Genomic DNA, 72,089 nt, shown 5'->3' with positions numbered 1-72,089 from the left:
GCACCCATTCACTTGCATTATATGGACCAAAAGAGCAGAGAAATTCTTCTAAAAATCTTAATTTGAGTTCAGCAGAAGAAAGAAAGTCATACACATCTTGCATAAGGGTGAGTAAATGATGAGAGAATTTTCATTTTTGGGTGAACTATCCCTTTAAGGGATCTTGTCAGATCTGGATGAATTTGTCAATAAGAAGAGAGGTTTTGAAACCTTTATAGTAATTATTACGGTGAAAACGTCCCCCACAGGGACATTGTATATTATGCTGAAATATAAACCAAAGCAAGATCATGTTTAATAAATGCCTACTTTCGCTATTTCATAGCTTTTAGTTGTTAGTTCATTGTAGTTACAGTTTTTAGTGTCAAAATAATTTATTCATATAGATCATTAGTTCTGTACACAGTACCGCCACTTCCTTAATGCAGAGTACGCAGCCTGCGTAGGGCACCACATCCAGAATTGTTGTCTGTTCGCGCTCCAGTTGTCAATTATACTTCGGCAGAGCAAAAGGCATTTACACTTAACTTAGATGTTTACATGGTTTTATACAGTTAATCAGTCTGAAGTAGTTGCGATATTTTCCAGTATCCCCGCGAGGGCGCGGGGTAAATGTGTAAATACTGCTCATGACATGCGGGACACAGGACAAAGCACACTGATATATTGCTGCACTGATTTATAAATTTACTCTTCAAAACTGATGTCATAAGAGCCCATATTTACAGAATCACCCTGAAAATGACCATCACCATGTCACAGAAAGGTCCGAGTTATCATTAGAGCCACAACTTACCTCAGCGTGCTGCCTTAAGTTGGAGCTGCAATTTTAATCTTGAAATATCCGTCTTGGTGTAAAATGGTGTTGCATGATGAAACTATTATTTTTTCACTGTGCAGGCCGAAGAAAGTGTTTCACTTAGAAGAGCATGATGCTGCAGCAGTAATGGACTCGTCTTGAGTGACAGTCTGTGACAGTGCGCAGCTGTGAACTTCTGCTGTCGTAAAAGTCCCATTCAAGAATCTCTCAATAATTTACTGGGTTTAATTTGAATTAATGTGTAATGTAACGACAGGAATGCTGCCAATTGTAACAAAGTAAAAGTTAAAAAAAAATTTCATTAGAAATGTACTTGAGAGTAAAAAGTACCCACTTTTACACCTACTCTAAAAGTACACATTTTTTCCAGTAAAAAGTAAATGTAACGGAGTAAATTTAGCATGTTACTACCCACCTCTTCACAATGTTTTGGCTCATCAGTGTATATGTATTAGAGATGCATGATTCTGGATAAAGTGAGAATCACAATTGTTTTGCTTAGAATAAAGATCACGATTCTGAAATAAAAAATGCTTATATGATTACAAAACCTGGACATAAAGGTACTAAACAAGTTAACATGTAATGTACTAGAGGTTCTGACAAAATGTTCTCTACTTTAATCCATGCAAAGACGCAATAAAGTTGTAAATCAAATATATAAATTAAAATGTAATAAGTCCACAAGACAGCGCAACAAATACATTACAAACTAAACAGCACCTTGTTATTTATTGCAAAATAAATAAGTAAATAAATAATAATAATCCTGTTAAAAAAGTGCATAAAAATAAATGAAACGATTTAGCCTGTTTCTCACATGCTAAGTAAAAAGCAAAACGAGCTGAAAAAAGCTTCATTAACAGATTTATGTCAACTTAGTTTTGCACTGGTAAGCAAATATGCAATAAAACACTGTTATTTTACTAATTTAAAAAAAATATACTGTATATATTATCTAGGTATATATAACTACTGTATATGTTTTAAATTAAAACAATGTGGCCTTCAGGTTCTCTTGTAAAAATTGCTTCAAGCTTTTAAAGGAATTATTCAAGAGCCAGTAATTAAATAGAAAACAGTGCTTTAAGTTTTTCAGCAACAGTAATTAAGCATTTAAAAATGTATAATATAAAAACGTAAATTAATGCAAAATGAAACTACTTAAATATTTGACACTCTTTAATGTGTCATTATTAGATATACATTAATACTGATTTGATGCAGTAAGAATGCCTGAATGCCTATAACAGACAGCATGCAAATTATATACATTTAGACATAGCACAGATCTTACACTTTTTTGTCCCATCTGCTTATACATTAACGTCTGTGTTTGCTTTAATATCTCATCAAGACAGTGCAGATTTAATCCTGTCTGTTTACGCTCTCGTAATTCATTAACAGCTGTGTTTACATTAATATCGCCTAGAGGGGTATTTTGATTAAAAACAGTGCAGAGTGCATTCATCACAAGACACAAGCGCACGGGTAGACACGAGCATGTGAGTGTTTGAGAGCAGCCGGTGTTCTGACAATCTGTGCTACCTGCTCAGGATGTGCTACCAGCTGTAAAAACAGTGATATGTAAAGTTAAAACATGGGTAACACATGTTGGGAGGCACGTAATCAAACAGCTCATGGGTAGCGAATTTAGTCAGATCTTGGTAACGCCGGTATTTTTTTTTAGCATCGGTCGGTGGCTATTAAAATATTGAACTGAGCAGAGATTCCGTCACACTCCTTGCTTATCGTGGCTGCACCCTGCAGTTTGTAAACCACTATGCTGGAAAAATGTCTTTGGCCGTTGCGTTTTAGTTTATTCAGTGTCTTGTGCAGGAGCGCTGTGTTTTGTAGATGCCATATAAAGTTGATCTTGAAGTTAATTTCTCATTTAACTTTGACCACCTTAAAAAGGAATGCCACGGGAACATTAATATGAATAGTTGTCATTTAGAAATGAGATTGCGTGGGTGTCTGAATCGAGATCTTTTAACGATTAATCATGCAGCTCTAATATAATGTATATACTATGCATCCGGAAAGTATTCACAGCGCTTCACTTTTTCACATTTTGTTATGTTACAGCCTTATTCTAAAATGGATTAAATTCATTATTTCTCAAAATTCTACAAACAATACCCCATAATGACAACGTGAAAGAAGTTTGTTTGAAATCTTTGCAAATGTATTAAAAAAAAAAAAAACTAAACAACAACAACAAAAAAAAAAAAAACACGTACATAAGTTTTCACAGCCTTTGCTCAGTACTTTGTTGAAGCACCATTGGCACCAATTACAGCCTCAAGTCTTTTTGAGTATGATGCTACAAGCTTGGCACACCTATTTTTGGGCAGTTTCTACCATTCTTCTTTGTAGGACCTCTCAAGCTCCATCAGGTTGGATGGGGAGCGTCGGTGCACAGCCATTTTCAGATCTCTCCAGAGATGTTCAATCATGTTCAAGTCTGGGCTCTGGCTGGGCCACTCAAGGACATTCACAGAGTTGTCCCGTAGCCACTCCTTTGTTATCTTGGCTGTGTGCTTAGGGTCGTTGTCCACTTGGAAGATGAACCTTCGGCCCAGTCTCAGGTCCAGAGTGCTCTGGAGCAGGTTTTCATCAAGGATGTCTCTGTACATTGCTGCATTCATCTTTCCCTCGATCCTGACTAGTCTCCCAGTTCCTGCCGCTGAAAAACATCCCCACAGCATGATACTGCCATCACCATGCTTCACTGTAGGGATGGTATTGGTTGAGCGGTGCCTGGTTTCCTCCAGACATGATGCTTGCCATTCAGGTCAAAGAGTTCAGTCTTTGTTTCTGTAGGGCTTTACTGGTTGTTTAGATCAGTGTTACTATCAGAAATAATTAATAATTATTTCTGTAGTTATTAATCAATATTTAAATTAATTAATTGTATCTAACTCATTAAAACCTCATATGGGACTCCAGCAAATGTAGTGTGCTATGTTTAGGAGCAAGTTTGGTTATTAGCAATAATTCATAATTATCAAAGATAATTATTAATTATTAAAATCAATAGAACATTGATGAGAATCAATGTTAGCTTTTTTTAATCCTTTAAATCAACAGTTATCAAAGATAATCGTTAATTGTTAACGTCGATGAAACATTAAAGTTAACACTAGCTTATTGATCATTCAAATTCAATCAAAGATAATTATCAATTATCAAAAATCAATAGAATAAGGATTAACATTGACGGGGCACCACCCTGGAATCAGGGACTAATAACCGAATATTAAAACAGTCTCAATGTTAGATTGTTTTCTTAGGAAAATCGACATCCGAAGAATATCGATTTTCGGGAAAAAAAAACAATGAATGAAGGTTTGAATCCGAGCACTGACATCCAGTCAGCATGACACAGGCGTATGCAAAACAAACCAAAACACTTCTCTTTGTAATATATACAAAGTTTATTTATGCAGTAATATCAATTAATAATTAATACAATGCAGTCAATAAATTTCCGACTTACAACTACAAACTAAACAGTGATATGATTAGATATGGAAACTAAAATAATCCTATAACAAATAAGGTGTGTGTGTGACAGTGTGTGTGTGTGTGTCAGTGTGGTTAGTGAGAGAGAGAGAGAGAGAGAGATTATTAAGTGACAGCCCGAAAGCTGATTTCGCGATAGCTGGAGATAAAGCAGCTGTGTTCATCACTCAGAGCGGGGCTTGTAAAAGTCATGTGTTATTTGACTCTAATGGATGAACTCAGTTGCTGTCTCACCCGCGATGGCGAAAATGCACAACAATCCAATTTGGTTGGACCACAATACAGCAAAACAAATTCATGATAATTAATACCCTGGGTATTAATAATGAGCGGACATGGCGGTCCGTAAACTGTACAAGCAAAAACCTTGAAACACAAGAATAACACGCTATAATATTCTATCTCTGCCCAGACGTAAACCTCTTACTTGAATCGCATGAACCGGTTCCTTGAGGCTCGGGTGATGACGGGGGCCGTTTCCTCGCGCTGTCGGCGGGTGGTACGGCTGTTGATTCTCGGCGGCCGGTACGGCTGTTGATTCTCAGAGGGCGGTACGGCTGTTGATTCTCGGCGGGCTGGCGGAGAACTCAGAAATGTCGACTTGATTGGAGATGGAAGAGAAATCTTTAATCTCTTCACTTCTGTAGGCCAACGGATGAAGATGCGAATTGCTCGGCGGTCTCCTTCGGATCCGCTAGAGTGTTCGGTTGAACACAGAGTAATCTCAATTCGTCCAGCGAGATGGAGATTGTATGGCTACAGTTTCAAGTCGGACATTACTTCCTTATGCCACGAGGCTGCACTTTGAGAGCAGCAAAAAGCTACGTCCGTATTCGGTGAACTAAGTCGCTGGAAGCAACTTTGGAAGCATTTCAGAATTATTTGAAGTCCTGATGATGTCATGTTTGAGGGACGTTCTGTGGTGTGCCTCATCCAATAGGAGTTGAGAGCTCGATCCTTTAGAGGGCAAGGCTTCATGGATCTGTAGTCTGTTTTGGACTCCCTTTGTTTGATTTTGGCGCGATTTTTATCAGTACAACATCTGACTTAGAAGGTGGGGGCTTGAGTTATGTTTTTATGACTGTTAGGCCTGCCTTTGTCTTCTATCTGAACACATGAGGCCCAACATTTCTCATGGCCTGAGAGTCCTTCAGGTGCCTTTTGGCAAACTCCAGGCGGGCTGTCATGTGCCTTTCTCTGAGGAGTGGCTTCCGTCTGGCCACTCTACCATACAGGTCTGATTGGTGGAATGCTGCAGAGATGGTTGTTCTTCTGGAAGTTTCTCCTCTCTCCACAGAGAAATGCTGGAGCTCTGTCAGAGTGACCATTGGGTTCTTGGTCACCTCCCTGACTAATGCCCTTCTCTGCCGATCGCTCAGTTTGGCCAGGCAGCCAGCTCTAGGAAGAGTCCTGGTGGTTCCAAACTTCTTCCATTTACGGATGATGGAGGCCACTGTGCTCATTGGGACCTTCAATGCTGCAGAAATTTTTCTGTACCCTTCTCCAGATCTGTGCCTCGATACAATCCTGTCTCAGAGGTCTACAGAAAATTCCTTGGACTTCATGGCTTGGTTTGTTCTCTGACATGCACTGTTAACTGTGGGACCTTATATAGACAGGTGTGTGCCTTTCCAAATCATGTCCAATCAACTGAATTTACCACAGGTGGACTCCAATCAAGTTGTAGAAACATCTCAAGGATGATCAGTGGAAACAGGATGCACCTGAGCTCAATTTTGAGTGTCATGGCAAAGGTTGTGAATACTTATGTACATGTGATTTATTTTATTTTATTTATTTTTTAAAGATTTCAAACAAACTTCTTTCACATTGTCATTATGGGGTATTGTTTGTAGAATTTTGAGGAAAATAATGAATTGAATCCATTTTGGAATAAGGCTGTAACATAACAAAATGTGGAAAAAGTGAAGCGCTGTGAATACTTTCCGGATGCACTGTATACAGGGTTGGGAGGGTTACTTTTGAAATGTATTCCACTACAGATTACATAATACATGCTGTAAAATATAATTTGTAACGTATTCCGTTAGATTACTCAAGGTCAGTAACGTATTCTAAATACTTTGGATTACTTCTTCAGCACTGGTAGATTTTTTCACTTGCTTTGACTATAAAAACTCTACCAGTACAGTAAGACAAAATATACATGTTAAATATACATTCTCTGAAAAACCTAAATATCTTATGCAGTGTTGTTTCTGAAACAAGATCAATCAAATTGATCTTGTTTTAAGGATTTTTAGATATTTTTACAGGAAAACAATACAAAACGTATTATAAAAAATACGATTTTTGCCCTAATATCAAAGGTCTTACTAGAAAAAAATAAATTATGATCCAACATGAATTTTATTGATAAAAAATATGATCGTGCCTGGTAACATGTGCATGTAAAATGGCTAGAAATAGCATTTTAGCTTAGTGTAAAGCTGACAATTTACACAAGGTTTATTTCTTCTGCTCCAAACTTACTTCAAACTTACTTCTCTGTCTGCTCATATGAATGTCATAAGAAAGTGTTTCACCACTGTTCAAATGCACTTTGGATTGCATAATTTATATGTATAAATGTTTTCCATCTGAAAGGACTAAATATTAAATGAAACAAATGACAATAAAATGCAAAGTAATCTCTTCAGTAATCAAAATACATTTTGAATGTAACTGTATTCTAATTACCAATGATTTAAATTGTAACTGTAGTGGAATACAGTTACTAATATTTAGTATTTTAAATACGTAATCCTGTTACATGTATTCCATTACTCCCCAACCTTGTGTGTGTATATATATATATAGGCTATACAGTGATATTACTGTGTGTCATGTAAAAACCTGCCACATCATCATGCTATATCATCATCTAAACATTGTTTAACTTTTTCACTTTAAATAAATCCTTGAATTCATTCAATTCAAAGCATTGTTGTTTTATTTCTTGACACATTATCCATTTACAGTATGCAACAATCAATATATATCTAACTTAAGTATAATTGAAAACACCAACAATTTATAGAAATACTTGTGTGCTTTAAAAGGGCACTATGACACACAAAAAGACTGTTCATAAAATAAATTCTAAAATGAATATTAGTTTTCTTTTGATTAGATTTTTTATGCTAGGTGAAGGGTTTAATAAGTTATCTGTGACTGAGTAATGACATTGGACATATATTACTTTGCTAAAATTCACAACAGTTTTTATTTCTCATGTTGGCAGTTTGTGTGTGCTGTGAACAGGAAACAGGAAGTGTATGTGCTGCGTTCATGCTTCATAGTAGCAGCTGCAAACACAGCAAGAGCAGCATTAGGCAGATGCTTAATTCACACAGCTGCTGAAAAGGCCAAACTTGTCAGCTATTCAGTTTACATATCCAGTTCCACCTATTTTAGAGTAGACTGTTATGTGACTGTTCAGCTGAGATTATAATAGCATTCTTCTACAAATGTACACTGTTCATTTTTCACTAAATGTAAATTATTTCTAACAAGATTGGTCAAAAATAGATTTATGAGTATCTGAATAGAGTTTATTGACAGGATGTTATGACAAATACAACTGATTAGAGACACACTAGAGACATCACCCTCATGTTGTTCCAACAGCATTATTTTCTTTCTGTGTGGAACACAAAAGAGGCCAGGCACAATGTAGGACTGGCAGTCTCTGTCACCATTCACTTTTGGAAGAAAACGATGCAATGAAAGAAAATGTTGAGTAAATGATGACATAATTTTAATTTTTGACTGAACTAATCCTTAAACCACAGAAGTCTTGATGGAAGCTAATTTATATACAGGTGCATCTCAATAAATTAGAATGTCGTGGAAAAGTTCATTTATTTCAGTAATTCAACTCAAATTGTGAAACTCGTGTATTAAATAAATTCAGTGCACACAGACTGAAGTAGTTTAAGTCTTTGGTTCTTTTAATTGTGATGATTTTGGCTCACATTTAACAAAAACCCACCAATTCACTATCTCAAAAAATTAGAATATGGTGACATGCCAATCAGTTAATCAACTCAAAACACCTGCAAAGGTTTCCTGAGCCTTCAAAATGGTCTCTCAGTTTGGTTCACTAGGCTACACAATCATGGGGAAGACTGCTGATCTGACAGTTGTCCAGAAGACAATCATTGACACCCTTCACAAGGAGGGTAAGCCACAAACACTCACTGCCAAAGAAGCTGGCTGTTCACAGAGTGCTGTATGCAAGCATGTTAACAGAAAGTTGAGTGGAAGGAAAAAGTATGGAAGAAAAAGATGCACAACCAACCGAGAGAACCGCAGCCTTATGATTGTCAAGCAAAATCGATTCAAGAATTTGGGTGAACTTCACAAGGAATGGACTGAGGCTGGGGTCAAGGCATCAAGAGCCACCACACACAGACGTGTCAAGGAATTTGGCTACAGTTGTCGTATTCCTCTTGTTAAGCCACTCCTGAACCACAGACAACGTCAGAGGCGTCTTACCTGGGCTAAGGAGAAGAAGAACTGGACTGTTGCCCAGTGGTCCAAAGTCCTCTTTTCAGATGAGAGCAAGTTTTGTATTTCATTTGGAAACCAAGGTCCTAGAGTCTGGAGGAAGGGTGGAGAAGCTCATAGCCCAAGTTGCTTGAAGTCCAGTGTTAAGTTTCCACAGTCTGTGATGATTTGGGGTGCAATGTCATCTGCTGGTGTTGGTCCATTGTGTTTTTTGAAAACCAAAGTCACTGCACCCATTTACCAAGAAATTTTAGAGCACTTCATGCTTCCTTCTGCTGACCAGCTTTTTAAAGATGCTGATTTCATTTTCCAGCAGGATTTGGCACCTGCCCACACTGCCAAAAGCACCAAAAGTTGGTTAAATGACCATGATGTTGGTGTGCTTGACTGGCCAGCAAACTCACCAGACCTGAACCCCATAGAGAATCAAGAGGAAAATGAGAAACAAGAGACCAAAAAATGCAGATGAGCTGAAGGCCACTGTCAAAGAAACCTGGGCTTCCATACCACCTCAGCAGTGCCACAAACTGATCACCTCCATGCCACGCCGAATTGAGGAAGTAATAAAGCAAAAGGAGCCCCTACCAAGTATTGAGTACATATAGAGTAAATGAACATACTTTCCAGAAGGCCAGCAATTCACTAAAAATGTTTTTTTTATTGGTCTTATGATGTATTCTAATTTTTTGAGATAGTGAATTGGTGGGTTTTTGTTAAATGTGAGCCAAAATCATCACAATTAAAAGAACCAAAGACTTAAACTACTTCAGTCTGTGCGCATTGAATTTATTTAATACACGAGTTTCACAATTTGAGATGAATTACTGAAATAAATGAACTTTTCCACGACATTCTAATTTATTGAGATGCACCTGTATATATGTCTTCTTGGACTTACACTGACCACTAGTTCATGGGCAGCATGATTAAAACACAATAGTTTTTAGTTACTGATGCCATACTGATGAAATTCTCTGTTCATCTGGATCTATCAATTTAATCCATGAGTTTGTTACGAACGCACCGGGCTCTCCCTCACTATCAGTCACCTACTTTCACTCAACCGAGTTTTAATCACACACCTGCAGCTTATCATCTCGTTAAAACTTGCACTTAAACCTCACTCTCACACTCTGTTAGCATCTAACCTTGTTGTAAGGTACCTTGGAACCTTTGTGAAATTTGACTTTACTGCGTATCTACTTACCTGTGATACCACAAACTTCTCTGAATGCTCAGGAAATGTGACTTTGAGAACTCTGAAAATATTTTGTTTTGATGATAATAATAATAATAATAATAATATGCTCCTCTGTTATGTACGTGACTCACCTGTGACTCTGTCTGACATTGACATTACCTGTTTGGGCACATGTTAATTTGGAAATTACCACTTATGGATTTGTGCCTTCTGCCTTGGTTCTCTGTTTGTTCATAGACCATCTCCAAAGACTGTGTACCATACCTGAATACTTGCCTAGCTTGCTTACCTGCTTTTCCAGTGTCCTAAGTAATAAACTCCCACATCTGGGTTCATCTCAAGCTTCTGAGTCAGCGTGTCGTTACAGAAAGGCTAGACCAATAGAATTATGAACCCAGCGGGGGTTGCCACCATCTGATGAAGATCTGCTCTTGGAACTGGTGCGTCAGCTTAGAGCAACTCTTCACTGACCTTGCACAACAAGCCATACCTCCAACACCAGTTGCTCCTGCACCCGACCCCGCTCCGTTCCCATCTCATGCCAGTCCCATAGTCAATCCAGCCCCATACTCTGGATCAATGGGGGATTGTAACTGCTTCATCCTACAGTGCCAGTTTGTTCTGGAAATGCAGTCTCAGCACTTCCCCACCGAATGCTCGGATCGCCTACGTGATTTCCCTCCTGACCGGGAGAGCTCTCCAATGGGCTCGGACCATCTGGGATCAGGGAGGCTTGGTAACAGAAACACAAAATTTTTTTCTAAGTCATTAAGGAAGTGTTTTGTCCCCCTCAGGTGATTCTTCAGTGGCTGAACAGCTTCATGTTATTCGCCAGGGAAGGCGGACGGTCACTGATTATGCTCTTCAATTCCGCACGTTGCCGGTGGCCAGTGGATGGAACTAACCTGCCCTGATGACCACACACCGCCAGGGGTTAGATCCTCAGCTGAGACTGCAATTTACCACGTATGATGACACCATGGGATTAGAACTATTCATCCAGCTATCCATACGAGTGGCTCGTCGCATGCAGTCTTGTTTGGCTGAACGCTCCGCCCTACAATCCCCCTCTGCTCACTACCTACCCAGCAGTCACCCTCCAGAACCCAGCCCCGAGCCCATGCAACTCGATCACTCATCTCACTCCAGTGGAAAGAAACTGGAGATTCACCAATAAGTTATGTCTGGTGCCCGGTGACCCTACAGGTGGGCTTCATGCATCTTGAGGATATCGAGTTTATGGTTCTGTAGGGCTCGACCACGGATATCATTCTGGGCCGTCCTTGGCTGTGTGATCACTCCCCCGTCCTTTCCTGGAAGACCGGTGAAATCCTGTGACGGGGCAGAATTGCTTCAAGGCCTGTCTTCACCCAGTACTCTGTCAAGGGAGAAGAGGAGAGACCCTGTCTACCTTCAAGCCCGTAAATGTCTTCACCACCATTGAAAGCCCAGCCAGTGATGGCCCCCTGAACATAACAATCTGTTACCAGCAGTACCTTAACATTTTCTGCCCCAAGAAAGCTTCCCAACTCCCTCCACACTGACCATGGGACTGTGCCATCGAGCTGCTACCGGATGCGCCACTGCCCAGACGAAGGATCTACCTTTTGTCGCTCCCGGAACAGAAGGCCATGGAGGGATACATCGAGGAAGCTCTAGCTCAAGGTTATATCCGCCCATCCACTTCCCCTGCTGCTTCAAGTTTCTTCATCCAAAAGAAGGATTGAGGTTTGAGGCCATGTATTGACTATTGGGGCCTGAACAACATCACAGTCAAGTACTGTTATCCCCTTCCTCTCATCCCTGCTGCCTTGGAGTTGCTAAGAGGAGCACCGGTCTTCACCAAGCTCTACCTCCGCAGCGCTTAACCTCCTTCTCATACGGAAGGGGGGTGAGTGGAAGACAGCCTTCATAACAACAACTGGGCACTATGAGTACCGGGTCATGCCATATGGCCTGGTCAATTCCCCCCCCCCCCATGTTCCAGAGCTTCATGAATGAGGTGTTCTGGGAGCACCTCCACCGCTTTGTCCTAGTATGCATAGAAATCTTGATTTACTCCAGGAACCAAACCGACCATCGTCAGCACGTGGCCCTGGTGCTGGCGCATCTGCGGGAATTCCAGTTGTTCCTCAAAGCTGAGAAGTGCTCATTCCGTCAGTCACATCCAGTTCCTGGGCTATAACAGCCCACAAGGGATCCAGATGGACGAGGGGAAGGTGGAAGCAGTGAAGTCATGGCCAGTTCCAAAAACCATCAAGGACCTTCAGCATTTCCTGGGGTTTGTAAACTCTTAAATCGAAGGTTCATCTGGGGTTTTGGTTCCATAGCCACCCCTCTGACCTCCTTGCTCAAAGGACCCAAGAACCTGTCTTGGACCCCTGAAGCCTCATTTGCCAAGCTGAAGGAAACCTTCACCACTGCTCCAGTGCTTTTCCACCCAGTTCCCAAGCTACCCTTCGTAGTTGAGGTCAACGCATCCACCACAGGCGTGAGTGGTGTTTTCTCAGTGGCAGGGGAAACCATCTAAGCTGCATCCTTGTGCCTTCTACTCCCGGAAGTTATCTCAGGTGGAGCAGAACTACGATATAGGAAATCGAGAACTGCTCGCCATAAAGCTGGCCCTGGAAGAATGGAGGCATTGGCTTGGGTTCCCGCCACCCTTTCTTGCTTATCACAGATCACCGGAATCTAGAGAACCTCCAGAAGGCACGCAGGCTAAACCCGCATCAGGCTTGGTGGGCCCTGTTCTTCACCCGTTTCCAGTTCACAATCTCCTACCGCCTCGGGTCCAAAAACACTAAGGCCGATGCACTGTCTCGCAGATACTCTCCTGACTGTGGAGGCAGAAACCATTCTGCTCGCGGAGATTTTCATGTGCCCAATACAATGGGCTTTAGAGGACCAGATCGCCCAAGCCTCTGTCTTGGATCCTGCTCTGCCTGAGTGCCCCGAGGGAAGACGCTATATTCCTGCCACACTTCGGGCCTCCCTCCTTGAATCTGTTCACTTCTACCTGGGCACTAGTCACCCTGGTATCCATCAGACCCTCTCGCTCCTCCGGACCCGATACTGGTGGCCTCGTATGTCCCAAGGCGTATGCCGTTTCGTCCTAGGATGTCCTGAGTGTGCCATCGCCAAATCTCCTCCACTAACCAGATGGCAAACTCTTCCTGCTGCCCATACCTTAACATCCATGGTCACACTTGGGAGTCTATTTCATCACCGACCTGCCTGAATCAGAGGGTAATACCTGTGTCTTAGTTGTTGTGGATAGATTCTCCAAGGCTTGCTGGCTAATCCCTCAAACAACTATCTACCACCATGGAGACTGCCGAACTATTTAATGTATTCAGAAACTTTGGACTACCTGAGGATACAGTGTCGGACTGGGGCCTGCAATTCATCTCACAGGTATGGTGCAACTTCCTCGTGCTCCTAAGTGTGACTGTGAATCTGTCTTCTGGTTACCTTCCACAGACGAATGGGTAGGCGGAGAGAAAGATCCAGGTTAATTGGCCGCTTCCTGAGGACGTACTACCATGCCAATCAACAAAGGAGCCGGTTTTTGCCCTGGGCTAAGTACGCACAGAACTCCCTCCGGCAGGCGGCAACTGGCCTTACCCTCTTCCAGTGTGTACTCTGCTTCCAACCACCCCTGTTTCCCTGCCCAGGGGAACCATTGGAGTTTCCAGCTGTGGACCACTTGTTCAAGGAGAGCGAGAGAGTATGGAATGCAGCCCACGTCCACCTGAGCAGGGGAGTACGGCGCTAGAAGAGCCAGGCCGATGTCAGGAGATCAACACCCCCCTTGGTACCAGCCCGGGCAGAAGGTCTGGCTCCCAACCAGGGACATCCGGCTCCATCTACCCTGCAAGAAGTTAAGTCCCCGGTTTATTGGCCCATTTTCCCATAGTTAAGCAAATTATTCCCGTAACCTACCTACTCAAACTCACCAGCACTTACTGTATCCACTCCAGTTTTCATGTCTCCCTAATTAAAACCTCACCAACCCTCTGATTCCTCCACAGAGTCCGGTGCTGCTGATGGCCCTCCACTGCCACTTCTCCTGGATGATGGGCCGACCTACATTGTCAATGACATCCTCGACTCCCAGTGTCATAGTAGGTGCCTCATAGGTTTGGGCAGAATACTTAAAGAATTCTGAGCTGAATAATAAATACACTTTATTTTCTCCCCTTTTCTCCCCAATTTGGCATTCCCAATGCTTCAGGTCCTTGTGGTGGTACAGTTACTCACCTCAATCAGTGCATCTTATCACATGGCTTGCTGGGCGCATTACCATAGAGACTTGCCGTGTGTGGAGGGAAACGTGCTATTCCCATGATCTCTGCATACAACTTGCCACATGCCCCATTGAGAGCGAGGACCGCTATATCTCGACTACAAGGAGGGTAACCCATCTGACACTACCCTCCCTAGCAACCGGGCCATTTTGCTTGCTTAGAAGGCCTGGCTGGAGTCACTCGGCACACCCTGGATTCGAATTCATGACTCCAGGTGTGGTAGTCAGCGTCATTGCTTGCTGAGCTACCCAGGCCGCTAAATACTTTCTCTTAATAGTATTCCGTAATGTATTATGATACATCACAAAGTAACATATTAAGAATACTTTTAGAACACATATTTACAAAGGAAAGGCACAATTGGAAGATCTGTGTATTACGCCATTATTATCTTATCTGAACTGCTACATCTACTTTTAACATCTAAAAGTGAGTCTTCTTTGATTAATCTTTGTCAGTCCAATCAAAATTGGGTATGAAGTTAACATTTTTGAGATTACAACTGGATTCCCTTGCAGAAATTAAACATGCAACATGTGAGGTCCTGTGAACAGCAATGTAAATTATTTTAACTAGGCTTGCTTTCATATTTAGGCCTAGTTACTCTTAGTTACTTTTAGGTTTTTTTTTTTTTTTTTTTGAGAATCACTTCATCACAACTTTGCAATTACAATTGAAGGAAACAATGTATCATGTGCTTGAATGTTATATTTGTGTAAAAATGTGGCTGTATTGATTCTGATGCACAGCTGACGTTGTGCTGATTACGACAACATTCTGCAGCAGTTGCCAGATATGCAATCATGGAATCATTATACATGTCACGTATTCCCTGTTTTTGTGCTTGGACTTTTATTTTGAGATTCTTTAGTTCCAGTTTCCTGTTTAGTTTCTTTTCATTAATGGTTTTCCCATGATTGTTTTCCCCAGGTGTTCCTTGTTTCTTTGTCAGTGTTATGCTCTGTACTTGGTTCCCTGTGTTTTGTTTCTTTATATTCTGAGTACTTTTTATCTTTTGTTTCATTTAAAGCTGCGTTTAGATCCTCGTTACAGAAATACTGCATGTCTAGTGGCTGTCAGAATTCTGCTTCTGAAGCAAGGGGACCGTCCAGTTGAGGATCACGTCCGTGAGTTTAGAGCTAGCGAGTTTTGTGCACTATCCAGAGCACTCTCTGGTGGTTTTCATTGCCAGTGCTCACGATCACGGAGGTCTGCTCCCAGTCGCTGCCAGCTCCCGTCCAGCCTTCCATGGCTTCGCTCCTCGAGCCTCCCATGGCTCCACCTTCCAAAGCTCCACCAGAGACTCCTCCAGCATCTCCGCCGCCTGGCCACAGGACAGGGACTGGGTCATCTCCCTTGCTCTCCATCCCTCTGGCTCCGCCTTGGTCTCAAGCCTCCCTGACTTTGCCTTGTTCCTCTGCTCCCTTTTGTGCCCCTTTGAACTGCCTGGGGGGGGGGGGGTGGGCTCTGTCACGTATTCCCTGTTTTTGTGTTTAGACTTATTTTGAAATTCTTGTTTAGTTTCTTTATGATTTCCCCAGGTGTTCCTCATTCCTTTTGTGTATTTAAACCCTTGTTTCCCCTGGTTACTTTCAGTCTTCGCATGTGGTGTTATGCTCCGTACTTGGTTCCCTGTGTTTTTGTTTCTTTATATTCTGAGTACTTTTGATCTCTTGTTTCATTAAAGCTGCATTTTAGATCCTCATTTCTCGCCTGCCTCATTACAATACATGACTAAGATGTTGTATTTTCATTATTTAGTGTCTACCATTAACTCTTTGTTACCAGGTCCCTTTTTATTTATTAAAGTATCCCAAAAACCGCAACGTGCTATAATTATAACCCACAATTGTCTTTTCAAATTAATCCAATTTGCATGAAACCCTGGTAACACTGCTCATGCACTGAAGCTGCTCTGGGGAAGAGAGAGTGAGAGGACATGTGTGAAGTGCGCATCTGCACTGTTAGTTTCTTACTGCCTTTTTTTTTTTTTTTTTGTCATTGAGAAGTATTCTAAAATTATTCTGGCATTATACTGTAAAATTAAGTAACTGTTCTGAATACAGGTGCTTGAAAACGTAAAAGGGGCTGAATACCTTTTTACTTAATTTTTGTATTATGATTATGTAATGCTGTTACATGCATTCTGTTACAGTCCAACCCTGAAGAAGGCAAATATGGTTTTTCCAACAGGAGTGGACTTTGATCCTCCCAAACTCTATGTAAAACTACATGAAGTAGTTTGATCAGAAAAAATTACTATATGCGTTAAGTGCCATGTCAACCACTGGCTGGTTCAGACTCCATACACCTGAGGCCTTTGTACACAGTGCCCCAACCCATGGTGGAGGTGTCCGTAGCAATCACTTTGCGCTTCCGGATTAAATCACCTCCCAACATGCTGAACAGGGGACAGTGTGTAAAACATGGGGGGGGGGGGGCGAATCATGAACTGTATGACCAAACATAAGAGCCCCTGCATGTGCAATGAGGGTACGATGTATGGTGTTTATGACCACATAACTCCTGCAAAAACACCCGTACATCCATGAAGCGGGCCAGAACGAGTTGCACAGCCTTCTGATGAAGACCGAGGTGTACAATAGTGCTGATGAAGCACCCAGCGTGTTGGTTCACCATCAATTCATAAGGATATGAATTATCCTGATAATGGCCTGCGGGACGTGTGTTTTTCGCAAGCCGAATCACCAGAAAATGCCCACCAAGCTAGGCCGCATGCCAGCTCTAGGAACATGTTTCCGACAGGCGAATACTGGTGCTTTCGCTCTGGGAAAGAAAGGAAGACACAAGGAAAAGTCTGTGTCCATTCACTTTGTATCTTCTCAAGCCCAGAGCCAGATTCCCAAGGCTCTAAGCTCATGTGGCTTTTTTCAGAGGCCACAGATTGACTGGGGATAAGTGGCCCATCTGGCAAAAAAGGATATGTCTCAATGAAGTGCCGTCATCCCCATTCTGTCGCAATGTGAAATCCGCATAGGAAATTTGCACTTTTAGATCACACTGTTTCCTAACGACATCCTTACATATTGCCACTGAAAAGCGAGCTGAGATTCCAGTCAGTAGAAACAACACAGGCTAACAGATCGTGCACTGAAAAGAAGGAAATCTTAGGGAGATGGTGCAAAGCGAAAGCTTTCAGGAGCCGATGACGTGGCTCTTTAATGGCCGTCGCTTAAGCACCATTAGTTAATAAATTGCCATGATTCTATAGGGCTTCAGACCATCGCCACACTTAGAGGGTGTTACCATGGTGTCAGCTACTGACAGTGTATCAAAACAACCTAACAAAGGGAATCATTAATTTGGGAGTTAAAATTTTTTCATAAGGAAAAAAATACTGAGTGCACCTTTAAAGATTTGTGTGTGTGTGTGTGTGTGTTTGAGTGTGTGTGTGTGGGTGGATTTGGGTTGTTTACAAGGATATTTTTTTAGGTTACAAACTGGTAATTACAAGTGTATTATGCTATAAATGTGGTTTATGAGGACATTTCTAGTGTCCCCATAATTCAAATCACTTAAACATCCTAAACTATGTTTTTTTGAAAATGTAAAAATGCAGAACGTTTTTTGTAAGGGTTAGGTTTAGGGGTAGGGTTAGGGGATATAATCTATAGTTCATAAAGTATACTGTAAAAATCATTATAACTATGGAGAGTCCTCATAAGGATAGCCGCACCAACGTGTTTGTGTGTGCGTGTGTTTGTGTTTTTGAGTGGGCAGGTTTAAGTGGTTTACGAGGACTTTTCTTTTAGGTTACAAACTGATAATTACAAGGGTATTATGCTATAAATGTGGTTTGTGAGGACATTTCTAGTGTCCCCATAATTCAAATTGCTTAAAAAAACATACTAAATTATGTTTTATTGAAAATGTAAAAATGCAGAAAGTTTTTTGTAAGGGTTAGGTTTGGGGGTAGGGTTAGGGGATAGAATCTATAGTTTGTACAGTATAAAAATCATTATGACTATGGAGAGTCCTCATAATGATAGCTGCACCAACATGTGTGTGTGTGTGTACAGGGCTGGAATATGCACTTCATGAATATTCCATCCTGTGGAAAATTCAGAAGTTATACAGAAGTCATTTTCTGTAGCTTCACAATGAGGTTAACAAATTTACATTCATGTGCCATTTTCTGTAGCTTCACAATGAGGTTAACAAATTTACATTCATGTGCCATTTTCTGTAGCTTCACAATGAGGTTAACAAATTTAAAATTGTTTTTCAAAGATGCCTTGAAACCACCAAAGCAAAAGCAACTTCTCTCAGGAAAACACAAGCACAGTTCAGATGACACTGTGAAAAATAGCAGAAGTAGGAATTAAAAAAACTGTTCACACCCCAAGAGGAAATGATAAACCAGTGAGTGAGAGCCTACACACAAGCAAAGAGTACAATGCCTGGGACAAATAAGTTTGAAAAGTTGAAGACAGGCAAAACTGTTCGACAGGCGATATGTTGTGTTCAATAGAGACTGGATTGACTTGGATGGTGAGAAACGGACTACTAAACTACTGTTTGTCTACTGAACTTATTCAGCACTGATGCTGTGGTTTCAGATCACGTGTTCATGGGCTGTTTCTGTCAGCCATTCATTTACAGGAGACACATGACACATTTCACACGGTAAGATTCTCTTTTTTTGTGTGCAGTTCAGACAGTTTTATTCACAGCTATCTGTTAAACTTCAACTGTGGTAAACCAAATCCTTAACCTTAACTAGTCTTAACCTTAACTGAAAGAATGTAAACATGTTCTTCTGAGGTACTGTGATGATGGTGGGATGAGAAAGATTCAAAGGCTGCTATCTTTTTAACATGCTGTTAGAAATTTGCGAGGCTCTAAGCGCACTCCATCTACATTCTGAGATTAAGATTAATTACTATTGACACTTTTACTTTCTTATTATAACACGTTCATGAATCCGGATTCTGAGCCAGAAAATGAATGGTACATTCAGGGCTCTGGAGGCCTATTTGAATACAAAAACAGGCTGAAACTTATCAAAATCAAAAACAATAAATTGTTTATCAATCTGCTGTACTGTGAGCAAAACTAATGTACATTTCTATTCCTACTTCTGTCAAATAATTATGGTGGAAAATAGGACTGGTGACCAATTTGATACTCAAATCTGTGACCAAAAAAAAAAAAAAAAACGTCCACACAATTACACTTCAAATGAGGTGAAATGAGCTCTTCTTCTTGGCCTGAAACATTTTCTCGGGAACAGACTCCTGGTCCCTGACCCTGTCTTTTTAGTGACAGTTTCACTGTGGATTTGCATTTTTTCAATATAACTTTTACCCTGATTACCTTTGGTGGACAATTACCCTCAAATGGACATATCAGTGTTTCATCTGAGCATATCTTTCATATAATTTCCTTTCACAATTCAGTTCACATGAAGTCTTTCATTATTTGAAAGATTTTCATTAGAAAATGAAAATTCTGTCATTATTTACACAATGGGTATACTTTAAAAAATGTTGTGATTGCTGATTTCCATACATTAGCAGTTTATAGTGACTATTTAAAGCTTTTAAAAGCACCCCCAAAGTAATGTATGATGTATGATGATATGACTGAATTTTAAGTCGTTATTCTCAAATCAAACATTTTTTTACTCATGTATGCAGAGCCCAAATAAAAAATTAAAAAACACATCAAACCACATTGGTTCTTGAGTCGTGATGTTTAGTTACGAGATGCGCAAGAACCAATGATGATTAATGTTCGACGTGTCGCCATACTTATTTTGAGCTTTGTACATGAGTTGATCATGATTTGATTTGACGGTGAATAACAATTACAATTTTGTTTAGTGAATAAGTGATTGTATGCCTTCAGAAGACTCTAAAATGAGTTGCATGGACTACTTTTTACAATTTGGGGTGTTTTTAAGCTTTAAAGTGAGTCACTATCAACTGTTACTGTATGGTCATCAGCCACTGTGACATTTTTTAAATAAATACTTACAGTATATATATATATATATATATATATATATATATATATATATATATATATATATATATATATACTGTATGTGTATAAATAAGAACAAAGTGATACAGGTTTGGAAAGACATGAGTGTGAGTAAATAATGAAATTTTTCATTTTTGGGTTAACTGTTCCATTAAAATATTTCACAATCATTTAATGCAACTAATTTATTTAATGGTTAATCAGCGAGCTGTTCGGTATGGAGTTTCTAAAGATCTATTCATTTTATAAATCAAATTGGTTTGATTATTGCTTGAATGGTATATTTTATATCAAATTATACATTTGAAGCAGGATGACCAAACATAATGACTGTTTTGTGATGTTCTTCTAGTACCAAAGTATTTGTCACATAATTTCACATGGTAACCACAATAATTTACCCTATACATACAAATCGTGTTGAGCAAAATTGAATCATTGTCATCATGGCCCAACGCAACAACAAGGAGTTGTGCAAATAACTGTACTGTGGAAAATAACTCGATGACACCTGCTTGCTTTATGCTTGTGTCATAAATTAATCACAGGAGATCTTTGAAGTTTTGCCTCTACGTCAGTGGTTTCTAAACTGGGTGCCACGAGGAGCTCATTTTAATAGCAACAAATATTAAAAGTACCGGCAGTACCAAGAACTGACTCAATTCAGTACCCATGCACTGTTTGACTACAGCAGGCTGCTTTAAAACACTCACATGCGTATGTCTGCACGTGGTCCACAAGTGCTCATGTCTCATGGTGAGAGCTGCGCGTGTGAACAGTCAAATTAGCTTCTTGATCAAAATGTCCTCATTACTGAAAACACAGCAGTTAATGTATTATGTGAGTGTATGCAGATAGGACAACAATCGTATATCGAATTTGTGTGATGTGTAATTGCAGCCTAATAGACATCCTGCTGCCTGTTTTGGGCCTATTGTAAATATTAATTAAACAACAAAATAGACTTTTTTCACGTGTCCCTGTGTTGTCACATTCGACTCTGATAACTGGGTATCGACTTCTTCCCGCATTCTGTCAATGGATGGTCGTCAGTTTTTAAACTACCTTGACTGAACCTGACAATAAACCTCAACATTTTAAACAGTTTATTTTTGCTTGACACAGCACTGCGTATGTCATCTTTAATTTTAATGTTCACAAGTATCTGATGTGGACAATTACGACGGTGTTTTAGTGCCACGTAAAAAAAATAAAAACAACTTAAGATTTCGAGAATAAAGTCAAAATGAGATTAAAGTTGGAATATTTTGAGAATTAAGTAAAAATGACCAGATATGGCTGTGAGGGACTTGACATGGAGGCAAAGGTAGAATCCATATACAGGAAGTTTATTAAACAAATCCAAAACATAGGACAGAGACATAAACATTGAAGCAGGCAAGGTAGTCGTTATCAAGTAATCAGTCCAACCAGGCAAACAGAGCAAAACAGTAATCCAAAATTTGGTAATCCAATAAGGCAGGCACAATGGTCATAACATAAAGACAATGAAAACAGGCAATGGGAGAAACACTTGGTAAGGCAGTGAAACTGGCAATACTTCGCAAAGTAACAGAGAGGCATGGCTATTTATACAGTGAAAACATCCTGGTTATTTTCGTAACTTCTGTTCCCTGGTGGAGGGAACGAGACATTGTGTCAATGTAGTGACACTAGGGGTCGCCCTTGGGAGCCCCAAACACCTCTGATCTTTGAGAAAAGGCCAATGGGAATTGGCGAGTGGAATTTGCATGCCACTCCCCCGGACATACGGGTATAAAAGGAACTGGCTTGCAACCACTCATTCAGGTTTTGTGCTGAGGAGCCGAGACAAGGTCCTGGCCATTTCAGCGGGTAGTTCAGTGTTGAGGCAGGAGGGACACAACGTCTCGTTCCCTCCATCAGGGAATGGAGGTTACGAAAGTAACCAGGACATTCCCTATCTGTCACTCACTCGACGTTGTGTTGATGTAGTGACACTAGGGGTCCCTATACAAAATGCCACAACTAGCTGAACTGTGTTACGTGAACTGGCGGTGCGAGACAGGTAGACCATTGTGTGTCTCATAGCTAGTGCACCCGGCCATTACATAACCTCCCCCAACACTCTTATAAGCGTCAAACAGTCCACTGCACCTCGGGGACAAGTCGACTGCCCAAAAAATGGGGACCGGCTGCCCTGGCCGCTGCCTCTTCTCTTTCTTCTCCCCAAAAGGAAAAATCGTTCAGCTGGGGGCCATGTAGCGTCCGCGTCAGGGGGATGTCCAAGGGGAAGACAACCCGGAGACCACACCCTGCCCGAGAGGGAGGAAGTTGTGTGGAAATATGTCACATGGTCTTACCGAGTCTTGTTAGCAGTGTCTCGTGTGGAGAAGTCCCCGTGGTAGGTCCTACCCAAGGGGGGAGGAGCTCTACAAACAAAGCGACTGGGGGCAGAGGGGCCTCTGCCCAAGGAAGACACGGGTTCACCAATGGGGGAACCATCTTGCGGAAGATACATCACACGGAGTTACATATGAGCAACGAGCTCATGTGGAGCACCTACCCCAGTACAGAGCCAAGTTAGCACATGTACCGGGCCGGCAATGAGTTTCTCCGCAAACTCGCCTGCCACAGGGCTAAGGAGGAAGGACATCCAGGGTCCACGACTTCGTGAATACAACTGGGGGTAAAAAGCGCACATCTTCGCCTCTGGGAGTGGAAAGGCACTATACCCAAGCGGTACACCCAGCCAGCTGTCCCGCAACTTACCTGCTCGTACCTGACAACACACGGGACGAGACCGGCTCAACCCGGAGATTGTAGAGCCTCACGAAGGTATTGGGTTGTTTCCCAGCCCACTGCACTGCAGATGTCTGCTAAAGAGGCGCTATTGATCAGAGCCCAGGAGGCCGCAACACTCCTAGTAGAGGGGGAGGCACATCCTGGGTGTGATATGCCAAAGTGATGGCATCAATGATCCAGTGGCGATCCTCTGTTTGGAGACAGTGCTCCCTTTCCGCTGTCCTCCAAAGCAGACAAAGAGCTGCTCAGAGCGTCTAAAGCTCTGTGTGTGATCCATATAGATGCGAAAAGCACGCACCGGCTGGGTCTGCCTCCTGGGGCAGCGCTTGCAGGTTCACCACCTGATCCCGAAACGGGGTTGTGGAAACTTTGGGCACATAGCCCGGTCGGGGTCTCGGTATCACGTGAGAGTATCCCGGACCGAGATCCAGGTACGTGTCGCCGACAGAGAACGCCTGCAGGTCCCCTACCCTCTTGGTGGAAGTGAGCGCAGTCAGGAGGGCAGTCTTCAAGTAGAGTGCCTTTAGCTCAACTGACTCCAGGGGCTCAAATGGAGCTCCCTGTAGACCCCAAAGGACCACAGAGAGGTCCCATGAGGGGACGAGACGCGGTCTGGGAGGGTTCAGCCTCCTCGCGCCTCTAAGTAACCCGATGACCAGGTCGTGCTTCCCTAAATACTTACCGTCAACTGCAGATGGTGCCCCATCTTGCCAGGGGGGGCTGTCGTGAGGAGCGTGAGGTCTGAGAACCAAGTCTGGGTGGTCCTGTAAGGTGCTAGTAGGTCGACCTGCTCCTCGTCCTCCCTGAACTTACACGTCTGTGCAAGTAGGCTCACTGGGGGGAACGCATACTTGCGTAGCCCCTGGGGCCAGCTGTGTGCCAGCGTATCTGTGCCGAGGGGAGCCTCGGTCAGGGCGTACCAGAGTGGGCAGTGGGAGGATTCCTGGGAAGTGAACAGGTGTACCTGCACTTGACAGAATCGACTCCAAATCAGCTGGACCACCTGAGGGTGACCTGCCACGACAGCGTGTCTGCTGAGGTCGCCCGGGATGTGAGTGACACGCAACGACTTGAGCTGCTGCTGACTCCAGAGGAGGAGACGGCGGGCGGGTTGCAACATGGCGACGGTATCGCACATCAACTGCCAAGGTGGCGTGCACTCTCGTCGCGTGTTGTCCATCCGGACCAATACGTGCTTGTCCTGGATCAATGGCCGAAGCCTCCACAGGGAGCAATACTGCCAGCACTCGAGGCAGTTGATATGCCAACGCATGTCCAGGAGCCGACGACTGCATGCCCGTTGCACACGGTGCCCCAGCCATGCTTGGAGGTGTCTGTCGTAACCACGATGCACCTGGACACCTGCACTAAGGGGACCCCTGCCCACAGAAATTCAAGGTCTGTCCAAGGGCTGTACAGGCAGCGGCAGATCTGTGTGATGGCCACGCGATATGCCTCGCGGCACCATGCCCATCTTGTGATTCGAGTCTGAAGCCAGTGCGGAAGCTTGGCCGTGCTGAGTCTGGGGACATTGAAGCACTTACCTGGTTCCGTATACCCACCATAGGACCGGTCCTGGACGGGGGAGGAGGGAAATCGTCCTCGAGGCCTGTCGCAACCGTCCTGGCATGTGTGCAATTGTGCTACAGCTGGGCGCACAGGGTCGGGGGGCCTGCCTCCGGAGTGCCATGCCTGCCATAAAGGTGAGGTTCCCAGCGATTGTGATAACAACGGCCATGGACATCGAATGTGTGACACAGGAAGTGAGGAAACTTTTCTTTTCTTGAAAATGTGAATCATAAGGAAAGGAAAACAAGGATTCTCCACCCGGCCCTCCACCAGCAGATGGAGTGGTCTGTTTACCAGCTCCAGGTCTGTAGCGGGTCTCCGTCTCCCTGGGTCGCCTGTCTCAGGGGTGCTTCGAAGGCTTCCTCGGGTTCTTAGCGGTGGGCTGTGAGACGGGTGGCATCTGCTTCCTGCGGGTGGCTTCACGCCGGGACCGGCCTCCTGGGGTGGGCTGCGGCGGAGCCGGTGTTGCTGCCGCAGGGAGATGCCCTTGGCAACAAGCAGACGGGGTGCAGGATCTTGATCCGCACCGTGGCAGAATGTGCTGGATAGCCTCCATCTGCTTCTTAACCATCGAGAACTGCTGGGCAAAGTCTTCAACGGTGTTGCCGAATAGCCCAGCCTGGGAGATGGGGGCGTCTAGGAACTGTACCTTGTCATCCTCCTTCATCTCGACCAGGTTGAGCCAAAGGTGGCACTCCTGGATGACCAGGGTGGACAATACCTGCCTGAGAGACCGCGGCGTGACCTTCGTCGCCCGGAGGGCGAGATCGCCTGCATTGATCGTCCTGCATCAATCCCGGGTCAGAACTACCCTCGTGCAGTTCTCTCAGCGCCTTGGCTTGGTGCACTTGCCGGAGAGCCATGGCATGCAGGGCGGAGGCGGCCTGTCCAACGGCACCATAGGCCTTAGTCGCCAGTGACGTCGTAAGCCTACAGGCCCTAGACGGGAGTCTCGGACTGCCTATTTCAATGCGATTTTTTCAACACTTTTTTATCTTCTGAAACTGTGTACAATGGCTTTCCAATGATCAAAATATATTAATATAATTTATTAAATGTTCCTTTGTATCTGATAAACTGTGAAATATGCGAGAACAATACGTGCAGTAATTTATGGACCTAAAAGCGGGTCATAGCGCTAGTTAATTTGAGCGTTTTGACATGCTACTTAGATAACGATGCTTTTAGGAAACATGCTGTAGTAAGTGCAATTTAAGTGCTACTAGTGTTCAACTTAGAGTTTCGGGAAACCAGACCAAGCATCACCCACGCCGAGCGGGACTGCGCAAACATCTGTCTGGTTCTTTCTCCTGAATAAATTCAATTCATAACAGCTGCAGTGTTGGGATCCCAATAATAATTTGCGTTGTGCCAAAGATGACAAAGGATTTCTTTGTTGCTAAATCCTAAACTAAAGTATGATTTAACTAAATCATCCACATCCATTTCTTGCATTGATGAAGCTGCTGGCTCAGCATTTTATTGGTGTGATAATGACACGCTGTTTCTGGTCATTTTGACTTCATTCTCAAAATATTCTTTGAGATTACAAAAGCAATGTGAACATCAGGCTATCATTGTTGATTCTGCTCAAACGAAGGGCAATTCCAAATACACAGATCTCGAGACATGTTTTTCTAAGTTTCAAACCATGTTTAACTTTACACAGCGACCGAAAAAACGCTGTGTTTATGGCGCGACGCAACCAAAGTGCTCTAAAAGCGTTCGTCTGAAGCACGTTTACATTGACGCATCCTTACAAAAAGCCCTTATAATAAATGCATCTCTGATAGATTGTCTAATTCAATTGCAAAATGGATTGCTGGGAAATGTAGGCCAATTATAGGATTATGTTCAATAATATGGAAATACATATATTGCCTTCTAAAGCCATTTTTTTTCTTATCAATACTTGTCTACCACAATAATGTAATGCATTTTAATTGTCTGAATTATTATTTTTTATTATAATAAATATTATTGTTATTATTGTATTATTGTTATTTGAGGGGCTTTCTCAGCAAATATGTATATATGCAATCAATTGCGGTTATTTCAATTAATTACTCATTATATCATGTAATTAATTTGATTAAAATTTGTAATCGATTGACAGCCCCAGTTTCTACCCATTTGCAAAAAAAAAAAAAAAAAAAGAACAAAAAAAATCAGCATTGTGTATATAACAGTCAAAATATACACATTACACAATACCACTAAATACCTTATACAATACCACAGTGACACACATCATTTGCTTTAATAATTCAAGAAAGTTTTATTTATTTAATTATTCTTTATTATTATTATTATTATACACTTTGTTCACACTGTTTTTGCTTTGTCTTGTCCTCTCACCACATCTTTTGGATGTCTCACTGTCAGCATTTTAATACCCACTTCGATTTTTTACAATCCATTTTTTTCCTATTCAAACAACTAGTGGAAAATATACCAGTATATAGGCTATGCTTGTACAGTAAAAAGTTAACCACTGGATGTATTGTTAATTAAACTCCAAGCACCTCCCGAGATGGTTTGAGATTATTGCAGCGCTCACAAATAAGACAAAAATTATTGCAAAAAATTTATGTTTTCAGATCACTGACACCAGGGCCTAGCCCTAGCATTTTGGGGGCCCTAAGCAAATTTTCAGAATGGGGCCTCCCTACCTACAAGTACACCTATACAAACACACCCAACATCAATAACTAAGCAAGTTTAAAATGTGCAAATAAACAAGTCTATCCCAAAGTATAAATCTTAAAAATGCAAAACTATCAACTGTAGTTTATCAGCAAAGGTATATCTACTTCAGAAGTACAAAAAAGAAAGAAAATAATTATTAAAACAAACACCACATGCACAAATTAATAAATATATTTAATGAAGTTATGTGGAAATGAATAAAAAAGAATTAAATTACCAAATTAAGGCATGGTTGGCTACAGATGATATTTGCACTTGCTGTAACTAGTGGCATATACTATTGCACACTAGTGTATAATAAACATATAAAATTATATATTCTAACAACATCAGTGTATGTGACTGAACTTAACTATATGGCTGTCAGTGGGAAGAAATGAACCTGTGTCAAGTAATGGTACCTCGTCACTGCTGTATTTAAATGCAAAGTGCGGTTTAGAGCGGTCTCTTCGGGTCCAGGAAATGGGTAACCGAGAAGCCGCCATAACCCTGGCTTTCAGCCAGCCCATGAAATGCTGAGAGGCTGGAAAGAGCCAACAACCATGCATTTCAGACCTGGAAAGGTGTGCGTTCACCCGCCAGCCCCCCCTTTTCTGCACTGCCCAACGTTTAGTGAGCGCCCCAATCATGACAAGAACACCGTTTACTTTCACACTCCCCTTGGCGCTTTCTTTACATCTTTTGTGATAATTTTTATTTAAGATAAATGAACCCAGATGGCACACACAACTGAACAGTTGTCTTACTAATGTTGTCACATCAGATCTTAAGCCAAGGAAGGTCAAATTCACATACTTCTCTCCAGGTCTTATCTTCAAAGCATATGCAGTCATTTTAATAGTTTTGATAGGTTCCATCGGATTTTTGCAGTGTATAAAGCCGGGCTGTGTGCCCAGTGATATTTACACTTATTGCAAATAATTATTTGGCTGTACTGAAACCCGTGGTAGAGGGGCCCCTGGTGGCTATGGGGGCCCTATTTAGCTGCAATGTCACTTAATAGGCAATGACTGACACAGAGAGAGAAATTCTTCATATGCAAATTCAGTGAGAAGCACTCAAGAAACTGCGGTCAGGCATGTCCATCGATGGCTTTTCTTTCATCTGTTCTTCAAAATATAAACTGTCATGTATAATATGGAATCGTTCAGTAATAAAGGGAACATATTTGCATTTAATGTTAAATCAGTACAGGACACAGTTTACCCGGAACAGTCCCGGTTTTAAGAGGTATGTCCCAGTGTCCCGACAATTCTCTAAAAAATGTAATTATGTCTCAGTTTCAGCTGGTAGGCTCACTTTCCCCTTTAATTAAATATCCTCATTGTCCTTCTCACTATTGTCTCTGGTATCGTTTACAGAGAAGAGAATCAATTTCATTGCGTCGCACGTTGATTTGACGATACTTTCTTTCTAGTCTTTCAACAAATCAGCTGAAATGTATCAGCCCACCATGGCGATGACGTCAGATGCTTGGCGCTCATGCTCTTTATCGTCCTGTCAGTCAGCGCAAGTTAGAAATGCCCAAATAAAAAATGTGTTTTCACAACGAGCTGAAAGAAGCTGATACATTTCTTAGAGTGACAAGTGAAAATGTAAATTAGGTGTTTTTCTGTCACTGTGAATGTTCATTTCCCCACAAACATTGAGGTAAATCAGACAATGCCACATTCATACAGCTACACTGCACATTTTACGAAATAGCCTACAAGCACTTAAATGTTGAGATGTGGGGAATGTATATGGGATCAAAATCCCGTCAAAAGTATTGCAGTCACGGATCCAAAAATATGAATAAAAAAATAAGTGCAGATAAAAAGATAATAAGCGCAAAAATAAATAGTGCAGATCAAAATAATAAGTGCAGATCAAAAAATAACAAGCATGAATCAAAATTATATAAACACATTTAAAATATGCTGCAAATAAATAAATAAATAAAAATAAATAAATAACAACAGAAGTCATCAGATTTGTAATTTTTTTTTTCATGTTTTCATGTTTTCCTTGGTTATATTACTGTTTTTTGTGCTCTCTGTCAGTTTTACTCATATTTTCATTTTTTTGTATGCTTACCTTGTATTTTTCTTTGTTTTTGTTTCCAAGCTCTGTGCTTGGTTTTCCAGAACTTGTGAGTAGAGTTTCATGTAAATCAGGGGGCATTTGCATCCCCATTGGTCCACTAGTTCTTGATCGACAGCTCCTCGCCTAGAGAATCATTCAAAGAGGGGAGGTGACGTCACTCCAATGCGAGTATTTTCTGCTAGCTCTAGGAAACAATTTGTTGTCCGAGTAGGCCATTATCATAGTCCGTTAACACATGTATCGAGTCAGCTGAATTTAGTTTAGGCATTAAGGCTTCCTTGTTTGTAGGTTATTGGCTGCATATCTTAAAAAAAACAAAAAAATAAAAAATAAAAAACAAGGCTGGGATGGTGTGGATGTTTGATGCATGTTTTTACTAGCTGTACCAATGTAGTCGCGAGTTCAGAACCCAACTTGATCTGCTTTCCATGTTGCTGAATGTGCCGTTATGTACTGATCCTACGTTGGCATCGTTGGCATGGCTACGTGTAGTTTCTTTTTCCATGATACTGCAGCGAAATCAGAAATGAGTGACCAAGCGTCCCCACGTTAATAAATAATGCAATAAAGTTGGCTTGACGTTGGACGTTCTTTATTTACAAATAGTCGCAAATTTAGGGACTGTCTCTAAAGATACAGGCAACATTGGAGCATATATATCCAAAACATTTACAAACATTTCCATAACATAGAGTATACAACTTCAATAACATTTGAAACAAATGACTTACAGCCACACAACCAACTCCAAAGTGTGCGTGTAGGTGTTAGCAATAATGCACACCTTTTAGATTTTTGATATAATTAAAAGAAATTTCCAATTGTATGTTAGCATTTCTATATTCATCAGTATTGTAATAGGCCTTGATGTCATAATTATTATCTTAAGTCAGGAAATGCTTGTTTGTATGTTGCTTTGCAGGCTCTTTGTGCCTCACCCAAACAAGAGTAGCCTATTAAATTTACACAAAGATACATCAACTTTATATACTGTAAACACAGTTACTGAAGTACTGAAGGTTGGGGAAAAAAATTTCACACAAATACAAAAATGTGTTATATCCAAAAGGGTCTTATCTGGCGGCCAGCTGACAGAAATAAAATCCAGATCCCGACACAAAGGCCTATTACAATACTGATGAATATAGAGATGCTTACATATAATTGGACTTTTTTTTAATTATATCAAAAATCTACAAGGTGTGCATTATTGCTGATACCTACATGCACACTTTGGAGTTGGTTGTGTGACTGTAAGTAATTTGTTTCAAATGTTATTGAAGTTGTATACTCTATGTTATGGAAATGTTTGTAAATGTTTTAGATATGTATGCTCCAATGTTGCCTGTATCTTTAGAGATGGTCCCTAAATTTGCAACTATTTGTGAATAAAGAACATCCAACGTCAAGCCAACTTTTTTGTATTATTTATTGACGTGGGACGCTTGGTCACTTATTTCTGATTTCACTGCAGTATCATGGAAAAAGAAACTACATGTAGCTGTGCCAACGATGCCAATGTAGGATCAGTACATAACGGCGCATTCAGCAACATGGAAAAGCAGATCAAGTTGGGTTCTGAACTCGCGACTACATTGGTACAGCTAGTAAAATCATGCATCAAACATCCACACTAACCCAGCCTTGTTTTTTTTTTAGATATGCAGCCAATAACCAACAAACAAAGAAGTCTTAAATAATGCCTAAAGACTCTGCTAACTAAATTCATCTGACTCAATACATGTGTTAACGGACTATGATAATGGCCTACTCGAACAACACATTGTTTCCTAGAGCTGGCAGAATATACTCAAAACAGACACACAAGCAGCATATCTCTCAACCACAAATAATATAGTTATATTCAGTTACCTGTGATTGTCCAGGATTTGCCAGCTGACGGTTATCCATCTACATCTACCATCATGCGATTGAGCAGCAGCCATCGATTGACCATCCCCCCTAAGAATGATTGGCTAGAGGAGGAGCTGTCGATCAAGAACTAGTGAACCAATAGGGACGCAAAACGCCCCCTGATTTACATGAAACTACTCACAAGTTTTGGAAAATCAAGCGCAGAACTTGGAAACAAAAGCAAAGAAAAATACAGCATAAGCATACAAAAAAATGAAAATATGTGCAAAATTGTCAGAGAGCAGAAAAAACAGTACTATAACCAAGGAAAACGTCTTGGTTACTGATGTAACCTCTGTTCCCTGATGGAGGGAATGAACGTTGTGTCAATGTAGTGACACTAGGAGTTTGATCTTGAGAGCTCAAATCACCTTTGCTTAAAATAGAAAAGGCCAATGAAAATTGGCGGGTGGAATTTGCATGCCACTCTCCGCCCCGAACATATGGGTATAAAAGGAGATGGCGTGCATCACTCATTCAGATTTATGCAGAGGAGCCAATAGAGAGTCCCGGTCATGTCAGTGGCTGGTTCAGCGCCACGACAGGAGGGACACAATGTCTCGTTCCCTCCATCAGGGTACAGAGGTTACATCAGTAACCAAGACGTTCCCTCTCTGTCACTCACTCTACATTGTGTTCGATGTAGTGACACCAGGGGTTCCAACAGGAAACGCCACAGGCGCTGAACCGTGTCATGAGGCACGGAGGAGTGGATACGGTCAAGCTGCTGCGTGCCTCGCAGTGAGCACTCAACCATGTTGTGACCTTCCAGCGAGTTAGGTAAGGCATCTCCCAAGTCCAGTTAAGGGGGGAGAAGACATTTACCCAAGTAGGCTACCGGCGGTGCCTTTCTTAATTTGCTGTTAAACAATCTCCCACCAAGCACTTTCTAGAATAGCGCTGGGAAGTGCTCTTCCCTCTCCAGGAAGGAGAGCACTATGGAGACCACATCTTGCCGGAGGGAGGCTAACATGTGGAGCATACCTCACATGGACTTACCAACGGGGAAGTACACATATGGAATGATACCACAGGAGGATCCTACCTACAGAGAGAGTACGCAGCACAGTGGCTGAGACAGAGAAAGCTCTGACGAGGGGAAACACAGGTTTCACCTAAGAGGGAAACCGAACAGTGGAAACTCATCATACGGGATTACCAAAGGGGAATCACCATGCATGGAGCACTGAGCCCAAGCACATGGGCTCACCTGAAAAGGGTAATACCACGAGTACTGGGCCTGGTGGAATTACTCCTCTGCCGAGTTCGTCACCAGACAGTGTTAAAGAATTAATGGTACGGGGATCTGTTGTGGACAAAGAGCGCACATTATCACCTTTGAAAAAGGGGAAAGGCACAATGCAAATGGTACACCCAATGGGCCGCCCGGTCTACCTGCTGTTACAGCGTAACACTTGGGTCGAAACCGGGTCTATGCGTAGGTTATAAAACATCACAAAGGTAATGGGCGTAGCCCAACCCACAACTCTGCATATGTCTGCTAGAGAGGCCCCCTTTACCAGTGCCCAGGAGGATGCAACACCTCTAGTGGAGTGCGCCTGGACCCCCAAGGGGCACGGCAAGTCCTGAGACTGGAATGCGAGAAAATGGCATCCATAATCCAATGGGCCAACCTCTGCTTTGAGACAGCTTTCCCCTCCTGCTGTCCTCCAAAACAGACAAAGAGCTGCTCCGAGTGTCTAAACCTCTGTGTGCGGTCCAGATAGATGCGCAGGGCATGAACTGGACACAGCAATGACAAGGCTGGGTATTCCTCCTCTGAAGGGAGTGCTTGCAGGTTCACCACCTGGTCCCAAAAAGGAGTGGTGGGAACTTTGGGCATGTAACCGGGCCGGGGTCTCAAGATCACGTGAGAGTGTACCAGCCTGAACTCCAGGCATTCGCTGGTAACAGAGAGTGCCTGCAGGTCCCCCACCCTCTTGGATGGAAGTGAGCGCCACCAGGAGGACCGTCTTCAGAGACAGAGTGCTGAGCTCAGCCTGCTCCAGGGGCTCAAATGGGGCTCTCTGTAGGGCAGGTAGGACCACAGAGAGATCCCAAGAGGGGATCAGGCATGGTCTAGGAGGATTCAATCTCCTCATGCCTTTGAGGAACCTGTTGATCAGGTCACGCTGTCGTGAGGGACTGCCATCCAGTGCATCATGGTGAGCTGCTATGGCAGCCACATACACTTTCAGGGTAGAGGAAGATAGCCGTCTTTCCAGCACTTCCTGAAGAAAAGACAGCAAAGACCCGATGGCACATCTCTGTGGGTCTTCCCCACGGGAAGAACACCAGTTAGCGAAAAGATGCCACTTCAAGGCATACAGTCGCTTTGTAGAGGGGTGATCATGTCTACCACTGCTGATGGAAGACCTGCTATCATCCCGTCCAGGAGCCAGACGTGGAGATTCCAGAGGTCCGGCCGCTGGTGCTGGAGCGTACCTTGCTCCTGAGTGAGAAGGTCCTGCCTCAGGGGAATGTGCCAGGGAGGTGCTTTTGTCAGGAGCATCAGATCCGTGAACCAAGTCCGGTTGGGCCAGTACAGCGCAATGAACAGGACTTGCTGCTCGTCCTCCCTGACTTTGCACAGAGTCTGTATAATGAGGCTCACAGGAGGAAAGCATACTTGTGTAGCCCCCGAGGCCAGCTGTACGCCAAGGCATCCATGCCGAGAGGGGCCTCGGACAGGGAGTACCACAGTGGGCAGTGAGAGGAGTCTTGGGAGGCGAACAGGTCTACCTGTGCCTCCCCGAATCTCTCCCAAATCAGCTGGACTACATGGGGGTGGAGTCTCCACTCCCCACGGAGCGTTACCTGCAGTGAGAGTGCGTCCGCTGCACAGTTGAGGGCGCCCGGTGAGTGACTCACAGAGACTTCAAGGTCTGCTGACTCCAAAGGAGGAGGCGGCAGGCGAGTTGTGACATGTGACATGCCTGAATCAACGGCCGGAGCCTCCTCAGTGTTTTCTCCATACCGAGAAAAGAGATGCTCTGCACAGGGGAAAGCTTGCTCTTCTCCCAGTTGACCTGAAGCCTGAGTCAGTTGAGGTGCTGAAGCACAAGATCCCTGTGTGTTCACAATAGATCTCATGAGTGAACTAGGATTAGCCAGTTGTCGAGATAATTGAGAATGCGTATGCCCTTCTCCCTTAGCGGGGCGGGTTTCTGGCGAACTGGATCGCATAGCCGAGGCGAATCGTCCTGATGAGCCACCGTGAGGGGCTGGAGAGCTCTAACCAGGCCTCCAGCCTCCGTGACAGCGGCACCAGGGGGATTACTGGACTTACCGTTCCCATGCAGGGTGGTTCGCGGCAAGGCAGATGAGGTGCCCCACCTGGAAGACAGCTCAGGGGGCATGTGCTGCTCCAAAAGCCCACAACGGTGGCCGGTGACTGGGACGGGCAAGCGGCCCCAGAGAGCAGCACACTTACCTGTCCAGCTGTCTCTCGACGGAGAACGAGGGAACGGGAAGTATTCAAGTTCGCCTGATTGACCGGAAAGACTTCCAGCGCCTGGCCGTTGCGAGTGCGCTGGCCCAGGGAATGAGGAAACTGCTCTTTTATTGACCATGTGGGTGCCGAGGCCCAGGGGTGATGGTGGGGCTGGAGAGATGTCCCGGGCCAGACCGGTCAGGAGCGGTCACCTCATCCCTGGGCGGGCCATGTCAGGACCACCTCGAAGCCCATCTGGGGTTCTTGGGGGCCAACTGATGGTCAGGTAGAGCCGACTTCCCATGGGAGGATCTTTATCTCTGAGGCCGGCTTGCGGGCTCTGATGGTACAGGAGCCGGGGCCAGCACTGCAGGGGAACGGCTCTGGCAAGAAGCAGACAGGGTGTGGGACCTCGGTGGCCTGAAGGCGGCAGGATGTATTTAATTGCCTCGGTCTGCTTTCTCACTGACAAGAACTGATGGGTGATATCCTCGACGGTGTTGCCAAAAAGCCCCCCTTGGGAGATGGGCGCATCAAGAAAGCGGACTTTCTCAGCATCACGCATCTCTGCAAGGTTGAGCCACAGGTGCCACTCTTGGACCACAAGTGTGGACATCGTCCGCCCCAGGGCACGTGCCGTGACGTAAGGTGAGGTCGGTCACAGTGCGCAGTTCCTGCATCAGCCCTGGGTCAGTCCTACCCAGGGTCTTATAGCACCTTGGCCTGGTGGACCTGCAGGATGGCCATGGTGTGCAGAGCGGAAGCGGCCTGACCCGCGGCCTTGTAAGCCTTCATCATTAAAGAGGAAGAGAACTTACAGGCTTTGGAAGGGAGCCTTGGTCAGTTGCGCCAGGTGGCTGCGCCCTGCGGGCATAAATGCACCGCTACGACGCGCTCTACCTGGTGAAGCTCGACATATCCCATAGCCACTCCACAGTCGAGGGTAGTCAGAGTGGATGAGCCCGTGAAGCATGTACGGGCAGTAAAAGGTGCCTTCCACGACTTCGTTAGCTCCTCGTGCACTTCCGGGAAGAAAGGCACCGGGGCGGGGCACGGCCATGAGTCGTGCTCCGAGCCCAGAAACCAATCATCCAGCCGTGAAAGCTCAGGGCAGGGTGGAGGGTTCCATTTCAGCCCGATGTTCGCAGCCGCCCAGGCAAGCACGGTTGCCATCTCAGCATCCAACTCATCCTGTGCTCTACCACCCTTGGGTGACCTCCGATGCCGCGACTGAAAGCTCATCCTCATCGTGAGCCGCGAACGACACATTAAACCCGCCCTGAGGCAGACCGCCTGCATCGCTTGACAGCTCGTCCGTGGGGGCTGAGCCAGCGGAAACACTCCCAAGTCCACATCCAGATCGCCCGCGGTGCTTGCCGAACTGGCCGGCTGAGCGTCAGCCCAGGACAGACCGGGTTGGGGAGCAGCCACGGTGGCTCCTTGTTTCATGAAGAAGGAAATGAGCCGTGACTGCAACGTTCTCATGGGCATGTTCTCGCAATGAGAACATAACCCTTCCACGAAAGCCGCCTCGGCATGCTGGCGCCCCAGACACTCGAGGCAGATTTCATGGGTATCCAGAGGGGAGAGATAACGGCCACATCCAGTAACGCAAACGCGGAAGGACATCTTTAAAAAGACGCCAAGCGTATGAGCGAGCTCTTTTAGAAGGAAATATACTCTTTCTAATATACTCTTTTAGCACCTGCAGACTTCATAGCGCCCACGGAAAACACAGCACTCAACCGTGTGAGAGTGACCGCTGATATGCGGCGTAAGAATCCAGCAGTGCAGCAAAGAGTGAGAGGACGAACACACATGCATTCGGCTCTGAAGAAAAAATATACTCGTATGTCTGGGGCGGAGAGTGGCATGCAAATTCCACTCGCCAATTTTCATTGGCCTTTTCTAATTAAGCAAAGGTGATTGGGGCTCTCAAGATCAAACCCCTAGTGTTACTACATCAAAACAATGTCGAGTGAGTGACAGACAGGGAACATGATATTGTTTGCAATTCTGATGACTTTGCTTTAATTTTTCTGGGGGTTTTTTTGCAGCATATTTTAAATGTGTTTAAATATTTTTGATTCATGCTTGTTATTTTTTGATCTGCGCTAATTATTTTGATCTGCGCTTTTATTTTTTGCGTTTATTTTTGTAATCTGCGCTTATTATTTTTTGATTCATGCTTACTATTTTGATTCACACTTATTATTTTTGGATCCATGACCACAATATTTTTGAAGGGATTTTGATTCCATAAATGTATTTAGAATTTTAGGTTCCAATGTTGTGAATTTTGTGTTAAAATGTGTACCTGACATGACATCTCATAATTACACATGCAATATGACATCATATGGATAGAACATGATACATGGAATTTGTACATTAAAAAAATACAAATAAAATGTGGTTAAACAGTGAAAAACAAAATATAAAAAAAATATATAAATTTTCACAAACTATATATACTGTATACATAGTTTGTGAAAATGTAAATTGTATTTTATATTTTGTTTTTCACGATTTATGCAGTTTTGATTTATACAGTTAAGTGCATACATTTGCATATCTCTTTTGTTTTACAAGTTTTCACACCCTTTTCCGAATGTATACAAATAGATGAGATAAAACATCATATTTTTATGTAGTACTGCCCTTCAGAAACTACATAACACAGAATTGACTCTAATTTACACAAATCATCCTGTTGAAAAGTTTGCATCCCCTTGGTTCTTGTGTGGTCATCTTGAGGATCAATAAATGTTTGCATCTTTTGCAATAGTTGTGTATGAGTCCCACAGTTGTCCTAAGTGTCAAAAGCTGGATCTCAGCAACATATAGCCACCGTTGGGAAGAGCTCAAATGTGCAGAAGATGCTGAAAAACTAAAGAATGTACAGTAGATGGGGGATTTTAACAGTGGGCAGCTTCACTGCTTAGGACAAAGCAAGGACTCATGCACAATTATTACACAAACAGTCATTGATCATCGAGAAAGCAAAACACCATATTAGAACCCCAATTCCGAAAAAGTTGGGACTGTATGTAAAATGCTGATAAAAACAAAAAGGAGTGATTTGTAAATTTTATTCACCCTTTACTTTATTGAAAGCACTACAACTACACATTATATGATGTTTTTCCTTGTGAATTTCATAGTTTTTTGAAAATGTACAGTAATTTCAAATCAGATGGTCGCAACATGCTCCAAAAAAGTTGGGACAGTTGAATGTGCCAATGGCGGTCTGCGCTCTTGTTGTATGTCACAACTCGCCCGCCGGCTCCTCCTCTGGAGTCAGCAGCACTTCCAGTCGCTGCGAGCCACTCACATGCCGGGCAACCTCAACACTACAGCGGACATGCTGTCACGACAGGTTACCCTCAGGGGAGAGTTGAGACTCTTGAGTTGAGTGGTCCAGCTGATTTGGAATCGATTTGGACAGGCACAGGTGGACCTGTTCACCTCCCAAGAATCCTCCCACTGTCCGCTCTGGTATGCCCTCACCAAGGCCCCCCTCGGCATGGACGCGCTTGCACACAGCTGGCCCCCTGTCCTATGCAAATATGTGTTTCCCCCAGTGAGCCTACTTGCACAGACCCTGTGCAAGGTCAGGGAGGAAGAGGAGCAGGTCATCCTGGTAGCACCCTACTGGCCCACCCAGACATGGTTCTCGGACCTCAAGCTCCTCGTGACAGCTCCCCCTTGGCAAATTCCCCTGAGGAAGGACCTTCTTTATCAGGGACGGGGCACCCTCTGGCACCTGCGACCAGACCTCTGGAATCTCCATGTTTGGCCCCTGGACGGGACGTGGAAGACCTAAGAGGTCTACCACCTGTGGTGGTAGACACGATCACTCAGGCTAGGGCCCCCTCTATGAGGCGCCTGTTTGCCTTGAAGTGATGTCTGTTCGCTAAGTGGTGTTCTTCCTGATGGGAAGACCCCCAGAGATGCGCAGTCAGATCAGTGCTTTCCTTCCTGCAGGAGAGGTTGGAAGGGAGGCTGTCCCCTTCCACCTTGAAGGTGTACATTGCCACTATAGCAGCACACCATGACGCAGTCGACGGTAAGTCCTTAGGGAAGCACGACCTGATCATCAGGTTCCTAAGAGGCACCAGGAGGCTGAATCCCTCCAGACCGCGCCTCGTTCCCTCATGCGACCTCTCTGTAGTTCTTCAGGGTCTACAGAGAGCCCCCTTTGAGCCTTTGCAGTCAGCCGAGCTTAAGGCACTCTCCTTGAAGACTGCCCTCCTGACTGCACTCACTTCCATCAAGAGGGTTTCTCTGTCAGCGAAACGTGCCTGGAGTTCGGTCCGGGTTACTCTCACGTGATCTTGAGACCCCAACCGGGCTATGTGCCCAAGGTTCCCACCACCCCTTTTAGGGACCAGGTGGTGAACCTGCAAGTGCTGCCCCAGGAGGAGGCAGACCCAGCCCTGTTGTTGCTGTGTCCGGTGCGCACTTTATGCATCTATTTGGATCGCACGCAGAGCTTTAGAATTTCTGAGTAGCTCTTTGTCTGCTTTGGTGCACAGAGGAAAGGAAGTGCTGTCTCCGAGCAGAGGATCGCCCACTGGCTCATTGACGCCATAACTATGGCATATCACGCCCAGGACATGCCGCCCCTGGTAGGGCTACGAGCCCATTCTACCAGGGGTGTAGCGGCTTCCTGGACCCTGGCCAGAGGTGCCTCTCTAACAGACATTTGCAGAGCAGCAGGCTGGGCAACACCCAACACCTTTGCAAGGTTCTATAACCTCCTGGTAGAACCGGTTTCGTCCAAGGTAGTGGCACGCAACACAAGTGGATAAGCCCGGGATAGCCGGCCGGGTGTGTTCCCTGGTTGACTTCCTCCGAGCCTGTGGCAGTCGAGTTTTCAGAGAGATTCGCTGCCGGCCCAGTACACGTGCTAACTAAGAGTCCTGTTCTGGGGTAGGTGCTCTGCATGTGGCGGTTCCCTGTAAGGCTAACCCCATGCAATATAAATCTTCCTCTAATTTGTTCCCTGTTGGCAAACTGCATCTTCCTTGGGCAGAACCCCTCTGCCCCAGTCTCCATGTTTGTAGTAACTCCTCCCCCATTGGGCAGGATCTACCTTGAAGACTCTCTACATGGTTGGAAAGACCATGTGACGTATACTTCCACTTAAATATCCCCCCTCTCTTTGGGCAAGGTGTGGTCTCCGCTGTGTCTTCCCCTTGGGAGGGACACCCCCTGACTAGACCTGGCGGCCCAGTCAGATAATCCCCCTTCTTTTTTAGGGAGTGGAAAAAAGAGAAGGGGAAAAGAGGCCATGACTGGGTTAAGCCTGTCTCTATCTCTTGGGTAGTCGACTTGTCCCCAAAAAGGGCTGTTCGACACTCATAACTATGTTGGGGGAGGTTACGTGTCGACCTGGTGTGCTGGCTATGAGGTACACAGTAGTCTGCCCACCACACACCGCCAGTTCACGTAACACAGTTCAGCCAATTGTGGCATTTCGTATAGGGACCCCTAGTGTCACTACATCGACAAAACGTCGAGTGAGTGACATGCAGGGAATGTCCTGGTTACTTGTGTAACCTCCGTTCCCTGATGGAGGGAACGAGACGTTGTGTCCCTCCTGCCACAACGCTGAACTACCCGCTGAAATGGCCGGACCTTCTATCGGCTCCTCAGCATAAAACCTGAATGAGTGGTTGCATACAGCTCCTTTTATACCCGTATGTCCGGGGGAGTGGCATGCAAATACCACTCGCCAATTTTCATTGGCCTTTTATCAAAGACCAGAGGTGTCTCGGGCTCCCAAGAGTGACCCCTAGTGTCACTACATCGATACAACGTCTCGTTCCCTCCATCAGGGAACGGAGGTTACACAAGTAACCATGACGTTACTATTTTGTCTTGTAGATTATATTTGGGTATACAGTATATGTGAGTATCTGTTATGTCAAATAGCTCCTTCAGGGCAATACTATAAAAAACAAAATGCAATTTTATCCCACTTATTTTTTTTTAAATGATAATGGTAGACTATCCATTATGAACTTAAGCTATCATGAGCGAACTTCTCAAGCGTTAATGAAGTGCAAAATGTGACACCGCATGGCGCTAAGCCTATTCACAAACTACTCAGTTTATGCGGCGATGCATTTTGCGTAATGCCTCACTTGGGCTCAGAGTAGAGCTTATTCGCATTGCTCAGCGATCGCGCCAAACTTAAAGAATTCTTATTGTATTGCTGAACATATTTTGTTTAAAAAAATTCTATGACTTTTCCAAAACAATCAGTGTTAACTTGTTTTTCCAAGAAATGTCCGGGCCTGGAAAACACAATTTCTAAATTCAATGATTTTTCCAGGATTTTCCACACACGTTTCAGTGCACACAGGTAATGTCTAAGAGTCATCATTGTGTGGTTTGATAAAAACATGATTGTAGATTGTGCCTTTTTTTTTTTTTTTTTTTTTTATAAAAATAAGTAAATAATATTTGTATTTAGACCTCCAGTGTGTAAGCAAAAGGTGACTGTGGCAAAGAATACAAAACTCCATAAGATGTTCGTAAATGGAGAAAAATAACCTTGGGGAAACCAGGCTCATTGTTGGGGCTAAACAGCATGAACATAATGCCAATATTACTTATTTATGTCTAGAACAAGGCATGGTTTCAATTAATAAACTAAGTAAATGGTTAGGGTCAGTATTTAAACAAAATGATTTTGTATTAACTCTAAGGTTAATGACTAAAAGTCTTTGAAGTCCATCCAGAATTAACTGCGGAATTCCACACAGATGCATTGTCTTTTGTTATTTTGCTGATGAAAGCTTTAGTTGTCAATTAATTTATTGTCTATATATTCCATTTTAAGAGAGTGTAGTCCATCATTTGACCAAGATAATGCAGGCAGAGGTCAGTGAGGTGCATCTCAATTCGACTGCAAACTTGTGGCAGTTAATTTCGGTGAAGTCCATCCTAAGTCCAAGGTTCAGGCAGTGTCCAATGAAGTATCCCATGTCTTACAGTTGGAGTTGGCAGCAGTTCATCCTCTGTGAAGTCCATTGAAGTAGACCAAAGTGATATCTGGCTGGCACTGGCTGCAGTTAGTCATCATCACTCAGCAACATGTAGTAGTGCGAGTTGGACATCAGTCAGGACTGGAGCTGGATCTGGCAGGCTATGGTAACCGCAGGATATGTATCCCAAAGTTGAAACAGGGAAACAAATAGAATAATATTAGCATAGATGCCATTCACTTTAATGCAGAGTTATAGAAGATGAAAAGTGTTTCCGGTTCAGGCAGACCTGACAAACGCAACATAACTATGAATTGATGGATAAATTAGGTGTATGCCTGGCTGAATTATGTTTATGAGCCGTAAAACAAATCAACAAGGTTTGAAATGCATCACTTTAAAATCTTTAATTCCAAGCAAAAATATTTGAACATCGAAATAATAGCATTCAAATCTGTGTGCTTAACAACTTTAATGAGGGAATGAACTATATGCTCTCCCATAAAGAATTGTGAATGATGTAGGCAAATCAAAAACATAAACAGAATTCAGATTGTTGCTCCAGGAAAATGCTGGCTCGTAACTGTTGGTCTAGGATCATCTTTCTCATCTCAAATTCAAACCTTAATAACTAGTGAGAAGTGAAACACTAACTCTAGATCAGTGGCTGCGGAGGAATTAATCTTACATGAGTGGTTTTGACCAAACACGGTCTCCATGCAATTATGGATGCGGAGAATGTCTTCATTTATGAAATAATTTCTGTTTCAGATTAACATTTTTATTGGTTGCTTCTCAACATGACACATAACAAAGCAAAACATTAATACACAGAGTCAACCATTAAACCCCACTGTTTCCCTTCCCTTCCCCCCTCCCAATCCCCAACCCCACCCAGACCCCCAACAAACATCCCTGTGGCCAAAGTCCGAGTACAAACAGAGATAAAAAAAATGTTAAAAAAATACTAATATATAGACTCCCCTGCTCTTACTTGAGCCAGCACATAAGAAAATATGTCCATCCCATATCTTCCCAAATTTTCAGCTACCTGCGGGGAAAGATGCGTTTCTTGAAGAAACACAATATCATATTTCTTACGTTTAAGAAAAGAAATAACCTTCCTTCTTTTTATGGGGTGCCCCAACTCATTCACATTCCACGTGGAGAGAGACAATCCACTCATATTAACATTTGACATTTTTGCCATATAAAAATTTGTAAAACAGAATTACATAACAGAATATAATCTAAAAAACAAACTCCAGCCCATAAGCGAAATAAAAAAATAAAAATAAAAAAAAACATGTAGATTCATCCACTTAATTGTCTCAAAAGTGTGCTCCTCCACAAAACAAGCTCCAGCTGGTAGCGGAACCAGCACAAAAAAACAAAAACGGGCCGTTAAGTTCTTTGGGCAGTCAAATTAATTCCAATGTCCTGCAAGAAATATTCAGCAAAACCAACTCCAACCAACAGGTGGCATAAGCACCCAAAACGAGCAGATTCATCCACAAGCTGTCCCAAAGAAGATATATTACACAAAACTCCAGTCGCTAGGTGGAACAAGCACAAAATGAATAAAGGCACCCAGTTACCTCGAACAGTCGATTGTATGTTTAATGAGACGGTCCACTAGGCGGCAACATGTGGACTCCATTGTCTTTATGAAGGACAGTGCTTGCTGTGGGCATGTAAATACTTTACGGCCATCCTTAGTATCTATTCTCAGTTTGGCCGGAAACATCAGCACAAAAGCGATCTTCCATTGATGTAAGAGATTCTTGCATTCCTTGAATCGATCCCATTTCTCTCGTCGAATTCGCAAAGTCTGGGAACAAGAAAATGCTGTGATTCTTCCAAGAAAGCTTTCCTTTTCCTCTTGTCACGCAACACAAGACCTTTATCAGATGATCTCAGAAATTTGGCCAGAATTGATTGGGCCTGTCTCTCTCAGCCTATCTCTGAGCCGGGACTCTGTGAGCTCGTTCGATTTCCAGCTTATGGCCTGTTATATTGAGCAGACTCAAGAAGAGCTCGTTTATGAATTTTATCATATCTCTGCCTTCCTCATGCTCAGGAATTCCAACAATTCGGACATTATTTTGCCAATTACGATTCTCCAAATCCTTCATTTTTTCCCAAACACATTGCAAGTCTATCTTGGTCGCTGGCAGATTAGCAGTTAATTCTCTCTCCGATGACTCCAGATAATAGATCCGTCTTTCGACGTCCGACAATCTTGTAACCAGCTCAGAGAACTTCGTCTCTGTGGAAGTAATTGATCAACGTATTACAGTCAAATCCTCCAAATCTGCAACAACCTTCGTCAGCATTGCTGACATGTTCATCAGTTCACGTAAGTGTCTTTTAATGTCTCCAGAGCCCAAGGATTTTGAATTTTTTTACATATTGTCTTTCTAGGACAGTAAGAATCAGGGTGTATCGAATCTCACCGGTTTATGACACAAATAGCATTAAAACTAGCAAAGTGCGCAGAGCACACCGCACCTTGCACGGCGCCACGCGAATCCCAATGAAATAATTTCTAATTTTACAACTAATATTAAATAGTGTAGTTCTTGGGTTAAAAAAACTGTGCTGTTGTAATTTCAAGTTTATTGACACACACAAACGCACACACACAGACTCGGCTTTTCAAAGTGTATTGTACAGGATAACATAAACACAAAACCATCAACAACATAAAAAAAAAGACATCATGGGTAAATTAAGAGCACAATAAATACATCAGCCCTTAAATGGCCGTTAGTACGAATGTAATGTAAAAACCCATTTTGCTGGCCCAATGGCGGTATCCAGCAGAATGGTATATCATACTGTATTTACTGTATATCATTATAGACGTTACAAAATTGGGGGTGGGGTGTGCTTTATTTGTCATGAAAATAATATCACAAAGCAAAAAATAAAATATAAAAAAAATACTGCAAAGGCCCTAAAATAGGCTTCCTTTCCTTTATAAACAAAATATAATGTATATACTGTATTTTGTTTTCTATCTTTTGATTTTTGGGTGAAATGTAAGCTGCACATCTTGTGTGGATGTTAGACAAATGTTAGATAAATATGAAAACAACATGCAAAACAGCAGTAGTATGTCACTCCTCATTGAAAACACACATAAACCTCTATAGAGGCACTCTAAGCATGTCAGAAATGCAAATTCTGTGTTGAGAATGTACAAATGCTGTATCTAACTAGAACTGTTCATGCTGTTTTCCAGAGCTAGACACACAAACTCCAACCCTCAAGCTGAAAAACAACGTGTGTGTGCATGGATGCAACTATGTCAGAAGACACATTTTGGGATTTTCTAAAGGATATTTTAAACAACCAAGTTTTGATTGACCATCACTGTAGATCATGGATGTTTCGGATTCTTAGACTCTGAGAAACTGTAAGAAAACGAGTTATTTCGTATCTACAGCACAATGCAAGATGAACTCAACACACAAGATGAATAATATAGGACATTTGTAGAGTTTTAGGATTCTCAAATTTCTGTCAAATGAGAGGAAAATGAGTGCCAATGACATCTTTTGCAATGAGACAATCGAGCACCAAAGAATATCAATATATCAGCATCGGATTTATGCAATCTTCTACACGGTCATTCTCGTACCTGGGTTGATCTGCAACATTCTTGCACTCTGGATTTTCCATGCCTACGTGAAGGAGACAAAGAAAGCTGTAATATTCATGATCAATCTGGCCATCGCTGACCTGCTGCAGGTGTTGTCATTACCTCTACGCATTTACTACTATCTCAACGAGTCATGGCCTTTCGGTCAGGTCGCTTGCATGGTCTGTTTCTATTTGAAGTACGTCAATATGTATGCCAGCATCTTCTTCCTGGTGTGCATCAGCGTGAGACGCTGTCGACTCATTATCCACCCGTTGCACTGCGGTGCAACAAAGAGACGGCAGGATCGTAGCTTGTGCATTGCGGGGTGGTTTTTCGTGTGTTTAGGATGCTTACCGTTCCCTCTTCTGAGAAAAAACCCATCCATTCCTGAACACTGCTTCTCTGAACTACCAATGATGCAACTGAGCAAGGTATTAGGAGTGTCCCTCATGACGTTTGCAGAAATCTTGGGTTTTCTTCTGCCGTTGGCTGTGGTGGTCATTTGCACGTTATTTACCGCAGCAAGTCTGCGTGAGAAATCCTGTGTTCTGCAAGACGCTGGGGAAAAACACAAGGCTCTGAAGATGGTTTTAAGCTGTGCCACTGTGTTCCTGGTCTGTTTCATGCCCTATCACATCACTTTCCCTTTAGACTTTTTAGCCAAATCCAATTTTAATGTTAGTTGTGCGTTTAAGAGTGCCGTGCTTCATATACATCCCATCACACTGTGTCTGGCAAGCTTGAACTGTTGTCTGGATCCAGTCATGTACTACTTTACCACTGATGAATTTCAGCGCCGTCTGTCCAGGCCAGAGTTGCAGGATAGTTTGCAGCTTCACCACAGGATATCTTGCTCAACAAATTAGGCTACGAGGTCCAAGCCGGAAGAGTGAAGGACAGACCGAGCTCATAGGAAATATTCGAACAACAACCTTCCTTATCTATATTGGGAATTAGCTGAACTTTAAAACCTCTTTTGCTAAGAAATGTGAATGTTCAAGCTGCAGAATTTTTATAAAATTGTAATAACCTTGACAAAGGACAAAAACATGCACTAAAGGTTAAAATATTACAGGTATTTGCATATGGAAGAATATTCATATCTAAAGTCTTTGAAGCATAAAAGCATGTTGAATTGCTCTAATAAAAAAAAAAAAAAAATGCATTGTATTATCAGTGCTTGCATTTAATTGCGTCGAATTTACAGTGCTTGCATTTAAATCCGTTGTATTTACAGTGCTTGCATTTTGGGAGGCTGAATTTTAACAAAGTTGTATTTTTAAGCATTGTATATTTCATTTAAAACATTTCACAATTAATTTCATTATTAAAAATGAAACAATAAATATTCACCTTCTAAAGTTTGTTTCTAAAATATTCAGTTCATTTGAAAATACAATCTAGATTTTTCGACAAGTAAAATTCAGGCCTTATATTTTGCTTAACAAAATTTGCTTCCTCAAATTCAGTGGTTCAAGTTAGATTGGAAATTCAAACTTCCACATCCGGGAACTGCAGGAAAAGCAGCAGATTATTGATGCACAATCTCAACCTGGTGCTATTAGTTCTCACCAGTAGGTGGTAAAATGTGATCGGGTGTTGACTGCTGAAGACCAAAGCTACAGGTACATAGAACAGCCATGTGCATTTTTGAAAGTTTGTTTTTCAAAATTGTTCGTGGGTAGAAAATAGATCCTCAGCACGCTCGCTTGCCCCGGTTGGGCTCTTGGATGAGAACACTGCCTCGTCTCAGGGCGAGTTTGACCTCTTATTCGGGACCTGGGGAGACGATGAGTTATCAAGCGCAGCATTGTTTTTCAAAATTGTTTGTGGGTAGAAAATAGATAAATATTTGTTTTGCACATATGGGTGGGCATGAAACACACCTTTCTACTGATTGGTCAACCCGTGTCATCAAACAACCGGACTAAGGAATGCCTGTGACACAAACTGTACTAGTCAGGAAAGGGTCTATAGACACAAAGCCCTGTCTACAGAGAGGGCTTCATGCCAACATTCTTCTGCATAGGCATAAGTTCTGCAACCTACGTATGCCAGAGAAATATTAGTTGTCAGTTTTAGAAATAGCCTTTCCCTATCTGTCACTCACTCGACGTTGTGTCGATGTAGTGACACTAGGGGTCACTCTTGGGAGCCCCAAACACCTCTGCTTTTTGAAAAAAGGCCAATGGAAATTGGTGAGTGGAATTTGCATGCCACTCCCCCGGACATACGGGTATAAAAGGAGCTGGTATGCAAACACATTCAGATTTTCTCTTTGGAGCCAATCGGTTCTATTCATTGAGCTGAATTCACTGAGTTCATTCACCTCGTCTGCTGGATTTACGGCGCATTTCAGCGGCTTCTCCCCCTCTGCACCCATGGACTGCAGAGAACGCCCCTGGGCGCTTCGGCAGAACAACAAAAAGAGAGTATATTCTAAAAGAGTATAAAGGAATATTTAACATGGACAGTTGTTTTAGGGGAATGAAAAGGATTTCTGTCTTTTATCAACTTAATAGCCTATGAAAGTTCTGCAGGTTCTGCACTTGAATGTAGCGGGACTTTCGTGAATGGCCAGAAAATATGCTGTGGACATGGAAACATTTCCATTAATTGTGTGAAATGGTCCAATCAGTCCTGATTTCCGGAGATGATAGAAATACTAGACAGCCCTCCATGGGAAATACCGCTGAGGAGAGACCTTCTCTCTCAAACACAAGGCACGATTTGGCATCACCATTCATTTTCAAGTGTTACTTCTCTTTGGCAGAAAGTGTTTCATCACTTGAGACTGCTTTTGCACCGTGGTGAAGCACTCTGAAAAGCCTTCCACAGCATTGCCAAAGAAACCGTCGGGTGACACCGGGATGTCGAGTAGGGCGGCTTTATCTTCGTCATACTCATGCGGATATTAACTCATGCAGAGTTAGCCAAATATGCCGGTCCAGAGCGATAGCTTTCGTGGCTCACAACGCCAAATCTGTAGTGGTGCGGAGCTATTTGAACAGCTCTAGATTGGGGCCTTGTTCATCTATTTGTTTGAGAAGCTGAGCTTGAAAAACCTGAAGCCCCAACATGCTGTGGAATGCTGGACCAGCTTGGCCCGCTGCTGTATAAGCTCTTCCAGTCAGGGCGGATGTCAGTCGACACGGCTTGGAGGGGTGGGCGGAGCGGGATTTCCATTCCATGGCAGTATTATGGCAAAAGTGAGCTGCGACCACCTGTACCACAGGGGAAACTTTGACTAGCCATTTTCCTCGGTGTGGTCCATTTTAGTGAGGACGGCAGCACCTCTGACCTGAGTGCTTGAAGAGCAGGGCGCATGGCAGGTCTTTGTGAGTTCCGCGAGGACCTCAGGGAAGAATGGTGCGCTCATCCGGACCATAGTCTGTTGACAACGGCCGGTTTGCAAAAACCATTCATCCAGGCATGACTTTTCTGGCTCTTCTGGAGGGGACCATTCAAGACCCCGCCCTCGCGAGGACGCGAAGAGCTCCATGTCTGTGGCGTGTGCACGTTCTTCACCCTCTCTGGGGGAAGAGGCGGCAACATCCTCCATGGACCACTCGCCTGAAGCTGTGAGTGACAAAGCATCATCCCCATCATCAGAGCCGCCAAACGTAATGAGGCTGGGTGCTCCAGTAGAGGCCATAGCTCATCACGCACATATTGCACAGGCGAGGACGTTAGATCGGAAGTTCAGGGGGTTCACAGGGCTTGTGCTGGCACAAGATCCTCCTCTAATTCTTCCAGTTCAACCTCATGAGGTCCATCTGGACTTAACACAGAAGAAGTGGGTGGGAGGGCACGAGAGGCTGGATCTTCCCTCGGAACGAGGTCAATCCTAGGGCACAACATCTGGAGATTCAACCCAGGCAGTGAACACAGCTCTAGTGCTCATCAGACAGCGGGATGTACCATTCGCATAGGGAACACTTGCGGAACGTCATCTTTAAAAAGACGTGTAACACACAAGTGGCTCTTTAGTTAATATTGTGTATACATATATATATATATATATATATATATATATATATATATATATATATATATATATATATATATACACACTGGCAGCCAAAAGTTTTGAATAATGTACAGATTTTGCTCTTATGGAATGAAATTTGGTACTTTTATTCACTAAAGTGGCATTCAACTGATCACAATGTATAGTCAGGACATAAATAACGTGAAAAATTACTATTGCAATTTGAAAAAATGCTTAAGCTTCTTCAGAGAGTTCTCATCAAAAAATCCTCCATATTTAGCAATGGCAGCTTTGCAGATCTTTGACATTCTAGCTGTCAGTTTGTCCAGATACTCAGGTGACATTTCACACCACGTAAGCACTTTCCTGTAGCACTTGCCATAGATGTGGCTGTCTTGTCGGGCACTTCTCTTGCACCTTACAATCTAGCTGATCCCACAAAAGCTCAATGGGGTTAAGATCCGTAACACTCTTTTCCAATTATCTGTTGTCCAATGTCTGTGTTTCTTTGCCCCCTCTAACCTTTTCTTTTTGTTTTTCTATTTCAAAAGTGGCTTTTCTTTGCAATTCCTCCCATAAGGCCTGCACCCTTGAGTCTTCTCTTTACTTTTGTATATGAAACTTGTGTTGAGCAGATAGAATTCAATGAAGCTGTCAGCTGAGGACATGTGAAGCATCTATTTCTCAAACTAGAGACTCTGATGTAATTATCCTCTTGTATAGTTGTACATCTGGGCCTTCCACATCTCTTTCTGTCCTTGTTAGAGCCAGTTGTCCTTTGACTTTGAAGACTGTAGTGTACACCTTTGTGTGAAATTGTGGCGGTAGGGGCATGGTCGAGCGTTCGTCCGGAGAGAGAGAAAGAGGTAAGGGTGCATACACCTGAGCCAGATAACGACTGACACCTGTTTCCAATTGCAGTAAGCTTGGGGAGAGCGGTATAAAAGGAACCACACCAGCGGCAAGTGGGGAGAGGAGCTACATGTCTGAAAAGACTGTGTTGTGCTAATGTGTGTATGAAGCTGTAAAGCACTTGAGTTTATTAATTAAAAGCCTTACCTATGAGTGGAAGAAAACAGTTCCCTGTGTCATCCTTCCCCTTTGTTTGTTACAGAAATCTTCAGTTTTTTTGGGGGGAGCAATTTCAAGCATTGTATAGCCTTCATTCCTCAAAACAATGATTGACTGACGAGTTTCTAGAGAAAGATGTTTCTTTTTTGCCATTTCTGACCTAATATTGACCTTAAGACATGCCAGTCTATTGCATACTGTGGCAACTCAAAAACAAACACAAAGACAATGTTAAGCTTCATTTAACGAACCAAATAGCTTTCAGCTGTGTTTTATATAATGACAAGTGATTTTCTAGTACCAAATGAGCAATTTAGCATGATTACTCAAGGATTAGATGTTGGAGTGATGGCTGCTGTAAATGGGGCCTGTCTAGATTTGATATAAAAAATTACTTTTTTCAAATAGTGATGATGCTGTTTTTTTACATCAGTAATGTCCTGACTATACTTTGTGATCAGTTGAATGCCACTTTGGTAAATTAAAGTACCAATTTCCTTCCGAAACAGCAAAATCTGTACATTATTCCAAAGTTTTGGCCGCCAATGTGTGTGTGTGTGTATAAAATATATAAGGATACATTAACTCCAGCCGGAGTGTTATGGGAAGTAGGTAGGAGTTTCGCTGAAGTGCCGCGTTGATCAACAACCAGCGTCTGAAGCAAAGAACCTGTTCGTCTTCAACGGCAATGTGGAGAACTCTTCACCGGAACACACAGGGGAGCGGTAAGTCTCTCGGTGCAGGCGCTGAGCACAGGTGACGAGTTGTCCTGTTCGCATCTTGCCGAGAAGTTCCGTCTGCTGTAAGTGTATCTCGATGGCGAAGCAGAGAGGGTTCCAAGATGAAAACAAAGTTTGCAGTCTTGAAGGAAGAAAATTCAGAAGAAATAGTGACTGAGCGTCCCTTATATAGGCCAACCGAGCGCCAACCGAGTGCCTGAAGGGGCGTGGCTCAGACACCATTGCCAATCAGAGGATTGGCGTGATTGTATAAGGGTTTCAGCAAGGTCGTGTAAAAGGACACTACCCTTAGTGCTTACAGCAATGTCAAGTGAACTGAATTGAAAGGGAACAGCAATTTTATTGTAGTAAACTCTAGTCCATTTCAAAAGTATTGTTTAGTGTAAAACATGTTGAAGATTAGGAGGAATTATGGTCAATTCAAGTCATCATTTTTATTTGTATAACGCTTTTCATAGAACACATCGTTTCAAAGTAGCTTTACAGAAAATCATGCTTTAACAGAAAATAAAGCTGTAATATCTGTAATTCATTAAGAGGTGAGCTGTTTCCTTACAAAGGCAGTTTATTCAACACACTCAAGCATCTTCTCCATAGACATCTATTAACAAAAAAAAAAAAAACTTCGTCTACTTGAACTGAACAAAACAATTTGTTCAGTTTCAGCCAAGAATTTTCATTTTTGTGCATCACGACTGAAGAAAGCCTGGTTGCTAACAGCCTACCTAGATGAAAGAGGACCAGGACTTTGACTGCTTTACTGAGTGTGCATTACTCATTATTTGTTATTATTACTCACTGGACATTTATTTTGACACTCTTAGAGGCAGATCCAGTAAGAATGAATTGCGCCCGCTAAAAGCACCATTTTTTTTGCACACGCTAACTGTGCTTGTTTAGCACATGATTCACTGAAGTAATTATTCAAATCAGGCAATGGTGCAAACACGTCCTAAAAATCTCTACTGAACGCACTTTGCACGCACAATTCTGATCTTGCGGTCCGATTCCGAGCGCAATATAGCCAAAGACCCACCCTGCCGGGACTGAACAGCATCACTTTGTTCGAGACACCTGGATCATCTCTTAAACATGCAGAACGTGCCCTTGACGATGCGTCGCTTTTGGATATATGCCAGGTTATAACACTCTTCAACATAATTTTATGAGTATTTGATTAATTACTGCTGAAATGATCAGTTGAAAATGTTTGCAAACATCTCTTTCATTTGGCAGTAATAGCACGATGTAAAATGTGCAGGTCAAATTGCATGGAGTTTTGTGAATGAAGCACAATCTTTAATGAGCCTAATATACATAGAAGGAGACGTGTTTGCGCTTAAAGGAATGACAATGACTTCATTTAAATATTAAAAATGCAGCACAATTTCAGCGCTGACTGTGCCCGCTAAATGTGATTTTGGGTGGATAGTGAATAAGACATAGGTATTTGCACTTGAGCAAAAGTGGCGCAACTGTTTAGTGAATCTGCCCCTCAATTTTGTATGTTCATATTGGGTAGTTTCCTCAACCATTTTCTCTAATCAGTTTGTTTTTGTGGTCATTTAAAGCTTTTGTTCAGTTGCTATCATATGTAGCCATAAGGGAAATACATGGTTGCATCAAATACATCTTTACTTCTGTAGTTTGCAATATCTAGTGTAGCTTGCTAAGTACAAGCAGGGCCATTTCTAGGCATAGGCGAACTAGGCGGTCACAGAGGGCGCCAAAGAGGAGGCCTCTGCCATTTTATGTGCCTGTCTTGAGACTCAAGAAAGCATGCCATTTAGAGGAAACATAAAATGTTAAAAAGTGTAATGTTAGCAGTATTTGAATAGACTCAGTGCCCCCAAACTAAAGTCCCCCCCATTGAATCTCGGCCATTTCCACCACTGCTTACGCTACAAGGCTAATCTGCTCCATAGCAGATGCTGAACTGATGCTGAATCAATCAGCTGTGAGTAAAGTGACATCTCTGATGCAGTAAAGTCCCCCCCCACGTATCTCTCACTCCAAATTAAAGTGGCTTCACATGGAAATGTATATATTTAATAAAATTTTTCATTAATAATTTTGTATTGATTCCAAACTCACATTAACACAAACAACACATGGAAACATGGAATGGAATCAACTTTTATCAATATTTGACCCCCTCCCGTCACCCAACATACATACCAGTGGTCAGACATTAAATAACAATAGACACACATATAAACAGACAGTTCAAAAAAAATTCTCGATTACTTGAAAAATTAACCAACAAAAAAGAAAAAGAAATCCACATATTAATTAATTATATATATTTAATCTAAACTGTCCCTCTCCACTGCTCCTCCCTGGCAACCCTCTAGGAAGGCCAAATAAGTGCCCCACTTCTTGCCATAAGCATCCAAGCTGCCCAGCCATCTATGCAACATCTTTTCAAAAGCCGCCACTTTGCCCAACTTGGTGCACCACTCATGAAATGAGGGCGCACCAGCCGACTTCCATCCCCCAAGAATCACCTTCCTGCCGATCATCACTCTGGTAAGGACCCAGTTTTTTATGTGTTTGTCCCCTATGTTAATACCCACCCCATCACCCAAAATACAAGTCTGATGTAAAATCTGAGTGCTCAAGACCTCGCAGACATAACTCTGAACCCTCGACCAAAATTTTTGAATCTTAGTACAGAATCAATAAACGTGGGCTACGTCACCATCCTCCAACTGGCATCACCAGCATGTAGGTGTGTCTTTAAGGCCAAGCATATACAATCTAGAGGGAGTCCAATAAAAATGATGCAGAATGTTAAATTGAATGAGGTGCACCCTTGCATCCCTAGACATAGACTTGATATTTTTAAAAATCCTACCCCATTCCTCATCCTTCAGTACTATATTCAAGTCTCTCTCCCATAATTTCTTAAGAGATGTTAAAACCCCATCCCTTAGACTCTGAATTAGCCAGGAATAGTACGCTGAAGCCTCGTGACCCTTTCCAAAAGCAGCAAGCACCATCTCAAGAGTGCCTGCCGCTTTAGGGGGCTGCACACTACATCCAATGTGGAACAAAGTAGATGGCACAGCTGTAAGTACCTGAAGAATTGAGATCTGGGAATCCCAAACCACTGTATAATATTTTCAAAGGATCTCAACACTCCATTTTAATGCAGGTCACCCAGCGTAGTAACACCCTTCTCAATCTATTTAACACATTTATATATTATGATTTAATATCTTAGACCTACATATTAAGTTAAAATATAAAATGGTTTATTTTACAGATCTGGGAACCTTGTATCTTTTGAGAAGCACATTAAAATTATTGAATTTCTTTTCATTTCTTTACATAGCGTACCTGTATGCAGTGCATGTTGCTGAAAACCTCGTAAGGTTATTCTCACACTTTAAAGACACATTTATTGTGTGACGAGTCTTTCCACCTTATACTGGTAAAATTATATTGTAGACTAGCACACAAAGTGACAGAGGCAGTCGTGGCATCCGCCACCCGACGTTCGCAGGAGGACGTGTATGTAAACGCATTCATCGGGAGACACTGATGTAAATGTGGAGACGGTGCACAACAGTGAAATGCGTCCGTGTAGCGTATGGTCATAGAGTAAGAATGTTCCGCCTCCGGTGTCATAATCAAATGAGTTTGCCCGTGAAAATTAGTCCACATCTGACGTCTGTAAGTTGCTGCTGGCAATGACAATGACGATGACAATGAACGAAGTACCTAAGTGCAATTTATTTGACAAAAGTGTAATCCAAAACCCTAACTGTAAACGTGAAACATAAACATGAACTTAACTATAAACTTGACTAACATAAACTTGACTTGGCATAAACAGACATGACAACGTTACAAAACATACAATACTTCACAAAGGACAATGGGGGGAAACCCTCATTTACATGAGGGTTTAAATACATGGACATGGGAGAACAAACCAATGAACAAACAGAAGTCTAAACAAGATAATCAAACAAAATGAACCAATGAAAACAAGACACATGAACATGGAGGGAAAACAGGACATCACATGACTAGGGAACACATAACATGAAACAGGAATTAGAATACAAAATAAAAGACATGATATACATGAACACATACATTAAACATTACAGCGTCATGGCGATTCCATTGGCTCATAGAACTTTTAATGGTACTTAATTACTATATTACTGCCTGAGTAGGAATCCTACAAAATCCTTTTATGATGTATGTCAATATAACTTTGTAAATACGACATTCAGTGACTTTTAAATCAAATGTTACAATTACATTTATGCATTTGACAGATGCTTTTATCCAAAGCAACTTACAGTGTACTTATTACAGGGACAGTACCCCTGGAGCAACCTGGAGTTAAGAGTCTTGCTCAAGGACACAATGGTGGTGGCTGTGAGGATCGAAACCAGCAACCTTCTGATGACCAGTTATGTGCTTTAGCCCACTATGCCACCACCATCTAAGCATGAAATTAAACATTTCTTGTTTTTCAGTTAGCTTACATTTGGCAAGCTATGTGCCACAGAATTACTGAACCACAATATTACAAAATCTTTTACATATTTACACACTGAGTAGGTTTGAGTACATTTAAGAACATTTAGCTAAAACCAACTTTAAACCAACATGTTTTTAATGAATTTTTTTAAAATAAACATGTTCATTAATTATGCGATGCCAGTCAAGTTATTGTCATATGTATTGTGCTTTTCACCATTTTAAAGCCATCATGATAACAAACAGTCACCCCCTGGGGACTCTATTTCATAGGCGGACTCGTTTGATTATGACACCGGCACCCTTATAATGTTCTCTTGATCTTCAGCAGATACGTAAATCACGCTGAATTTCTCGTGAGAATTCAATCTCGCCGACTCTCTCCAAGCTTCACGCATTGGCTGTTTGTGGCAGATCTCACTCATTCATGTGCATGCGCCTCAAGGTTAGTCATGAACTCAGGATCAAACTCGGAGTTGACAGAGAGCATTTGTAGCGAGCGTCTTAAAGGAATAGATCACCCAAAAATGAAAATTTGCTTATAATTTACTCACACTCAGGCCATCCAAGATGTATCTGAGTTTCTTTCTTCATCAAAACAGAATTTAAGATTTTTAGGATTTCATTTCAGGCCTCTTCCTTTAAACAATGCAAGTGAATGTACCAGGGCCAGCAAAGCCTACTCTTCTGGCCTAACGTGCCAAATATATAAATATTTTTCATCCTTTCATCACTCCAGTCGACAAAATAAAGTTCTTCTTAACCCAAACGATTGATTATTTTTAGAAACAAAACAATACTTATATACTTTTTAACTACAAATGTTCGCTTCCATACATCTCTGTGACGCCCGCTCATGAGAGAGATGACGTAAGCTCGTTGGTAAGGTCATACGTCATGTGGAGGAGGAGGCAGTAAGCATTGTTTACAAGAGAAGGAGCGCTGTACAAAAGTTTAATTGTCTTTGCTGTAGATTTGTATTTGTAAAAGTGTATTGTTCAAAATGGTCATTTGGCATGTGTATCCTGGATGCTTCAACCTTCAGAACCCCAAAGAAAATGCACAGCGGGAAAAATATAAACTTTTCATCGATTGCCTCTACATGATAATGAATGACTGAAGCTCTGGCTTATCGCGCTGAACCTGGATATCAGTACACCCCTACATTCTCTCAAATATTGGAGGGTGTGCAGTGAACATTTTACCCCTGAGGATTTCAGACCATCAAAAGAAACAAAGTGTCGATATCTGAATTCATCGGCTGTGCCCGTGCTATTTTTCCAGTGAACTCAGGTATGTGTGAAAACTTTGTCATTGTCACGCCTCCCTTGGGCTCTGCACCTCCCTCAGCGCTCCGCTCCTCATCACCCGATTTCTAATTCACCGCTCCTGCACTCAATTCACTCACTTCAGTTTGTGAAGCTTCTCTTCTCTGTGATATCACCTGTAACATTTATCTCACTGTGTAAATCCTGTGAATCTCAGTAAACACTCTCACACTTGGTTTCACTAACTACAACTTGTGTGGCTTGAATTCCTGATAGTCATATAGCCTATATATTTCTACTAAAGTATAAGCACAAGCAGATAACGCAACTGCATTGCTCCGAAATAAAGGATGGTTATTTACTGCAGTAAAGTTTTTTTATTATTTGAAAATGATTTTTTATTTTATATTGTTTTGAAATTGTTTTGGACTGTTTTGGTTTGTGAACGGTGCATGGTCTGCGGTCTGTGCAAATTTCTCTTGCAAACAATGATGCGCTTCCTGCCTCCTCCAACTAGCTTACGTCATCCCTCTCATGAGCGTGCATCACAGAGATGTACGGAAGCAAAAATTTGTAGTTAAAAAGTATATAAGTATTGTTTTGTTTCTAAAAATAATCAATCGTTTGGGTTCAGAAGAACTTTATTTGTTGACTGGAGTGATGAAAGGATGAAAAATATTTATTTATTCTATATAATACAAAAAACACTATATAATATTTCTTACGCTTAAGAAGAGAAATAACCTTCCTCCTTTTTATGGGGTGCCCCAGCCCATTCACATTCCACGTGGAGAGAGACAATCCACTCATATTAACATTTGACATTTTGACATAATAGAAAAAATAGATTGTGTGTCAAAAACAAATTTATAAAGACCACATTCCAACATTAGTGCAATAGGTGGAATAAACACAAAGAACGTGTAGATTCATCCACTTATCTGCTCAGCTTCCTCGGACAGTCAAACGAATGTTCAGTGAGCCGGCCCATTCGGCTGCTACGTGAGTGTAACAAATGACCTAATCACTCCAATGACTTGCAAGAAATACTCCACAAAACAAACTCCAGCCAAAAGGAGGCATAAGCACAAAGAACGTGCAGATTAATCCACAAAACTGTCTCGAAGGAGTGTTACTTCACAAAACAAACTCCAGCTGCTAGGCGGAACCAGCACAAAAAGAAACAAAAAAGGTGCTCATTCTCTTTCTAATTTGTCTTTAATCTGTTTGAGACATTTGAATTGTATATGCTTACTTATCAGCGTAATGACTCCCCTGATCTTACTTGAGCCAGCACTAACGAAAACATGTCCACCCCATATCTTCCCAAACTTTTCAGCTTCCTGCAGGGAAAGATGTGTTTCTTGAAGAAACACTATATCATATTTCTTACGCTTAAGAAGAGAAATAACCTTCCTTCTTTTTATGGGGTGCCCAAACCCATTCACATTCCACGTGGAGAGAGACAATCCACTCATATTAACATTTGACATTTTGACATAATAGAAAAAATAGATTGTGTGTCAAAAACACAATTATAAAGACCATATTCCAACATTAGTGCAACAATCAAACCCCAAACTTCCCCCCGAACCAAACAAACAGAAAAAAGAAAAAGTGCGCATTAACCCTGCGCACGACAGCGCCAACTGGTGGTAAACTCAAACAGTCCATGTATGCCTATGAGAGCCCCCGCGACAACTTTGCCATCAGATTGCTCAAGTCCAGTGATTCTATACAAATTTTGTGAGACACAATTGCACAACAAAAGATAATCTGTAAAACAAACTCCAGCCAATAGGTGGAATAAACACAAAGAACATGTAGATTCATCCACATAACTGCTCAGGTTCCTCGGACAGTCAAATGAATGTTCAGTGTGCCAGCCCATTTGGCTGCTACATGAGTGCAACAAATGACCTAATCACTCCAATGACTTGCAAGAAATACTCCACAAAACAAACTCCAGCCAATAGGAGGCATAAGCACAAAGAACGTGCAGATTAATTCACAAAACTGTCCTGAAGGAGTGTTACTTCACAAAACAAACTCCAGCCGCTAGACGGAACCAGCACAAAAAGAAGCAAAAAAGGTGCTCATTTTCCTCGGACAGTCAAAATGAATGTTCAGCTTGAGTGCATAAGTGTCTTTTAATGTTTCAAGAGCCTGAGGATTTTGAATTCTTTGACATGTTGTCCTCCTAGGACAGTTATGGAACAGAGTGTATCAAATTTCACCGGTATATGACATTAATAGTTGTAGGGCTTTACTGGTTGTTTAGATCAGTATTACTATCAGAAATAATTGGTAATTATTTCTTTAGTTATTAATTAATATTTAAATTAAATAATAGAATCTAACTCATTAAAACCTCATATGGGGCTCCAGTAAATGTAGTGCACTATGTTTAGGAGCGGGTTTGGTTATTAGCAATAATTAATAATTATCAAAGATAATTATTAATTATTAAAATCAATAGAACATTGATTTGAATCAATGTTAGCTTTTTTTTAATCCTTTAAATCAACAATTATCAAAGATAATAGTTAATTGTTAACATAGATGAAACATTAATTAAAATTAACACTAGCTTATTGATCCTTCAAACTCAACAATCATCAAAGATAATTATCAATTATCAAAAAAATCAATAGAATATTAATTAGGATTAATTTTGCCGGGGCACCACCCTGGAATCAGGGACTAATAACCAGATAGTATAACAGTCTCAATATTAGATTGTTCTCTTAGGAAAATCGACATCCGAATATTGATTTTCGAAAAGAAACAATGAATGAAGGCTTGAATCCGAGCACTGACATCCCGTCAGCATTGGACACAATCCAAAACACTTCTTTTTGAAATATAACAAAGTTTATTTATGCAGTAATATCAATTAATAATTAATACAATACAAACAATAAACTTCCGACTTACAACTACAAACTAAACAGTGATATGATTAGATATGGTAACCAAAATAATCCTATAACACATGAGTGTGTGTGTGTGTGTGTGTGTGTGTGTGTGTGTGTAAGGAGGGACGCGCACAAAATGGCGGACGTGACTCTCGTGGAGAGTATGTCACACGAGACTTCCCGCAAGAGAATATGGTGCACATGTTTTGGACTCCCTTTGTTTGATTTTGGTGCAGTTTTTATCAGTAAGATTTATGACGGTGTGTGTGGGCCTCAGTTAGGTTGTATGACTGGGTTAGGCCTGCCTTTGTCTTCTATCTGAATACATGAGGCCCAACATTCCCCCCTTTGGTCTGAAGAGTTGGTTGTTGTCCAGCATCTTTAGAGTAACTGAAGGGCTGAACAGTTCTTCTCGGTTCACAGTAACCTGTGGGTTACGCCATCCATGTATTCCTGATAGGAAAGAAAATGGTTGCACCGTCCATAAAGTTAATTAGAGTTCACAGAGGCTTTATCATCTGGACAGAGATTGAGGCACATCTGGGCATAGAAATTCTAGCTAAATCTAAAACTACATTCATCAAACATAAACATTTCAAGTTATCGGAAGGCACAGCATTAACCGTAACACAATCCTTTGTTGTTCTTTGGTCATAACACAAAATCAAAGTAGAACCTGACATTGGTTACTAGGAACAAAATGTTAGAGGAAAGGAGGGTTAAAGGTTAAAAGGCTTATCCTTGGAAATGATTGGGTTAACCTGTGGGATGGGCTCAGACTGGTGTGTAAAACGCAGCTGTACGAGGAGGGAGTCCAGTCTGGCCTGTAGGTGTTGAATGTACCTGTACATGGCATGTGCAATAATTGCAATGATCCAACCACTAAGGAGGAGCCAGAGGACAACCAAACTGATGGGGTGTTCTTGGTAAGATGACGATCTGCTTATGTGACTAGGAAATATAGTGGTCAAGCCAGTCAGTTTGAGACTGAACTTCACTAATTTCGTCCCTTCAGCCTGAAGCTGCTGTTGAAGGGTGTCATCAATGGTGAGGTTGTGACCTCTAAATGCGTCCATGATGTCAATTTCTGCATCATGTTTGTCGACGTTGAGATGATGGAGGACAATATCGTCAATGTGCATGGTGGCTCCTTGGGGAACCATTAAGAACACCTTTTGGTTTGGTAGCCTTAGTTTAGTGGCTGTATCATGGCGGTTGTATGACATTGGGACTTCGGTGGCTGGTGTGTTAACGAGCCAGCGATTGCCTGCTCGCTCTACCCTTGTCTCTGTTCCTTCATCTTTGATGGACATGCTACCTTGACACTTGTTCAGGGAATTCGGCTCTTAGGCCGCAGAGGTAGTTAGTCAACTCTCTAACAAAGGAGTTGCATTTGGACAAACCCAATAATGTCCTTTGTCTTGGTACACATGTTAAGGTTAGGGATAAGGTAGAGCGAGGGGTCCTCATCATGGCAGGCGAGTGTTGGTGGTGTTTTGAGGTGAATGTGTGCATTACTTCTCTGAAAACCAACATTAAATGTGGACTTTAGTCTGTATATATTCTGCTTATGATGGTAGATTGAGGATAAATCCTATTTCGAGGTTCTGAGGATTTACATGGATTGGAATTTCAATGCCAAAACTATATGCCAGGTGTATCTGTGAAGGCTGCACAATGGAGATAGTAGTAGATCTAAGGATTTGTTCGACAAGGTCTAGGGAGACCAGGGAAGTTGGAATCCTTCCACCACTCAGACTGTTGACTGAGGAGCTAATTTCCCTGAGGTCCTGCATTAGATCTCTAACGATACACACATAAATTGTCTTCTCTGACAAAGTCCCTAAAGCATGTAAAGTGTTATTGATAAGAACGGAGTGCAAATTTACAGTGACTATAGTATCCTGAAGGGTTTTACCCAGGCCCTGTAATTGTTCTTGTTGGATTTTTGGATGATGGTGACTTGTCCATCTGAAGCTGGTGAACTGTTTTCTGGACCAAGTGGCCTCGGTATGTCAACCTGAGCCCACGTGTCCACGATGGCAGTCAATGAGCGGAGCCAATCGGTTCAGTAGGTCCTGGCCAACTAACAGTGGTTCCGTATTAATGGGACATATGTAAACATGGTCTATTTGCATCATCCCTTGAAAGGTGTCAATCCATGCCCGTTTTGTGATAGACAACCTATCTTGCATGTTGCTTGTGATGCTTACGTTGCAGGTCTCTGTCTATAACGGTTTGCCAAGGGAGATCTTTGCTTTAGCCACCTCTGTAAAGGTGTTGGAACCCATTAAACTTATTTCGGAACCAGTGTCGAGTAGTGCGTGGGAGCTGAATGATCCATGTGTCAGGCGTTGCCCTTACGGTACAGATCGCCGAAGAAGGTCAGAAAAGGAGGGTGTGGAATGTTAGAAGTGACTGTTTTGGGGAGCAACTTGGACCCTCTTCCCCTTTCCCGACCTACAAAGTAAACTTTGGCATTAATGGGAGGGGGTACATCGTTTAGTCATACTGATGGGGTTTCGGCGCCGTGTTCCTTTGAGGAGTTTGACGGACCTGGTGAACAACAAAGCACATCAAGCTTCGTTACTAACTCAGTCAAGCATCTCCTTATATCCTCCATTTCCTTCCTCAAATCTTGTTCTCTGAGGGGGTTTGAAACCTTTTCTACCCACCCACCTTCTTGTTTGGGTTTTTGTTCGAACTGCGCCTTTCCTTTCGGCCGGCGAATGTTTTGTAGTTTAGGCCTGCCATGACCCTGGGGGTGTGTCTGGTCACCACCCCCCTGGTTCTGTTGCCTACCCTGCTGGCGGGGTGATCGGCACCTCTGGGGTCCTGTTGTAGCATTCACCTTAATGCGAGGCATTTCGTTGCCTTCAAGCGCTAGGTCTGCATATTATGAGGCTTGGATCCCCAGGGCTCTGGCGTCACCTTCGTGCCCTCGGGCAGGGCACACGAGTGTCTCCCATGCCAGTTGCGTGTACCTTCTGATTTCCTGCATGGTGGGGTTGCCCGTTCTGCAGTGCATCGTGACGTCATATCGCACGCACTCATGGAGGTTGTGAAGGAAAAGAGACTTGAAAGCTCGTTCCTCCTCCAGACCTGGTTTGTTACTTCCTTGGAAGTACGTGGTTCTCAGGCATCTGTAATACTCACGCGGAGGCTCGTGCCTCTTCTGGGTGATGGCGAAAGCACCTATGGTAGCGGAGGCTTCGTCGATATACAGCAAATACTCCTCGCGTAGGGATTTACACAGAGCTGAGTAACAGTTTCGTGTACCAGTCGGTAGCGTTTCCATGAAAGCATGGACACTCCTTACCGTCTTCCATATAAGCTTGAGTTTTTCACACGATGAAGCATAAGGCAAGTCAACCAGGCAGAACTCAGTTTCTCTGAGATAATTGTCGATGTTTGAATCTCGATTACTTGGGTCAAAGCGCTCTATGTCCCCTGCGAGGGACTCGAGTTGTCGGATGCGCAAGCGTTGGTGGTGGTATGACCACGGGTCGTCTGAGTCATCCGAAACACCATAGTCACTTGGATCGCTATAGCGATGAGGATGACTTCCTCCCCTTCATGGTGTGGAAGGAGTCCAGTTGACGCGTGGGGGTGGACCCCGGGTTGTGTACAGCTCCCTGGCTAATGGGATCTTTGAGTCGCTTACACCACTCTGGCCTTGAAAATAATTGTCCCCCCTACATGATGTGGTATCAGTCGATTTGAAACGCAAGGTGGCGTGACTGAAAACTGACGGGGGGGGGCAACTATAAGCAGCGGGCTGCTGGAGGAGCTTGAAAGGTGTCTTGGAGGACGAAGTCAGAGACTGTACCACTAGGGGCAGCTCGGCTCCTAGCGTATGTCCCTGGGTTTCTCAGGGGCACATTTCTATGCGTAGCGCTAAAGAGGGGGCCGTCTTCTATGTCAGATGTTGTGCTGTGCATTTCAGCTGCACTTACCTGATCTGACTCTACTCTTAGCTGGGCAGCTTGAAGCTGCCTGCGCAGGGTTTCATTTTCCTCCTGCATCTGGGCATTATCTTCCTGTGCCTGGACTTTCTCAGCTTGGGTACACCTAACTTCTTGGTGCAGGCTGAGATTTTCCCTCTGCACTGCTTGATAGCTGCTCTGCAGCTGGACGAGCTGGGCCTGGTGCTCTGCGGTTTGCAGTTGGGTTCTACTTTGATGAAGAAGGAACATTTGGCCCACTAGGTCTGGGATTGTGCGCTTTGGCTTCCCGACTGGGTTGTTGACATAATCAACTAGTTCCTGCAATGCTTCATCACAACGACTAATATTGTAGCCGTAAAGGTTATTTCTCTCCTCTATGGAGAGACAGAGGACAGCAGCGACCACATCTTGCAGTGCTGGGTCGACTAACCTCTGTGGAGCTTCAGCTCCAGTCACACGGGGCGATTGGTGACTCATTTTATTGGGGCAGTAAAAATTCTTGCAACACAGTGGCTCTGATAGCTTGTTGTTTTACAGTTTCTATAATGCTGACACGAACGCACATGTGAGAGGCTTCGACCTGTGGCTTACAGGCTACTGTTATGTAATGTGCAAATTTCACTGCGTTCTCTCTTTGGTGGATGTGAATAAGGTGACTTGGCACCTCTCTGTAACATCTAGGTGAAAGCACTAGGAGTTAAATAACAACAACAGCAGGTTTTAAGCAGACTATCGTAAATTTACCAACCCCTAATTCACTCTTAAGAGCACTTTCACACCACACTGGCTTATGCTTGGCAAGTTGTGAGAAGTCAATTGTCAAACAGAGCCAAACTTTGAAGTAATGATTCAAGTTATTACTTTGGATTCTTATGCATACACATTGTGACAAACTGGCATGTAGGATGCCTCACACAGGACACCAATTATTATGTAGGGCTTTACTGGTTGTTTAGATCAGTGTTAATATCAGAAATAATTGGTAATTATTTCTTTAGTTATTAATTAATATTTAAATTAAATAATAGAATCTAACTCATTAAAACCTCATATGGGGCTCCAGTAAATGTAGTGCGCTACGATTAAGAGCAGGTTTGGTTATTAGCAATAATTAATAATTATAAAAAATAATTATTAATTATTAAAATCAATAGAACATTGATTTGAATCAATGTTAGCTTTTTTAATCCTTTAAATCAACAATTATCAAAGATAATAGTTAATTGTTAACATTGATGAAACATTAATTAAAATTAACACTAGCTTATTGATCCTTCAAATTCAACATCAAAGATAATTATCAATTATCCAAAAAAAAAGCAGATGTCCCTAATTTTTTTCCTCCGAAGTTTTAGTAAAATGGGGAGAGTATTGAGACAATTCATTGAAATTAGCCAGCTTACTGTCATTTTAATGTCATGGCCCTGTTCAAGCTGGCAACCTGCACCAAGTAGTGGGGGAAACTTTTGGTCTTAGTATAAGGACCATCCATCGATGTGTACATGCTGTGCACACAGCTATTAAAGAAAAATGTATGCGGTGTAATATCAGGTTTTACATATGATACATTCCTTATATTCAATAGGCTATTTTGAACAATCATCTAATCTAAAGCATTGCCATCACAACTGCATTATGTCCTGCATAGGCCTATTTGTCCAGCTACTTTTAATGACCAACTGAACTTGATTGTCATCTAATATTAATTTTAGTGTCATAATGCAATTTCCATTTTCTGAAGAAGCTCAGCAAATGCGATCCGAGGTAAAGAGGGTTAGATTTAAATATTTAAAAGTTTTAAAATGTTCAAAAGCTGGTTTTCTGAAAGTGAACTCAGCATTGGACAAATAGTTCTGATAGTTTATAGTCTTGAAAAAAGTGTAGAACATTCTGAGAATGCCATTCAGCTGACTTCATCTACAGAACAGGGTAAGGCTAATTTAAGTTTGTGTAAAGAAAAGGCTAACAAAAAAAATATGTCTAACAAAAAAAAAAAAAAAAAAAAAAACAATATATATATATATATATATATATATATATATATATATATATATATATATATTCATTTTGTAATTAATTATTTTATTTAATGCTTTATTCATTTGGTAATTTATTTAATTTAATACAGGGAATTTTGCCGGCATTTTTTTAAAAGTATAAACAATTTTTTATAGAACTGAGCTGTGTGAGTGTTCCAAAAAAGCACACTTGTCAAGTGTTGTAGCTGAGATGAGACAGGAGGCAATGGATCTAATTGCAGGCTTTTAATAAAGATGATGATGGTGACACAAATACACGTGAGAATATGCACAGAACAGTAAACCATAAACTACAAACTAACACATGGGTTACATGGACTAGAACTGACAAAGAGTGAACAAAACATGAGGGTATATATACAAACAGGTGTTGATGAGGGAATGGAGAACAGGTGAGGAAGATGGGGAACAGATGGCTGTGATGAGGGCAGTGCATTGTGGGAAATGTAGTTCATGGTAAACTGATGACAGAAGACAAAAATTATATCAAAATAAGAGTTCTTGAGAATATAACGGTGACACACTGTGACATAAGCCGCCCGCCCCCCCCCCCCCCAAAAGGGCGACTCCTGGCGCCCACAGACGGAAGAGGGGGGCAGGAAGACGCAGATGGCGAGGAAGAATCCAGGGGATGAAAATGAGGTTCAGGAGGAATTGGCGGACGATCAGGTGGGCATGGAGGAGTCTGGGGATGATCAGAAGGCCTGGGAGGTGGCCACAGGGCAGGGGTAGGATCGGGAGGCCGATAGACTGGAGGACCACGGTGGAGACGAGGGGACGTAGAGCCGAGGAGATGATGAGGTATCGGAGGGCCAAGGCAGAGTCGGAGGGTGGCCTCAGAGCAGGGACAGGGTCAGGAGGCCTGGGAGGTGGCCACAGAGCAGGGACAGAGTCAGGAGGCCTGGGAGGCAGGGCATCAGGAGTAAGGACTTGATATCCCAATGGCGGAGCTGGAGATGGGTCCGGAGATGGAGCGGATGGAGCCGTCGGAGGAGGAGTCTCAGGGGTGAGGGCGGAGCCAAGGGAGGCTCTATCAAGGTGGGCGGAGCCATGGAATGTGGAGCTGTGAGAGGTTCGAGGGGCAGATCCATGGAAGGTGGAGCTGTCAGAGGCTCGAGGGGCAGAACTGGGGATCTTAGTGCCTGGAGAGCAGCCAAAGGCTCAAAGGACCATGGTGGAGCCGGAGACTCGGAGGACCAAGGCAGCGCCATAGGCTCAGAGGACCAAGGCGGAGCTGGGGGATTGGAGGACTGAGGCGGAACCGGTGGGACCAAGGCAGAGCTGTAGGGATGGAGGTCTCTGGTGGAGCTGAAGGATCGTAGAGCCGAGGCATAGCCGGAGGATTGGAGAGCTAAGGTGGAGCCGGAGGATCAAAGAGCCAAGGCGGAGCCAGGGGACCGATGGACCAAGGCAGAGCTGGGGGGACGAGGGAACACGGTGACACCGATAGGCTAGAGGACCACGGTGGAGATAAGGGGACGTAGAGCCGAGGTGATGATGAGGGATCGGAGGGCCAAGGTGGAGTCCAGGGCACGGAGGGCCAAGGAAGAGTCGGAGGGTCGAGCCGGTGACATGGGGGGAACCGGCTGATCAGAAGGAGGAGGAGCTAATGTCCTGGGTGGAGGCAACAGAGAAGGGGTCATCGTGTTGGACAGAACCAGCAGTGGAGGAAGGGCTAGGGTGCTGGATGGAACGAGTGGAGGAGGAAGGGTACACAGGGTGGGCACATGGGCAGGAATCAAGTCCATGTCTATTAGCTCAGTGAGAGTTGGCTCTGGGACGGACGAGGCTTCAGGCATTGGCTCTGCGACGGTCAAGGCTACAGGCATCGGCTCTGGGACTGTCGAGGCTACAGGCATGGGCACTGGCTCGTTAACCAAGAAAAACTGTCCAGGTGTTCCTAGGAGAGTTGGTGCTGTTTTGAAGGCAAAGGTGGTCACACCAAATATTGATTTAGCTTGTTTATGTTTACTGGACTTTGCATGATGTTAACTGATAAATGAAAACAATTTATGGCATTATTTTTGAAGACATTCTCACTATGCAGCATTTTTCACAAGTGCCTAAAAGTTTTGCACAGTACTGTACACACACACACACACACACACACAAACACACACACACACACATATATATATATAAATATATATATATATATATATATATATATATATATACATACAGTGTTGGGGAGTAACGGAATACATGTAACGGGATTACATATTTAAAATACTGTGTATTCCACTACAGTTACAATTTCAATAATTGGTGATTAGAATACAGTTACATTCAAAGTTTTTTGATTACTGAAGAGATTACTTTGCATTTTATTGTCATTTTGTTTTATTTAATATTTAGTCCTTTCAGATGGAAAACATTTATACATATAAAATTATGCGATCCAAAGTGTTTTTGAACAGCAGTGAAACACTTTATTATGATGTATTACATTCATACGAGCAGACAGAGAAGTAAGTTTGAAGTAAGTTTGAAGCAAAAAAGCGTGAGTTGCAATAGAAATGTTTTCTAGTAGATGGTTTGAATGTCTTTGTGACATTCACATCAGTCTAGGCCTGTATCATTCCCACAATTCGACTTAATGCATCACAGTCAGGGCTGTACTGACTACAGTACTATGTTGTACTAATATATATATATATATACATATATATATATATATTTAATTGGACTCAAGATGGCGCCGAGTATGGCTGCTACATTGCGAGCTCCGACACAACATAGTAGTGTTTTGTTTGTTTTGTTCACAATTCTTATGTTTTTTGTCTTGGATGTTGTCTGCCTTATTGTCTACGACAGACAAACACTTCTGGACATTGGTTTAGCAATCTCACACCGTAAACCGGACTTCATATTCCTCAATGCCGACCCGCTGTTTACAAACACGCAAGCGGAGCCCTTTGTCTGGGCAGCACGGCCGCGGAAACGCAGCAGGAAAAGGGGAAACAGAGCCGGCGTTCTCATCAGAGTAAGACGCCGCGCAAATCAACCCCCGCTACCCAGTATTCTACTGGCAAATGTTCAGTCTCTGGATAACAAGCTCTGCGAGCTGAAAGCACGGATCTCTTTCCAACGAGATACAAGGGACTGCTGCATTATCTGCCTTACTGAAACTTGGATGTCTGCAGAGATTCCAGACTCAGCCATTGAACCCGTGGGGTTCTCCGTGCACCAAGCGGACAGAGCGAAAGACCTCTCAGGTAAAAGCAGAGGAGGTGGTGTATGTTTTATGATCAACAAATCCTGGTGTGATCAGAGGAACGTACATTCTATCAAGTCTTTCTGCTCTCCTGATCTGGAATTTCTCATGCTTCTGTGTTGACCATTCTGGCTACCGAGGGAATTCACAGCGGTCATTATCACTGCTGTGTACATTCCCCACAAGCCGACACAGACCGCACACTCAAGGAACTGTATGGGATTATAAGTGAGCAGGAAACCGTGCACCCTGAGGCCACGTTCATTGTGACCGGGGACTTTAATAAAGCCAGTTTAAAATCAGTCGCACCAAAATATCACCAGCACATTAGTTTCAACACACGAGGGGACCGGGTTTTGGACCATTGTTACTCTCCGTTCCGGGATGGCTACAAATCCCTCCCCCGCCCACCATTTGGCAAATCGGACCACTCTCCCATTCTGCTTCTGCCCGCTTACAGGCAGAAACTGAAACAGGAAGCACCCACCCTCAGAACGATCCAGTGCTGGTCGGACCAATCAGACTCTACGCTACAAGACTGTTTTGATCACACAGACTGGGAGATGTTCCGGTCCGCCTCTGATGATGACATCGAGCTTTACGCTGATAGCGTAATGTGTTTCATCAGAACGTGCGTAGAGGACGTGGTTCCGACCAGAACAATACGGATCTATCCGAATCAGAAACCTTGGATCAATAGCGATGTTCGCGCGGCACTTAATGTGCGGACCTCCGCTTTTAATTCCAGGAACGCGGAGGAGCATAAACAAGCCAGTTATGCCCTCCGAAAAACAAAATCAGAACCGCAAAATGCCAGTACAGGAGCAAGATTGAACACCACCAACTCTAGAAGCATGTGGCAGGGAATTAACATCATCACGGACTTTAAAGTGAATAAAAACTCCACCATGAACACCGCTGCCTCTCTCCCGGATGAGCTAAATACTTTTTATGCTCGTTTCGAGGGAAATAACACCGCCCTCGTGGAGGGAGCTCTCGCGGCTGAAGCTACAGAGGTTAGTTCACTCTCCGTCTCTGTAGCGGATGTAACCTGATCCTTCCGACGGGTGAATATCCGCAAAGCCACGGGCCCAGATGGCTTTCCGGGCCGCGTCATCAGAGCGTGCGTGAACCAGCTGGCTGGTGTTTTTACGGACATTTTCAACCTTTCCCTCTCTTTGTCTGTAGTCCCCACATGCTTTAAAACATCCACCATTGTGCCTGTTCCAAAACAATCAAAAATAACTTGCTTAAATGACTGGCATCCTGTTGCTCTGACCCCCATCATCAGCAAATGCTTTGAGAGACTAAACAGAGATTACATCTGCTCTGTATTGCCTCTCTCTCTTGACCCGCTACAGTTTGCTTACCACAACAACCGGTCCACTGATGATGCCATTGCATCTACAATACACACTGCTCTCTCCCACCTGGAAAAAAAGAACACTTATGTGAGAATGTTGTTTGTAGACTACAGCTCAGCATTCAACACCATAGTGCCCTCCAAGCTAGATGAGAAACTCCGGGCTCTGGGCTTAAACAGCTCGCTGTGCAGCTGGATCCTGGACTTCCTGTCAAGCAGACGCCAGGTGGTTAGAATAGGCAGCAACGTCTCCTCCTCACTGACCCTCAATACTGGAGCCCCACAGGGCTGTGTTCTCAGCCCACTCCTGTATTCCCTGTACACACATGACTGTGTGGCAACACATAGCTCCAATGCCATCATTAAGTTTGCTGATGACACGACAGTGGTAGGTCTGATCACTGACAATGATAAAACAGCCTACAGAGAGGAGGTGCACACTCTGACACACTGGTGTCAGGAGCACAACCTCTCCCTCAATGTCAGTAAGACAAAGGAGCTTGTGGTGGACTTCAGAAGAAAAGACAGAGAACACAGTCCCATCACCATCAATGGAGCGCCAGCTTCAAGTTCCTGGGTGTCCACATCACTAAGGAACTCACATGGTCCATCCACACTGAAGTCGTTGTGAAGAAGGCTCATCAGCACCTCTTCTTCCTGAGACGGCTGAGGAAGTTTGAAATGAACCGCCACATCCTCACACGGTTCTACACCTGCACTGTGGAGAGCATCCTGACTGGCTGTATCTCTGCCTGGTACGGCAATAGCACTGCCCACAACCGCAAAGCACTGCAAAGGGTGGTGTGAACTGCCAGACACATCATCGGAGGTGAGCTTCCCTCCCTCCAGGAAATATATACAAGGCGGTGTGTGAAAAAAGCTCGGAGGATCATCAGAGACTCCAGCCACCCGAGCCATGGGCTGTTCTCACTGCTACCATCAGGTAGGCGGTATCGCAGCATCAGGACCCGCACCAGCCGACTCCATGATAGCTTCTTCCCCCAAGCAATCAGACTTTTGAACTCTTGATCTCCCACAATCAAATACATCAGCACTGCACTTTATTACCCTTACTCATATCTCACAACGGACTGTCATAAATTATATTATTTTTATTATATTATGTTCTCTCTTAACAACTGACTATCAACCAACAGCCTGAATGTCAATACAGTACAATACTGTACATTCTATATATATATATATATACTTTCTTTTATATATTTTTATTTTTTATTTTTATTGAATAATGTGTATCTATATAGTGCGTATTGTATACTGTACAGTGTATGTTATTATTTGTATATTGTTGAGTGTAATTATGTGTATAACAGATATTTAAATTGTGCTGTGTTAATTTGATGTTATTGTAAATTGGTACTGTCTCATCACTGTCATGACTGCTATGTTGATCGGAACTGCACTCAAGAATTTCACACACCATTGCACTTGTGTATATGGCTGTGTGACAATAAAGTGATTTGATTTGATATATATATATATATATATATATA

General features: G+C 42.9%; 1 protein-coding gene across 3 annotated transcripts; it reads left to right on the top strand.

The window, feature by feature from the left end:
* Positions 1–18,738: 18,738 nt before the first annotated feature.
* Positions 18,739–47,238, top strand: LOC127413331 (probable G-protein coupled receptor 174). Of its 3 annotated transcripts, XM_051650385.1 has the most exons (3): positions 18,739–19,015; positions 41,879–42,035; positions 45,117–47,238. In XM_051650385.1, the coding sequence occupies exon 3, from the start codon at positions 45,413–45,415 to the stop codon at positions 46,382–46,384; it is 972 nt and encodes a 323-aa protein (XP_051506345.1). In that variant the 5' UTR covers positions 18,739–19,015; positions 41,879–42,035; positions 45,117–45,412; the 3' UTR covers positions 46,385–47,238. The 3 variants fall into 3 exon arrangements, with proteins under 3 accessions (XP_051506345.1, XP_051506344.1, XP_051506346.1); XM_051650384.1 differs by lacking the exon at positions 41,879–42,035; XM_051650386.1 differs by lacking the exon at positions 41,879–42,035 and having other exon boundaries at positions 18,742–18,880.
* Positions 47,239–72,089: the final 24,851 nt, after the last annotated feature.

This window comes from Myxocyprinus asiaticus, chromosome 22 (assembly GCF_019703515.2).
Source record: "Myxocyprinus asiaticus isolate MX2 ecotype Aquarium Trade chromosome 22, UBuf_Myxa_2, whole genome shotgun sequence".
In the NCBI taxonomy this organism is placed as follows: Eukaryota; Metazoa; Chordata; class Actinopteri; order Cypriniformes; family Catostomidae; genus Myxocyprinus; species Myxocyprinus asiaticus.
Note: the sequence above shows the minus strand (reverse complement) of the source record. Positions and strands in the feature narration are given on the sequence as shown.

Coding starts and splice junctions, on each gene's coding strand:
- LOC127413331 (XM_051650384.1), top strand. CDS start 45,413: ATGAGTGCCAATGACATCTTTTGCAATGAGACAATCGAGCACCAAAGA.